General features: G+C 47.9%; 2 protein-coding genes and 1 long non-coding RNA gene across 3 annotated transcripts; 2 read left to right on the forward strand and 1 right to left on the reverse strand.

Annotated features, from left to right (window-relative positions):
- The first annotated feature begins 7,505 nt into the window (after window positions 1-7,505).
- Window positions 7,506-36,835, forward strand: PHGDH (phosphoglycerate dehydrogenase). The gene is made up of 12 exons (XM_059136815.1): window positions 7,506-7,768; window positions 14,862-15,013; window positions 16,696-16,761; window positions 21,059-21,113; window positions 21,214-21,312; window positions 28,383-28,515; window positions 28,943-29,091; window positions 30,275-30,427; window positions 33,274-33,406; window positions 34,347-34,477; window positions 35,396-35,633; window positions 36,534-36,835. Exons 1-12 carry the CDS (start codon window positions 7,631-7,633, stop codon window positions 36,686-36,688), a joined length of 1,602 nt encoding a protein of 533 aa, XP_058992798.1. The 5' UTR covers window positions 7,506-7,630; the 3' UTR covers window positions 36,689-36,835.
- A 3,446-nt stretch (window positions 36,836-40,281) lies between these two features.
- Window positions 40,282-58,448, reverse strand: HMGCS2 (3-hydroxy-3-methylglutaryl-CoA synthase 2). Its single transcript, XM_059137278.1, has 10 exons — window positions 58,288-58,448; window positions 53,848-54,302; window positions 50,327-50,452; window positions 49,595-49,759; window positions 48,102-48,267; window positions 46,110-46,280; window positions 45,040-45,146; window positions 44,315-44,440; window positions 42,432-42,543; window positions 40,282-40,593 (listed from the first exon to the last, which is right to left on the reverse strand). Exons 1-9 carry the CDS (start codon window positions 58,389-58,391, stop codon window positions 42,437-42,439), a joined length of 1,527 nt encoding a protein of 508 aa, XP_058993261.1. The 5' UTR covers window positions 58,392-58,448; the 3' UTR covers window positions 40,282-40,593; window positions 42,432-42,436.
- LOC131809861 (uncharacterized) lies at window positions 56,770-62,322 on the forward strand. Its single transcript, XR_009345318.1, has 3 exons — window positions 56,770-56,865; window positions 61,013-61,114; window positions 61,898-62,322. It is a non-coding gene; the product is annotated as an uncharacterized LOC131809861 (long non-coding RNA).
- Window positions 62,323-70,178: the final 7,856 nt, after the last annotated feature.

Consider the following 70,178-nt stretch of genomic DNA (forward strand, 5'->3'; position numbering starts at 1 on the left):
AAGCTCTAGGCTAGAGCCCATGCCCTTGCCTTTTCCAGTTTCTAGAGGCCTCCTGTGTATCTGGCTTGAGGCCCTTCCCCCATTTTCAAAGCACGTCATTCCAATCTCTGATTCCATCACCACACAGCTACTCTCTCCTGGGTCTCCCTGTGTCCCTCTGTGAGGACCCTTGTCATTCCATCACTCCACCCAGACAATCCACGATCATCTTCCCCCACCCCAAACTCTGTAGCATAATCACATCTGCAAAGTCCTTTCTACCATATAAGGTAGTTTCCAGTTGTGGGCATTAGGGTGTGGCCATCACCGGGGAGCCATCACAGGCCAGCTTATCAGATCAAGATTCACACTTCTCGGTAAATATCAACATCTCGGACAATTTCTCAGGCAACACAGAATCCTGATTTCTGCCTGTCGTCAATAGTTTTAACATTCGAGGGGCGCCTTGAAGAGGCCACTTTTGGGAAACAGGCTTGAGCAATGGACACCTGAGCAAGGCAGAAGGCCCCACTGTAACCACCAAGCTGAAGGCAAAGGGGTTCATTAAACGACCCACCTCAAAATGGCCATTGAACCAATTACAACAGGCAGAGTTCCTAGAATTACCAAAAAAGTGGGAGATTCCCTATATCCCCATACTGTCTCACTCTGCCGTAGAGCAGTGGCCTCTCACCACGACTTGGTTGTAGATAGTCTCTCCTTAGCTCTCCTGCCCACTGCTCCCTTACGGCATATTCAATAAACTTTTTCTTTGGTTTTGCCTCAAGCGAATTCTTTCACCACTGGTCCTGCCAGCCCCAACCCAATTGGGATGCCCCACATTTGGTGACCCCCCCCATCCAATCAGAGTACCCCGCAAGGATGACTGGTTCAGTTGATAGAGCATGTGACTCTTGATCTTGGGGTCATGAGTTCAAGCCCCACATTAGAGTAGAGTTTACTTAAAAAAAAATAGCTACAACATGAAAGCCTACTGTATTGTTTCTTTTGTTTTTTTTAAGATTTATTTATTTCTTTGAGACAGAAAGCACACAAGTATGGGGTGGGGAGGAGCAGAGGGAGAGGAAGAGAGAGAATCTTAAGGACACTCCACGCTGAGTGCAGGGACACACGCAGGGCTGGATCTCCTGACCTTGAGACCGAGCCACACCTGGCCTGAGCCAAAACCAAGAATCAGACACTTAACTGACTTTACCACCCAGGCACACCGGTATTGTTATTTCTAAATTGAGTATACTATTTTAGAGAAAGGAGGACTTTTTATTTTATTTTTAAAAACGTGAGGACAGCACAATTAGAAGTCTGACTAGAGATTTAAGAAATGCTGTAATCATAACTTTACAACCTATTGTCATGTAACTTTTGGTAAGTCATTTTACTTCTCTAAATTGTAAAGCTGGGCTAAATATGTGTCTCAGACTTACCAAAAAATAGTGGCACCTATACCACAGAATTGTGAAGATTTCTTGAGTTATACTTAGCTAACACTTTAAAATGATCAATAAATATTTGTATTATCACTATGACTATTTTTCACATTGTTACCATGCCTAATCCATGTAAATATGGACATCTCACAAGAGTTTTGAGGGATCTTAAGAGGCCCAGGAGTAGGCTATAAAAGGTATGTGAATTCCAAAAACTGTATGCACAATTTAGAAGGTGAGTGGTTTTATAGCTTTCCTCAGCTTCTTATAGAGTTCAGTGACCTAAAGAGATTTTGAGACATTGTAGTTAAAAGTATTGAGAAGAGAACCTGAGATCTCAGAGGGAAGTTAGTGTTATGTTGATCAGAGCTTTAGAGACTACCACTAGCCTAACTCACAAGAGACAAGAATATAAACCCAAATTCTCCTACAGGGGAGGAAAATTTTTCATCTATTCCTCTAGATTCTTTTGGCTGGCCTAGTAATTAAATTCACATAAGACAGATTAATAGGAGAAAAAAATGTAATTATGTATGTGTCAAAGCCCTATTAGAATATGAGACCCAAGGTCAAATCATGCGACAGACTATATACCCTCCTGAGCTAAGGAATAGGGTAGAGGCCTGAGCTTCAAAGGGGAAGAGGGTAATTCACAGGATGGTAAGAAGAGCAAATGTTTTGTAATTTGTTGCTGTCCTGCCATGTGGATAGGTCTTTCAGATAAGAAGTCGTTTCTGCTAATAATCCGTTTCTTCTTGAGACTGCTGGGCCCTGATTGCCTTTAGTTCCAAATAATCCACATGCCATAGTGCATGTTTTGGGGTCAAATACTTTGCTCCCCCTTACTCTTGTGTTCATGAACAGGGAGGTTGTGTATCTAGTGACTATGCCGAATTCCCTCAACCCTTGTTGCCTGACAGCATTCTCCTGCTGACAGGAGCCCTTAAAAACACAGCCTTTTGGGAAACCCTCCTACATTGTTGGCAGGAATGCAAGCTGGTGCAACCGCTCTGGAAAACAGCATGGAGGTTCCTCAAAAAGTTGAAAATAGAACTACCCTATGACCCAGCAATTGCACTACTAGGCATTTACCCTAAAGATACAAATGTAGTGATCCAAAGGGGCATGTGCACCCAAATGTTTATAGCAGCAATGTCCACAATAGCCAAACTATGGAAAGAACCTAGATGTCCATCAACAGATTAATGGATAAAGAAGATGTGGTATATATACACAATGGAATGCTATGCAGCCATCAAAAGGAAGGGAATCTTGCAATTTGGGCCGATGTGGATGGAATTAGAGGGTATTATGCTGAGGAAAATAAGTCAATCAGAGAAAGACAATTATTATATGATCTTCCTGATATGAGGAAGTTGAGAGGCAACTTGGGGGGCTTGGGGGTGTAGGAAAAGAATAAATGAAACAAGATGGGGTCGGGAGAGAGGCAAACCATAAGAGACTCTTAATCTCGCAAAACAAACTGAGGGTTGCCTGGAGTAGAGGGGTCAAGAGAAGGTGGTTGGGTTCTGGACTTTGGGGAAGATATGTGCTATGGTGAGTGCTGTGAAGTGTGTAAACCTGGTGATTCACAGACCTGTACCCCTGGGGCTAATAATACATTATATGTTAATAAAAAATAAAAAAATATATTTTAAAAAAGAAAACAGCCTTTTGGCTTCTGCCTGTTTCTCCTTTTGCCACAGGACCTGACAATGAGATCTGGTGAGAAACAGATCCACTCAGCAATCCTTTACTGAAATCAAGGTATCTGGAAAATAAAATAGGTATTCAGAAGAACAACAAAGGAAAGGAGTTGCAGAATCAGAAGGGATTTTTTTATACAAACTATGATAAAATCTGGAGAATTCTCCCTGTACCAAGTCAAAGTACACCTTGCTACTGACCACACCTGTCTGTCACATGCAGTCTCCCTCTCTTCTGGAACAGTGCTGGGTAAAAGCCAAGACTCACCTTGGACCATCTTTTTGAACACGCAGACCAGCCTTTCCATTAATATATTCTTCCTGCGGAAAAATTACAATACAATTGATTAGCTAAGAGGATTTTTTTTTCTTTTTAATATTTGGTAGTATTTGGATGAAGGAGTATTTTTCTCTTAATTTTGATCTGGTTGTTCCCAAAACTTTTTCAGACATTTACCGGCTCTCAGGATGGGTTCCTTTCTCAGGTGGTTAACTTCATCCATTCATTGATTCCTGCTAGTTTCACTGTTTGAGAACTGCCTTTTCAAGTTCTGACTGTGCTTTCCTGAGTCATTCCAGGTGCCCAACAAGGGACCCACCTCTCTGCTAATCGTTGTCACCATGATTTTCACTGTCATCATTATCATAATAACAATCGAAACAGCACTGTAAAAAGGAGTCTTTTTCGTGTAAAATATAGAATGATCATTTTAAAACTTAATACCTTCCCCTCCTTATAACTAAACCTCAGTGGTTTCCCATTCTACTTAAAATAAAATCTAACCCCCTCAGCCTGGTGGAGTGGTCAGCTGTGGGTGTCACCAGCTGCCCTCCAATCCCCACTCCCCTTCTTTTGGTTTAGCTCCCTGAAGCTTCCTCAGGGGACCCACTTTCCTCTCAGTCTTTGCATATATTCCAGATGGAACTTTCCTCAGATGTGAAGTGGGTGCTATCTTCAGGACTGACCAGTCAGCATAACCATTCCCCCGGCCTCAGGGATAGGTTCAGGGATGGAACCATGACCCCTGCTGACCAATGAGGATCAGGTATGAGAATATTGTGGTGGGTGCCTGGGTGGCTCAGTCATTAAGCGTCTGCCTTCAGCTCAGGTCATGATTCCAGGGTCCTGGGATCAAGCCCCGACTCGGGCTCCCTGCTCCATGGGAAGACTTCTTTTCCCTCTCCCACTCCCGCTGCTTATGTTCCCTCTCTGGCTGTCTCTCTCTCTCTGTCAAATAAATAAATAAAAATATTAAAAAAGAAAGAAAGAAAATATTGTGGCAATTCTTAGAAAACGAGTACAATCTTCTAGGGTTGCAAAACTGCTTAGAATTTTTTACTGAATCTTACAGTCTTTGTTAACTGGGGACATTCTTGCCACATCTTGCTTTTCTGGAAATGAAGCGAAGTCAGATAAAACAGAGAAGGGGAGAGACACAGATTGCCAATGACACCAGTCTGAGCTCATTTCTGTCTACATTTGATCTTCTCAGACACCTCGAACCAGTTTAAACTGAGTTTTTAATTTGTATCCACAGCAGAAGTTCAGACTATTTACATGGCCCGAGCGCTCTGTCATCTCTTGATCTCTGTCTCTCATCTCGTGCCTCATTCCCCCTTTCATCTCTGTATGACAGATGATCTTTCCTACCCAAGTGACTTTATTCTTACTGTCCTTTTTCCCCCTGAATACTCTTCCAAATGTTCTCCCCTGGCTCTTCCTCCACCTTCAGATCTCAGCTTAAGTGCTGCTCTTCTCAGATATTTTCCTGACTGTCTGACTGGGCTGCACACAGCACACACACTCATGTGTTAGACCACAAGTCCCCGGAGGGCAGGCACCGAGTGTGACTTGTTCAGCGTTGTTATCCCGGGCCGTGGCATTGCGCCCGGCACACAGTAAGTGCTACAGGAATATCTGGGAACAAGTTCCTTGAATGTGCCAGACTTGTTCTGCTTTACCCTCTGCCTAGAATTCCCTTTCCTCCACTCTTTGCAAAGTGACTTATTTCAGTGTCAGCAGAAGTATCTTTTTCTTGGAAAGCCCCTTCCCGGTTGTAAAGTCTAACATGAATGCCCCCACATCCCAGCCTCTCTATCATGTCACTCTGTTTTGTATTCTTCATCATACTTAAACATCCTGAGGTTATCTTGTTCCATTTTTCACTTATTTATTTTCTGGCTCCAAACAGAACATGAGAGCAGGGACCATGTTTGACCCTTCAAGGCTTCCTTCCCAGCACCCTCAGCAGTGCCCGGCACCTAACGGGCTCTCAATAAATATGTGTTGGTTGTCTGATTGAATGAATGAATGAATGAATGAATGAATGCCAAGCATTACAGATTGAACTGATGTGAGTGCTTTGCATTTTGTCACAACAATCTTATGAAGTATGCATTCTCCTATTAGCCCCATACTACAGAGAAGAAAACTAAGTCTAAGAGAAACCATGTAATTTGCCCAAGGTCACTTAATCAGTAATTTCAGAAGCTGGGATTCAAATTCAGATGTGCCTGTTTTGCAGATGACAATACATCACTTACTTATCAAAACATGATTTACTCCTAATGTGACTTTGGAGATCACTGCCGGGCTCCAAGTAAAAAAATAGGATTCCTACCTCTCCCCTTTCCTTCTCTCCCATGGACCTTATCCTATAAAGACAGAGTAGCTAGGCTGCTGTGGCTCCTGCCCCCTCAGATGTGTGTGGTGGGGCCTGGTGGGCTCACCACTATGCAAGGAAGCAGGCACATTATTTGTGGGTTTCAGCTCCAAAAGACAGAACTAAGCAGGAGCTGGCCTGGGCTGCCACTAGGACCTTTCTCCTAAACTCACTAATCAGAATGTCTCTCTTCCCAAGGGCCTGGGGCTCAGGGAGGGGAGGGAGTGAGGGGTCTTAAAAGAATGGCAGAGTTATTTTCCTAATACTTCCAAGAAGGCCAAAGTTCCTATTTTATGGATGGAAGCCATAGCATGGGGTGGGGGAGATAATATTTCCTCTGCTCCTAGGCTGATTGTACAAGCAAAATCCTCCACTTACAGTTGATGTTGGAGGTAGGGGTGAACGGTGGGAATGGGGTGGAGGAAGGGGAGCGGTGCAGAGAGATATTATCTCCATTAGCAGTGCCAGAGTTCAGCTCAGCTAGTGTAAGCAGATCCCATCTAAAAAGTCACTTGGGCCACTCTATTACTTTGGAGTGTGGTTCAACTCCTTCCCAGGGCAAGGCCCCTGCTGGGCAGCCTGACCTTTCTGCACTTTGGTTTCTGGGACCCCTAGGCATCTCCTTCAGCTAGTCTTCACGCCCTGGGCCTCTGTAAATGTCACTTCTTCTCTCCCTGGTTATTTCAAGATTAGACAATTGACAAAGAACAGCTTGAAAGCAGATAATATTTTACTTATCACCATATCCTCAGGTCTTCTCAGAGACCTGCCCTTCTAGGAGCATCAGAGTGTCTTATGAAAGGCAGCATTGCTGGAAGCCTTCTTGGTGCTCCCAGGCGAAGCTGGGTGTTTCTCAGGACCAGGGCGCACGCTGGCTGAGGACAGCTCACTGCTGGATAAACTGAATTCTCATTCACCTAGGAGCATGCCTGCTTCTCCTCTGCTTCTGATCCTAGAGGGCCTTAAATAACCCCAAATGGATTCCCCCCACCACCACCCCGGCTAGTATTTCTAGAAAGAGGGGCATAGGATAGGCACGTTTTGTTGTGGGGTTTAAACATAAAGGAGTTAAGAGCTGGGAAGTGTCTCCTTGGTCATATACAAATTAGATCAGACTGACTTCATACATCCTTTTGTCTTTTCCTAATTAGAAAGAAAGTGGAGGAAGAGGAACTTGGGGAGCTTGAACGCAAATTCTGGCTGCTCTGAATGCATCCTGGTCCCTGTTCTCTTTCAAACGCATAATTCTCAAGGCATCGTTCATTTGTAATTAAGCACTGCTTTGTGAGGTCTCAGGGAGTTTCTTACTGGTTTTCACTATGTAATTTTCCGGTCTGCCTTTGGTACCCTCGGTGTCAGCCCACCGGAGGATGTCCCAGCCCCTTCAGTATCTAGGACGGTGCCTTGCACACATAACAGATGCGCGCAGTAAACGCTTGTGAAGGAATTACTGAATACGTTCTTCGGAAGAAAGAAGTGAACCTGAAACATTTCTCTCAGGGTGAGATAGGAATCAGCTAGTCAGCGCAAATTGTGTTTCCATGTTCACCAGGTGTAGGCAACGGCTTTCGCTGAGATTGAGAAATTCATCGCGGGAGAATAATAAAGTGGGCGGGGAACTGAAGGCTCGAGCCTCGAGGAGGAGGCGGAGTCTCCGAGAGTTAGAGTATTTTCGTCCAATCAGAAGGAGGCGGTAGGAGCAGAAGGGGGAGATAAAAGGGGAGCGGGAGCTCAAGAGTCCTGCCCAGTTACACCAGCCCGGTAGCCGGAACTACAGCGTCTTAGGTGCTTCTGCCCCGCGAGCAAGCGGCCGACTCCGAGGCCGACTCCAGCAATGGCCTTTGCAAATCTGCGGAAAGTGCTCATCAGTGATAGCCTGGACCCTTGCTGCCGGAAGATCCTGCAAGATGGAGGGCTGCAGGTGGTGGAGAAGCAGAACCTGAGCAAAGAGGAGCTGATAGCCGAGCTGCAGGTAGGACGAGCGGGAGAGGGACAAGGGTTCGTTGGCATCTCCTGCCGAAACCCGCCGGCCCGCGCCGGGGCCAGCGCGCCCCGCCCCCACTCCCCGTCCCCGGTTCCAGTCTATCCTGGGGCCTCCCGAGATTGGGGGCTGGGGGAGGGAGAAGCAAACTGCGGCGAGCTGCAGGATGCAGACTTTGCGTTCAGTTTGCAACCGCGTGTTTCACGTTAGCTGGCCTCCCGCGAGCGCTGCAAAGTGCAGGCTGCTCCAGCTGGCCTCGCCGGCTGCCCGCGGGATGCCAGCGCGCGCCTCCCCGGAGCCTTCGCGCACAGTGGCCCTGGCAGCCCTGCACGGCGGGGGGAAGGGGCACCAAAGGGGCTTCCGCGCGGGGAGCCCAGAGACCCGCGATCCTTCCCGGACTAAGTCCTCCTTAGTCTGGCCGAGTCCAGCTTTCCCAGGGGCCCCAGCCTGTCTCGTGGCAGCTGGAGAGGCTGCAGGCAAGGCGGCCGGGCTAGGGCAGCAAACGCCGTACCCGCTTTTCGTCTGATGCAAGACCGCCGCGCGTTTTCCCCGCCCCTCGGCCTCCAGGGAGTCGTCGGAGGAAGTGGGGGTAGGGGGCAGGCGAGGGGCGCCGGAGGTCCCCTGGCCGCCCACGCAGCACCCTCCCGCCCCCTCTCAGGGATTCGGGCTTAGTTCCTGCCCGCCTGCCCCACCGTTGGCCTCAGTCGCTGGTCAGGAATCAGACTCCGATCCCAAACGCCCCCAGGAAAATTATGTTTCTTGGCAAATCGTTCTCAGGCATGTATCAGTTTGTCGTGCTGCATCGTTGCCTCCCTCTACTTCAGATCTTTCTCTCCCTGTTCTAAGGGTCCTGTTTGTAAGACTTGTGAGGTTTCTCTCCCATGTTTGTAAGGTGGCCTCGTGCAGGACATTTACTTAGTGAGCTCGTGACTCCAGTTCCCGCACCCAGCACGCCGGGGGCTGATGTCCCACGTTCAGTGGATTCTCTCTCCCACAGCCCTGCTCTGCCGCCTACTACTAACCTCGCTCGACCCCGCCCACTTCCACCCCCTCCATTTTCTTCCCAGAGGGCCCCTTGAATGACACCACAGAGGCAGCTGTGCCGGAACCACGTGGAAACTGTGCTCCCTTATATCTGCTGCCGTGTTTCTCCACGATGAGGCCCCCCACCCACACCCCCTCCACCGCCATGGTGCTGTATCTGAGTACTTAAGAGAGTAAGTCCCCTACTGCCCTGTACTTAGAGAAGCATCTGAGTCCCTGCCTTCAGGAAGCTTGTGGACTAGTTAGGGAGCCTGACCAACACCCCCAGGACACCCCAGGATTGAACAGGTGGCACAGTACTTGAGTGCCAAGGGAGACCACCCAGCAGCCTAGCCCCTGCCTGCTCTGCTGCTCTAAAAGTAGAGAAAAGGGGGATGATTAACCTAAATTGGGGGGGAAGACGGGGTCACGACCTGATCCTTGGAGTAGGATGGATGGGAAGCAGGCACCTTCTGCTTGTCCCCTCCTCGTTTGTATGCGTGTTGTCAGTGGCCTTGGCTCAGGGCAATGGCCAGAAGGCAGTGCCTTGGCCTCTAGAGCTGCCTCTGACCCTCACCTCCGCCAGAGCACCAGGTTGGGAGAGTGGCTTCACTTGGGGATTTGCAGCTTTCTTGTGGAAATTCGAAATCTGAATTTGTATGGTTTCTAGGGGGGTGGGCAGGTGGGATAAAGGCAGAACTGAGAAGAAAGGGAGCCCTCTCCAGCAGTGGGGGGGGGGGGGTCCATGAAGTTGGAAAGTTGGCTGGATGGGTTGCTGGAGTCTGGCCTACAACTTGGAGGACATTTTAAAGGCACTGAAAACTCCAAGCAGGAGAGGAGGAAGGAGTGTTTGTCTGCTGGCTGGTGTCATGGCTGGGCTGTGAGGGGAGCCCCCAGCCTTCTGTCTGTCTTTGTAAAACATTCGCTTCAGAATGCAGGATAGCCTACCTGGGCAGCCTGCTGGAGGGGCCACATGTCCACACTGTGTCTTTTCATTCTGGGTGGAGAGGTGTCCGCATTAGTGCCCCTTGCCTTTGCCCACTGAAATCTTTAATACTGCTGGACTCTTGAGCACATTGCCTGCCCAGGCCTGGCCTCTGTTCCCACACCTCGGTGTTCTGGGCAGATACGGTCTGCTCTCACTCACTCTGTGGTCTGGAAGTACAGTTACACCTCCCCCATCCCCCCGCCCCCCCAGTTGAGAATGGTGCTTTTCAGACTCCAAGGGACTCATCGCACATTGGTGGGTAGTGATGTTGGTTCACTGGGTCGTGATTAGCATTTTAAAAAACAAAATAAGAACTATCTGGAAGTGAGGCAGATAGGCTCAGTAGGGTGCCCTGAAATTTATTTCAGTTATATGGGTAGTGGTGGTGCCTGTGTGGTTTGTGAGTATAAAAATCACGACTTAAACATAAGTTTCTTACTATAAGTCTTAGTCAAAAAAGTTTGGAAAACAGTGACTTGGAACAGTGGAGCATCGTGTTCAGAATTCACAAAACTCTTGGACTCTCAGCTTGAGGATTCTTTTTCTCCCTCTGCCCCTGCTCCTGCCCCAGTGTGTGCACTCTCCTTCTCTCCAAGCTAAAAATAAATGAATCTTTGAAAAAAATTAGCAAGTTCTGAGCCCTTGCACTAGGGCTTAATTTGCAGAAGTTAAATAGACATTGACTAAATCAGAAACAAGCATATTGTGCCAAACAGTTGCTTCCCACATTGCCTAGCTGGGTAACAATGACCTGGAGAATTTGGCTTTGCGTCTGATTTAAGTTAGAGGCACCCGCCATGCTGGAGTCCCCCTCAGGGCCAAGTCTGTCGTCCTTGGGAAAGGAAGCGTGTTTGAACTTGAGAGATGTGAAGGGCTTTCTACTACTGAGTTAGCATAGTTTTTCTGGAACAACTATAGATCCAGCAGAAGAGTGGCCATTTTCCAGCTCTAAGGCAGCTGCGGAGAGCAGTTGAGAGCAGAATGGGTGAGGTTTTGAGAGGGGCCAAAATGGCCTGCAGGACACGGGAAAAGAAAGTCGCAGACAGCACTGAGGATGTGGGAGGGTGTGCCAAGGCCCACAGTTTGCATAAGTAGAATAGAGGAACAGGCAGCTTGGGGCCAAGCCTGGATGGATGCTGTGACCTGAGGAGGATATGGTATGGGGGGAGGGGGAACGTGTTTTGAGGGGTCACCACTATGTGCTAATTGCATGTATCAATTGGTGATGCAATTGAATGAGCTGGGGGGTGGCAGAGTGTTAGGAGACCTTGAAAGCTAGTGGGTCCTGGCAGGTGGGATGTCATGCTCAGTGTGGGTCCAGATCGACTGAAGGGGAGTCTCCAAAGACAGATTCCCTGCTTGGGACAGGGGAGATGTGAATGAACATCTCTACTGGTCCGACTGGAGATTCTTGAGACTTCTGGCTTCAAAGTAAGATTACTTCAGAGTAAGCGTCAAGGCTGGGCCTGTTCAAGGCTAGTCGTGATATTTCTGTGCTTGTCCTAGGCCTGCGAGCTTGTGGTAGGGTCCTGGAGAGCCTGCAGCCCCCACTTTGGAATACAGATTCCTAAGGTTTGGGGAGGGTGGTGGTGGCTTTTGGAGAAAGCATTCAAGGAGGCCAGATTCTTGGGGCCCCTCAGAATAGGACTTGGGCCTCAGATTTGGGCTCAGGAACTTGATACTAGAGCGCCAAGGTGAGAAGATCGTGACCCTTTGGGTGGTCCTGCTCCAGGCCTGCTTCTTGTCAGTTGGCCCTTGGTTCTGGACTGATCATTTCCAAGGAAGCTTGACATCCTCAGTGTGTTACCAGTGACCCAAGGTGCCAGAGCTGGCAGTGAAGGAATGCACCGTGAAAATGTGCTCGCACACCACCAAATTGCTCTTTCTGGGTTGTGCAATTTATAATCCTTTTTCCCTGCACTCTCACCGACATTGACTATTACCATTTTTCATTTTGTCAATATGATGCCTGAAAAATCCCACGTTTTAAAATCGACATTTTATTATTTTTAAAAGATTTTATTTATTTATTTGAGAGAGAGAGATAGCAAAAAAACCCACCATGACTGGGAAGGAGAAGAAGTAGACTCCCCGCTGAGCAGGAAGCCTGATGCTGGGACTCGATCTCAAGACCGTGGGATCATGACCTGAGCCGAAGGCATACGCTTCACCGACTGGGCCATCCAGGTGCCCCCAAAATTTGTTTTCTTGATATCTAGCAGTTTAAGTGTCTTTATAAATTACTGGCCACTTTGTATTTCTCCTACTTTCTTTGTATTGCCTACTTGGACCTTCGCCCGTTTTTACACTGGGATCCTCAGCATTTAAAGAAATGATTTATAGGAAGCCTTGATTATTTTTGGTGATGAGTCTTTGTTCTGTCATGTGTAGTGCAAGGATTTTCCCCCATTTTAAGCCTATCACTTGTCTAACTTTGTTTATGGGATCTTTTCCAGGAGAAATTTACATTTGAAAATTGGTAGAGCATGCAACTCTTTTTTTTTTCTTTTAAGATTTGATTTTAATTATTTGACACAGAGAGAGAGATCACAAGTAGGCAGAGAGGCAGGCAGAGAGAGGGGGGAAGCAGGCTCCCCGCTGAGCAGAGAGCCCGATGCGGGTAGAGCTTGATCCCAGGACCCTGAGATCATGACCTGAGCTGAAGGCAGAGGATTAACCCACTGAGCCACCGAGGCGCCCCTAGAGCATGCAACTCTTTGATCTTTGGGGGTCATGGGTCCTAGAGCTTACTTAAAAAAGAAAAAAAAAATTGACATTTGAAAAGTTATCAGTATCAAATTTATCAGTATTTTCTTTTATGCTTTCTGGGATTTATGCCTTCCTTATGAAGCTTACCTATCCTGAGATCATAAAAATATACCCTTACATTTTCTACTAATGCTTATTACTTAAAAAAAATTCTTTAATTCTTCTGGATTTTTAAAAATCTGTGGAGAAGTTTTTTCCTAATACCTTTTACTGCATAGCTCTTCCTTTCCCCATCAGTTTGGCATATATGGGTCTGTTTGTCTGTCCCAGACATACATGGGTCTGTTTTTCAGGTGCCTATCTAGTTCTCTTGATCAATTTGTCAGTTTCAGAACATTTTTCTCCTGTCTCACTCCTTATTCTTATGCTCATAAAACTCTTGAGTGCTGTCATATAGATCTGATGCCTCCTTATCACAGTCAAGAGAAGGTATTTCCAATGGTTGATTTTTGATCATGTTACGTGTTTGAATTATTTAGGGAAGGAAGGTGGTGTGTGGAGAATGATGAGGGTAGGTTTCCACCAGCCTCTCAAATCGCTGAATTCATGTATTCAGTGCAGTGTTTTAGCATCAGCTACAGAGATAATCCTGCTCTAGAGATATAAAATATAGATGAGGAGACCGAATTGGAGATCAGACAGAGGACACCCGAACGTGAAACAGATGATTGAAAGGACAGGGGAGGGTGCAATATTGAGTCCAGAGTTGTTGGTAAAGGTTTCATGGAAGAGAAGTTGACTGTGCCTTGCCAAGTTAGTAGTAGGGGGCCAGGCAGGGGGAGCCTTTTCTTTGGAGCCAAGTGCGGTGGACTTGAATGTGGAACAGTCAGCAGTGTCCCCGGCTGCCCAGGCATTGGCTGATGTTCAACTAGGCTGCTTTATAGGGAGGAATTCCAAGCACCCTCAAGATTTCCCTGGCCTTGGCCAGTGTTGGCAGTCAGCCCAGATGGGGTGGCTCCTGTTTGGTTGCTCTAACCTTTCCATGTCCGTGGCCTTGTATGTTCTGAAGTCACAGCATACATGTGTACTTGTGAGTTTTGGGGTGTCTGGCACTGTGAGCCTCTTGAAGGGTAAGCTGTGACTTCTTCATCTTGGCTTGACGAGTCTAGCATGATGCCGGATGCATACTGATCAGACACCTAGTAGATGGCAGGAGGGTGTGGAAAGGGCAGGAGCAGGGGACATGGGCATCCTTAATCTTGGTGGGCTTCAGTGTCTCATCTGTGAAATGGAGTCGGACCAGAGTCGGACCAGAGGCTTATCAGTGTTGTTTGGAGCGTCACGTTCTGAGGCTCTGTTTCCGAACTGCAGTCCTGAAAGGGCTTGGGGAGACTGGGAGGGGTCCTGCATCTGGCTCTCTGTGGAAATGGCAGAGATGTGTTTACATCATTGGTGTCAGATCAGACGTGGGAATGACCCGAGGGTTCCAACCCTCTTCTTTTATAAATGAAGACGAGGAGTGGGGGTGGGGTGACTTAGCACCATGACCACAACCCCAGCGTCCTGGTGGTCAGGACTTGCTGCTTTTGCAACAACACTTGCTTCCTTACCAACCTTGGACAGCCATTTTGGGACAGAGCGTGTCCTTGCTTGCTCTCCATTTCTTGGGGACTCTCCTTGGGTGTTCAGTCCAACAACATCCTTATTCTGAGAAGATGTCACTGGATTCTGGATCAGCCTAGGAAAGACTGTCTTGGGGGCTAGCTTAGCCCAAGAAAAGCAGCTATGATGAATCCGGAAAGTACTTATTTTTCGCATATGTATATTTTGAGTCCAAAATTGCTGGCGTATCTGAGCAGCTATAGACCAGTTTAATTGTTCTCCCTTCTCGCCCTTACTTCGGACTCTATTATAGGAAGTGTCTTTCTTTCAACAGTTTGTCTTTTGTTCATGTCTTAGTTATTCAGCCGGCCAGTACTTACTGAGTGCCTTCCGTGTGCTGGTCATTGGGGCTTTCAAAGTAGAGTTCAGTCCCACCTCACCCCTTCAGCTTCACCGTGTCCGATGGTGGAGGTGCTGTCTACTGGGCATGAGGCAGAGTGCGTGTCTGGCTGTACCTGTCCTTTCTCATTTCCTCCTCACACAAGTGAGGAGACCTCGTCTCAGGGTCGTAGCTCATAGGGGATGGGGCTTGGATTTGACCCCAGGCCTGCCTGCTGGCATCCCTGCTGGGTGTGGTTGCCATCTGCTTCCTTTCTCTGAAGCTATCCACCCAGCCAGCATGCAGGAACACTCACTTTGGACAAAGAGGGGCTAGGAGGTCTTGAGGACCCACTGTGGATCCAGATGTTTCTTCTGCCTCAGGACTGTGAAGGCCTCATCGTCCGCTCGGCCACGAAGGTGACTGCGGATGTCATCAACGCCGCTGAGAAGCTCCAAGTGGTGGGCAGGGCGGGCACGGGCGTGGACAACGTGGACTTGGAGGCTGCCACCAGGAAGGGTGTCCTGGTCATGAAGTAAGTCGTGGAGCTCAGCAGGGGTGAGGGTGGAGGCTCACCGTGCAGGGGGAGGGGAGCTCTTCGATTCGAGAAGGCGGGGTCATCCACAAGGATGCCTGGGCCAGGCTGAGTCTAGCGTGAGGTGGTTCGCGCTCACAGCGTTGGGTTTCCCCGGGTTCTAGACAAGGAGGCTCCCTTTGTGATCTCAGATCCCTTCACAAACCTGCTCTGCAGACATTTGAACTGCAGCCTGGTTGGGAATCAGAACATTAGTGAATTTAGCTGCATTTCCTGCCCCAGCACTCTCTGTTTTTCTGGCTGGAGCCCAGTGTTCGTTAGCTCTGGCTTGCTTGGTCACCTGCCCCAGGCAGGTACACGGCGTTTGCCCTCTGAGTGGCTCTGCATTCTTTCCCTTCCTCACGGCCCCTCGCCCTTCGGCAACCAGGACCCCCATTTTTCTTTTCACACTCCGGTACCTAGAGGGAAAGCGTCCTCCCTAGAACGGTTTTTGCAGAAACTCAGTGCAGAGGTTGTCACTTGCGCGCCAGGCCTCACCCACACATCTGCTTGTTCCCGTCTGGCACGTAGATGGTGTGGCAAGGTAATTGTAGCCCGCTTCCTGGTCCCCAAGCCCATCTTCCCTTGGAAGGCTCAGTGTCCTCAAAACCCTTCCCTCCCTTGCCTCCACTTCTCCTATAGCGTAGGAGTTCATTGGTCTTGGGGCTGAGGTGAATACCCAGCCGAGGGAAGGTGGAATGGCAGCCCTTCCTACCCTCTTGGCCTGGGTATGGAGGCAGCGCCCCCCAGCGCTGCAGCCCCTCCTGCATCCCAGGACAGCCGGCTCGCAGGGTTAGACAGGAAGCTAGGTGCAAGGATGGACTCTGAGAAGTCCATGTGGGACTTCTCTTTTCTTTTCTCTTGCCTTATTTTATTTTTGGGGGGGAGGATAAGATCTCTTGACTTTTCGCTCCTTGTAACCTTCATTTCCAGAGGTGAAAAGATCCAATAGCGGAAAAAGGAGGGTGAACATGTCTGTTAATAAATTATTCCAAAACAAGCAAACAAACAAAAGAGCCTTTGAGAAAGGGAAAATAATTTCATGGGTTTCAGCTCTACTCTCCTTTCTGTGAAGTGGGCCGAGTCAGCATGGCCCCGCACGGTGAGGTGTTAGGAAGCTTTCTCGCCTCAGAACTTGCTGAGAGATAGGAGGAGAAGTCAGACAGGTGGAGATAAAAATCCCAGCTTTGTTGCTGACGGAACCCAGGCTGGGCAGCTTGCTGAAGGTGTGTGGGCAGTGGGCTGACCTGAATTTGAGAGGCTTGCTCACCCATCTGGGGCGCGGCCTCAGGACGAGTGACGGCTCCGAGCAGCGGGAATCTGTGTTCCCCATATGCAAGTGGATCCTTAACAGGAGGAAAACAAAATGCTGAGCCACACATGTATCTCCCAATCAAGTGAGGCACTTCTCTGCCTTGGGAGAAGTGAGCTTGGGGAGAGAGGCCGGCTGTGTTTCCCTAACTGGAGTTCCTCGGCCGTGACAACATAAAGCCAGGGTGGGGGTTGTCCCTCCAGCCCTGGAATTAGGGCAGGTGTCCATCAGAGAGCCCAGGTAGGAGGCTTAGGGTGGGGGTTTCGTCCGGACAGGAATGGGAATATGGGGTCTGGACCCACTGATGTCTCCTTCCTTCTTCCATCTTTAGCACCCCCAATGGGAACAGCCTCAGTGCTGCGGAGCTCACCTGCGGGATGATCATGTGCCTGGCTAGGTAAGTCCCCGTCTTCCCAGCAGAACCAGCCTCTGGTACGTCCCTGTGTCCCCAAACAAAATGACCTGGAGAAGGGTGGAAACACTTTGGCTGGGCACCGTGTGCACTGCCAAGAACCTTCCAGGCCACCCGTCCTTTATGAAACACTTGATACCCTGTTCTGGCACACGAAGGTCAGGTGGCTTCTGGAGAAGGGATCGGGTGGGGGAGGGGCGCTTGGCGTGGCTGCTCCTTTGTGGTGTTGTCTTTCCTCCTCCTCAGGCATGTCCTGCGGTCCACGCCATCCTCTGGCTTCTTGAACCTCTAAACCTTGAGCATGCGGTTTCTGCTCCCTGGAATATTCCTCCTCATCATCTTTTTTTTTTTTTTTCCCCTGAGTCTTTCCAGTACTTTATTTTTATCATACTCATTATTAAAAATCCAACTTCACGTAGGTAGAAAACAGAAACAGCGCTCAACATTTTTTATTTAGTTCGGAACATTTTTGAGTGAATTAATGCCAAAAGGTACCAGCCTCTGTACCTCAGAGACTTCTCATACCCCAGAGGTTCCCAGACTTTGCTGCACATTGATATCACCTGGGAGCTTAAAAAAATGCTCATGCCTGGCCTGCACCCCAGAAACTTGTATTTAGTTGGGATGGAGTGTATTTAGTTGGCATGGGGATTTTTATAATAAACTTTTTTTGGGGGGAGCTTTAGATGTAAAGAAAAGTTGTAAAGATAGTAGAAGGGCCCACACACCTCATCCCCAGTCTTCCCTATTATTAATATCGGACATTAGTAGAGTAAATTGGCCACAGTCAATGAACTAACATTGAGTTATTGATACATGATTTTTAACTACAGTCTTCCCCATCATCTTTATCCGAGTAACTCTTATTCTTTTTTTTTTTTTTTTTTTTAAGATTTTATTTATTTATTTGACAGAGAGATAGCACAAGTAGGCAAAGAGGCAGGCAGAGGCAGAGGGAAAAGCAGGCTCTCCGCTGAGCTGGGAGCTGGTTGCGGGGCTCCATCCCAGAACCCTGGGATCATGACCTGAGCTGGAGGCAGATGGTTAACCAACTAAGCCACCCAGGCACCCCTGGGTAACTCTTATTCTTCAAGATTAAGCTCGACTGTTAGTTCATCTAGGAAGCTCTCTCTGGGTTCCCTGGCTGGGCCGTGTCCCTCACTGATTGCCCTGACTTCCAGGGCTTACCTCTGTCGCTGGCTTTACATATCTTTATTGTGATAGAATGGAGTAAAAGCTGTACTTACCTGTGGATTCTTTTTTTTTTTTTTTTTTAAGATTTTATTTATTTATTTGATAGAGAGAAAGAGAGGGAGAGCATGAGCATGAGAAGAGAGGGGTCAGCAGGAGAAGCAGACTCCCCGCTGAGCAGGGAGCCCGATATGGGACTCAATCCTGGGACTTGAGGATCATGATCTGAACCGAAGGCAGTCACTCAACCAACTGAGCCACCCAGGCGCCCCCCTACTTGTGGATTCTTAACACAAGGGAATCCAGATGGTCAAATGTCTTGCTCTTGCAGCAGGAATTCTGGGGGTGTCGGCCTCTTGAGTAGAGGGGGACAGCCTAGGAACCACTGGGTATGGCACAGAATGGGCGTGAGTCTTCTCGTATTGGACAGTAGAATGACTGTATTGAGGACTGATGTTGAATAAACCATTTTGCTGTCAGTGGGGAGGGCAGGGAGTCCGCTAGGTCCCTTCACAGACCCTCAGTCCTTAAACGGAGGGACCCAGGCAACCAGGACTCTACATCTCTACTTGGGCCTGAAACTTCTGGGGCTGAGAAATTATTCTTTTCCCCTCTCGAGACTTGTTCTCCCTCCTTCAGGGACAGGGTCTGCAGGAGTTGACCTTTGTTCTAACTCCTCCCCAAGATTTCTACCTGAGCTCCTGAGTATTCACTGCTACTCACCATCCTGTGAAGAGAAGAGGAAACTGGAGAAAGGGAGGAGCAGGGCCAGTGTGCACAGTGGAAGGGACCAAGCCTGGAAGGGGCCCATGAGCTGGCTGTGTGAATCTTTCAGAACATCTGGGCTGGATGGATTTCCCCTGGAGAAGCCTCAAGCGCTGGTTTCACTTGTGCTGTTAAATTCAGTGGTGTTTTTGTTTCTGTTTTTGAGTGACTGATCTGTAGCTCTCCATCTCATTAATTCTCTTACTCTTTTTCTGGAGATGGAAGGAAAGACTTAGGAGCCAGGAATGATTTTTGTCCTATTCCAGGACCAGCTTTATTTAAGAGAATAGGTAAAGGGCACACCTGGGTGGTTTAGTCAGTTAAGCATCTGCCTTTGGCTTAGGTCATGGTTTCAGGGTCCTGGGATCAAGTCCCACATTGGGCTCCTTGCTTAGCAGGGAGTCTACTTCTGCCTGCTGCTCCCTCTGCTTGTGCTCTCTCTCTCTATATAGGACAAATAAATAAATAAAATTTTAAAAAATAAAAATAAAGTGGAATGATTTCAAGGAAATGCCCCATTTCTAACCTCTTATGCAACAATTTCACTCATCAGAGATGCATCAAAATTAAGAACCAAGCACCTTATTAAGTAGGAATGGCCTCGGGACATCTGGGTGGCTCAGTCAGTTAAGTATCTGCCTTCAGCTCAGGTCGTGACATGATCTCAGGGGTCCTGGGATCGAGCCCCATGCTCCACACCCTGCTCAGCAGGGAGTCTGCTTCTCCTTCTTCTGCTGCTCCCCCTACTTGTGCGCACTCTTTCTCTGTCTGACAAATAAATAAATAAAAGGAGGTATGGCCAGTCTATCGTACCTTTTCGTGTGTCTGCTTGGACTGCTTTCCCAGCAGGGCAGTGACAGCAGAGTGGGCGCTGTGGCTGGAAGCTTGAGAGCATTGAGCAATGTGGGTGGAGGGAGGGCCTGGATGGGCCTCACACTGGGGGACTTTGAACAGACGGCAGAAGCTCCTGGAGTGCAGGGGAACAACAGTGACACAGAAAGAGAGAGAAGGGAAGGCAACCTACGTAGCTTTCATCTCACCTGCTTTACCTTCTCTTTCTGTAAGTCAGGATGGCTGCCACTGGGTTCTCGGTAAGCCCCTTGCCCACCTCATCGTCCTCCCCAGAGGCCTGGTGAGCAAGCACCCTGAAGTGCTAAGGGCTGGAGAGGACCCATGAGCAGCTGGAGGGAGCTGGGGATGTCCAGTGCCACCTGCCCTCTCAGATGGCACTGTGGACCCAGGAGGGCAGAGCGTGAGCCAGGCCTGGGAGGAGGCGGTTGGGCCCTGTCTCCCTTGGTCAGGGGCAGAGGAGCAGGCTCGCTTTGCTGAGCAGGGAGCACTTCGTCACGACAAGTCATTGCGCTTGGGACATGGCTGACACAAGGACCCTCTCCTGGGGCCTGATGGGCAGAGCAACGGGATGGAACTTCTTCCCCACGTAAGATCTCAGGGAGATGGAGCATGGAAACAGTATGTTGGAGTCTCCCCCTCCTTACCACACGCACATGTGTACATACGTGTACACGTGCCACCCTTGAGTTTGTGGCTGGGAGGAAGGACTGCTTTTACGTACTTGGGAGGCTGACTGTGCCAGGGACGTCCTCAGCTCTGGGTCCATTCAGCTACTTCCGGTGGGATGGTGCTGTACAAGGTTGAAGCCCCAGTTGTCTCTCCGTGCAGTTGGGGTGAGCTTGACATGGGCTAAAGTGTGTTTAAGCATTTCTCATGGAGTGTCTGAAATAGAGCAGGCATTAGGACCCCCATGTTAACCAAGAGGAGGAGATGGGCTGGGGAGGGAGCTGCTTTGGGACAGGAGCTGCTATGGATTTGGGACTCACCCACCCACCCAGCTGAGCCTTAGACCGCTGGGGCTTAAGAAACTCCCAAGGAAGAGTAAGTTCTCAGTTGTCCGCTGATACAGTGGAGAGTGTAGGTTGCGGCCTTGGATGGAAGAGCAAAGCAAGAATCCTTGGACTTCTGGAGCACCTGATGTTATCAGAGCCCCTCGGTACCCCCATTTCATTAACCCACAAGCCCTGGAGGGTTGGCTCTTTTTACCAGCCTGGAGTCACTCAGTGGTTGGGGTAGAATCAGAGCCTTGTCCCAGACCCCTGGGAGCTGGAGACAAAAATTCCAGGGCTTCCACATCAGGTCTCGCTGATGGGTTTCCCTCTGCTGAATTCCCTTGACCCTCCTCCGTGTCTCTGCCCCTGAGCTGCAGACCCAGCCTGAGCTTGGGGGAATGACCGTCAGAGGGGGGCACTGTGCAGACCTCATGTCACAAGCCTCCTGCATGGGCCCACTGAGCCTGTGTCTGTCCTTGCAGGCAGATTCCCCAGGCGACGGCTTCCATGAAGGACGGCAAATGGGAACGGAAGAAGGTGAGTGGCCAGCCTTGCCTTGTCCCTCCCGGCTCAGCGGCCGAGGTCCCACTCGTGGTGCTCACTTCAGCCACTTCTCCTTTTGCTTCTCTGGTTGCAGTTCATGGGAACAGAGCTAAATGGAAAGATCCTGGGAATTCTTGGCCTGGGTAGAATTGGAAGAGAGGTGGCCACCCGGATGCAGTCCTTTGGGATGAAGGTAAGAGGTTGGTGAACCCCTCGGACCTGGGGCTTCCTGGGGAGGGGCAGCTATGCTTGAGAGAAGGTGAAGGCTTTTTCCTCGGAGGCTCTGACCGTCCTTCAGAGTCCCTGATGAAGTCGGTGTGGGCGCTGGGGAGGGGAGTGTTGGCTGCCGTTCTGGACACCTGAACTCAAAGTCTGGGCGCGCTTGGGGGAGGTTCCTCAGCTCTGGGTCCCAGCAGAGCTGTGGGGTCATGCAGCCTGCCCATCTTTTTCCTCGCCTGCCACAAGGGCTCTTTGTTTGCCTGTGTCTGTTGCCTGTGATAATTCAGAGAAACAGGAGCAAATGTGCAGCCTTCTGGCAGAGCAGTCCTTCATCCATCTTCTAGCTCCGTGCCACGGTGCGGACGGACAGAGCGGTGATGGAGTGAATGCTGTGAGATGGTGTTAAGGTGTGGTGGCTCCATCACCTCACCTATTGCTCAGAAATCCTCCCTGACCCGTTCGTTTCCTCCTAGGACCCGCTTTCATCCTGTTCTGGGAACTCCGTGGTTCTTTTGGTCGAGGGAGGGTTGTCACCCCCTGAGGCCCATTCAGGAGACCTTGCAAAGGGGGAGGGGGAGGCCGTAGAGCCACAGGAGACAACCCGTTGGGGCCGGTGATGGGGTGGCCAGGAGTGCCTGTGGACACCTCCTTGTTCTCTCCTGGTTCGCTGTTCGCTCTTGGGGGGATGGTGTGTTCAAAGTGCGGCCGGGAAGGCTTTCGTGAAACAGAAAGAAGAGTTTTGACAGCCAGATCATTTCTAGGAAAGTTGACATAGAGCTGCAATGGCATTTCCCCTTTCTCCTCTTCTTCCTCCCTTTCTACGTGTCGGCCCAGCTTCATAAGAGTTCAAAGGAACCTTAGAGATTAATCCTTAATTTTATATTGACGTCGGCAGTTGGTCCGTTCTTGCACAGGCCTCCAGCAAATGGAAGGTAGACAAGAGCCCAGATAGGCTTCCCGTGATACCGCATTGAACATCTTCCTCCCCATCCTGTCCCTGCTCCCCCACCACATTTATTTATGCTGGCCAGACCACTTTCCTCAGCCTCAGCACATTTTTCTAGATCCCTGGAAGAGGGGGAGGAGGCCCCGCAGGATCCACACTGATCATGAGGACAAACCAAAGCCATGCCCTCCTGTGCAGGGCTGGCCAGGTGCCCAGCTTCACAAGGAGCGCTTTTCCTTCCTCTTTTGTGAGGGATTGAGGGAAAGGCTTAGCTCACAGAGAATTCTGATCCTCAAAAAGCAGAGGCCTGCCGTTAAGTACACTCCGAGTGCAGTAGACAAACGGGAGGGCCTTGCTAAGGACACAGAGACTTGGGGGAAGACACGGCTCCCCTTTCCCCACGGCTTCTGCTGGCTCCCTGGGAGCCTTTGTTCTCAGGAACTTGAAACTTTGGGCCAGTGACTTACCCAGAAAGAAAGCCTCACCTCATTTCCTAAGTTGTGGAGGTGACTGGTCACCTTCTTTGCTCATCCGGCCCCGTTCAGCAACTCAGCAGCTGCGGCGGGCTTCCGAGCGGCCCAAGGAGGGAGGCGGGTCCTCAGCCCTGGGGCATGTGTTCTGTTCAGAGAGGTCTGGTGCTTGCTCCTGAATGTGAATCCTGGTGTCTGGGCCGACCAGGTACCACCCAACCACATTCCCGGCGAGGCTTTGAGGGTGTGGGTGGTTTTGTCCATCGCAGCACCTCGCCACTCCCTGCGGGTTCTTCTGTCCAGATGTCTCCGGGGGGTTCACTGTAGCCTGTCTTGCTTCTGGGATGTGATCTTTGTAAGGCAGGGAAACATGCCTTGGAGTGGTCACCACCACCCTCCACCCCCTGACCCTGCCAGCAGTCCTGGTCATTTCGGAGTGGCCCAGGTGGCACTTTGACTGAGCTCCCTAACCTTTCTGGGTCCAGATGAATTTTGCCTCGGGGCAGACGGATGACTGAATGACATCATCCAGAGCTCCTCCGTTGGTATTTGAGCTGTGGGGAAGAGCAAGGTTTTCTAAAGGGCAAGGGAGGAAGATTCTTGAACCATCTTGAAAGAGATGGTTTATCAGTGTCCAGGCAGGAAACAATGATAAGTGTTTGCTAAGCTCAGGTTGTTTCAAATCGCCCTTGTTCTCTCTTTGAAAACCAGTATTAAACTGATCAGGGTCATTCTTAGGGCTCTTATAACTTCATAACTGGATGATTTAGGGCCCCTGCATGGCTCAGTTGGTTAAGCAACTGGCCTTTGGCTCAGGTCATGATCCTGGAGTCCCAGGATCGAGTCCCGCATGAGGGTCCCAGCTCAGTGGGGAGTCTGCTTCTCCCTCTGATCTTACTCCCTCTTGTGTACTCTCTGAAATAAATAAAGTCTTTAAAATTGTATTTTAGTCACGTAAGATGTGAATAAATCCTCACAAAAATTGAAATATAGATTCTTATCTCCTTGATTACCACCCTAGTCCTGGTGTCACAGGTAACACCAGTTTGGTGTGTATCATCTCAGACTTTTTTCTCTGCATTTACATGGAATGCATACAGTGCTTTGCCTCTAGAGGGATCCTATGCCTATAGAAAATAGAATATTTATGGTGTTAAGATAAAAATGTATGTCTTAGAACAAATAAATTTACCATATTTGTAAACTATTGCGTGGAATTCTGTTGTGTGGACAAATTGCTTTTTATTTGGCCATTTCCTCAAGAATGGACATTTACATTGTTTGGAAATTTGGACTTGAGTAAGACATTGATGAGATCTTTCATGATACCCTTGAGGTTAAGATGGAGACTATGAGCTTGGTGCTAAAGGATTAGTAACTGGCTGAAGGATAGCTCTGTCTCAATCTGGAGGGAGATGGTATAGGACAGTGCAGGGCTCTGCCTTCTCCACTGTTTTCATCAACGGCCTGGGGGGCAGGAAGCAGGTAGAAGTGGGTAATTCTTAATAGCGTGGAATCAGATCCTAAGAGATAAGAAGGCTAGAATGATTGGCGATGCTAATAAGAAATTTAGCTAGAATCCCCATAAGTGCCCTAAAATGAGCCCCAACAGCAACTAAACACATATTCGATATAGAGGTGTTGTTAAAAAGTTTTCCTAGGGCAGGAGACCTTTGGTTGACAAAAATGCAGTGTGGTTAATGGTGGCATGGCTGATAGAAAAGGTAATGTGAATTTTGGCCACATTAAAAGAAGTATGGCTTCCAGAACAAGGAAGGTGACCTTCCTCATGCTCTGTACATGTCAGACTCTCACATACTCTGTGAGACTGCAAGCTCCGGAGATGGAAGGTGGTGGTGAGAAGCTCTTGTCTACTTCCTAAGGAAGGTTGAAGGCACTGGGGTCACTGAAGCCCCATTGTGACTTGATAGATAGCTAACGGGCAGTCTGTAGAAGAGTCATGACGTCTGAGGAGTGGATCCAAGGAGGACCAGCAGGTATAAGGCAGAGGGGACAGAGCTGGGGACAGAGCTGCAGCCAGAGCTGGCCCCAGATGGAACGGAGAGAGTGAGTGTCCCACCCGAGCCTGGTTAAATACTTGGCCAGCATGTGAGGAAGAGCAGTGAGCATTGGCAGAGAGGAAGAAGCAGGTGGCTTGAAAGCTCTGATGTCTCCAAGCACGCATCATTGCCTATGGGCTACAGGTTTCTTTATCTGTGAAATGGTCTTTAGCAGCGAGTTCTCGGTGTGGCCATAGGAAATAGAGCAAAATTATTAAGGACTGTGGTTTGTTACAGAAACTTGGGAGAACTCCCTATCCCTAGGCGGCATAGGGAGCCCTGAGTCGTTCTGGCTCGGGGATCGCCGCGAAGCACGTGAAGGTCATCCGTATTACCCTCTTCCCTTCCTGGCCCTGGGATCTCCCCCAGGCTCTCACCCAGGCTGTCAATCTCTAGTAAGTCTGGTAATGGGAGACTAACATCTGACCCCTTCCAGAGTACCGTGATTTAAGAGTGGACCCCTTTGTGCGACAGGAGCGATCGGCAGAGATGCTTTTGTGCTCAGATGTTGGGGATGGACTGCCCCCCCCCCGTCCTTTCTTTCTTTCTTTCTTTTTAAAATATTTTATTTATTTATTTGATAGAGATCACAAGTAGAGAAGCAGGCAGAGAGAAAGGGGGAAGCAGGCTCCCTGCTGAGCAGAGAGCCCGATGTGGGGCTCAATCCCAGGACCCTGAGATCATGACCTGAGCCGAAGGCAGCGGCTTAACCCACTGAGCCACCCAGGTGCCCACCCCCTGTTCTTTCTTTGTCACTATCCAGTCCCTCAGGGAAGTAGGGATCCTAGGCCTTAGCTCTGCTAGGGAGCTTAGCCACCCAGCTCCCCAGCGGTATCCGGGGTGTGTGGTGGGGTTGGTTGGAGGAGAGCCTACCGAGGCTGCCCCTCCCAACTGGCACAGGCCTGGAAAGGAATCTTCATGGGCCATCTGAGAGCACCTGCTGGCGTGCTCTGAGCCACATGGCCCAGATGTGGGTTTCAGGAGGATTCTGGCAGCCTGTAGCCTGCTGGTGGTCTGAGTCATCCGAGCCTGAGGCCGTATGGCGTTCCTTCTGCCTGAAGCTTTTTCTCAATCATGTTGCTGAAGAACAGGTTCTACACTTTGAAGACACAGCTCATGCAGGCTGGCATGGCCCCTAGAATGTGTTGGCCTAAGCTAACAGGCCCAAGCCAGCCAGGAGCTGAGCCTTGTGTTCTCTTACGAAGGTCTTCTGTGAGGAGCAGGCCAGCATCTCTTACCAGTTTCTGGGAGGCCAGTGTTGTGATGAATCCAAAGTAGGCCCAGAGGGATGGACATTGAGGCCGAGATGCCAGGTGTCCCTGATTCTTTCAGGCCCAGCCAGTGTTTACTGAGGTCTGCTGTGTCAGTTACTGTGCTCACAGTGACCCTTGTGGGGCCAGTATCCTTACCCCAGGCTTACATATAAGGAAACTGAGGCCCAGGACGCTTTTACGATAGGTTCAAGATAATAGAACTGGTAAATGATGGAATCCAGCTTAAAGTCCAGGTCTCCTGACCTCCCGTCTGGTACCCTTTATCCTGCATCACCACCACCGTCTTTGTTCCTGATCCACGTTGGTTAAAAGGTCACTGTGCTCAGCCTTACTCAGGATAGTAGCTCCCCAGGATGGCAGCTCCTATCACCTAGTCTGGTAACTAGAATTCCTACTGCCCTGGAGTACTGATTTTTTTTTTTTTTTTTTTTTTTTTTTAAGTTCGTCCCAGAGCCTCAAGTTCTAGAAAGTACCTTAGGGACACAGCGAGGGAACCCTAGAGAAAGATAGTAGGTGATGGGGCTTCTGGGCCTTCACCTCTGCCTCTTTGGTCAGTTTTTAGATTGGGTTTCCATTTAAGATTTCATTGTGTGAAGGGGAGAGAGTTTGAATCCTAAGCCGAAAGACTTGACCAGAGGTGGTGAGAGGGTGTGATAGTTAGGCTCCGTTGTTGGAGCCTCCTTACCATGAAGGCCCCCTCTTCCTCCGGCATCTACTGCCAAGCCAGAGGGCCCAGGGCAGCCGTGGTCAGCCTCTCAAGGCTGCTTTCTACGATTCCAACTAGGAGGTGGCTCTGGAGTACCTCTGGAAAAGCTAGGGTTCCCCGGCTGCCCAGCATCAGGAGTCTGTCCTGAGGCTGGGGTTCAAGTGGGGAACCCCTCCGTGGGCCTCCCTAGGCTTCTCTATAAGGATAGTCTTCGGATGGTCCATATCCACAATTGTTCCACCTTCCGTGGATCGGGACTTCTGACCCTTCCCAGGACACGTCAGGACCCTACTCAGACACTGGTCTCCTGAGCCCAATGCTACTCTTTCCAGTCTCTGCAACATGGTCTCCTGGTGTAAGAATCCCAGCTTTGGCTTCCCGACTTTCCTTTTTGCCCTCGCTTGTACCGGATGACCTTTGGCAAGTTCCGTGAGGCTGACGGAGTTTGTACCCCCGGAGTTGCCTGCCGGCCTTCCTTGCTCCCTCCCTTCTCCGCAGCCTTAGAGAGGTCCCTCCTCCCCGGCCAGCCCAGAATAAGCTTCCTTCTGGGTCCTTCCCCATCCATGGTGCCTTTATGCCTCGCCTTTCCCTCTTCTTCATGTGCTTGCTCCCTGTCCCCGCCAAACCTGCTTTATTGAAAAGATCTATCCTGGGGCGCCCGGGAGGATCAGTGGGTTAAGCCGCTGCCTTCGGCTCAGGTCATGATCCCAGGGTCCTGGGATCGAGCCTCACATCAGGCTCTCTGCTCAATGGGGAGCCTGCTTCCCTTCCTCTCTCTCTCTGCCTGCTTCTCTGCCTGCTTGTGATCTCTCTCTGTCAAATAAATAAATAAATCCTTTAAAAAAAAAGAAAAAGAAAAAAGAAAAGATCTATCCTTAGTCCTTTAGACCTCCATGTGGCTAGTCCCCAAGTTAGGCCTTCCAAGACTGGGTGCATTTGAATGAAGCCTTTTTAAAAGGAACGTCAAGAGGGGACCAGACTCTGCCTGCTGTTGTGTCAGCATGCCCCCTTCCTAGCGATCGGGCTTGGTCTCCTTGATAAGCCTGCTCTGCTCCCCTGCTCCCTCCTGCTTCTTTCTCATTCTGTGAAAAAAGTCAGGGGCCCTGCCTGCTTTTTGGCCCGCAGGGTCCTCAGCTGTGGCCAGCCTGTCCTTCCCCGTCTGGTCGTACCCTTTGAGCATGTCGCTGCTCCCCACGTGGCTGTCCTGCCTCTCCTGGGCTCCCTGCTTGCTAAGGGCTCCTGAGCTCCACCTTATCCAGCCACACACGTGTACACGCGCACACACGCACACGCATGTACACGCGCACACTTGCTCCTCATGTGTCTGTTCGTGGTTAAGAGCTTAGAGGTAAACAAACCTCCCTTCGCACTCTGGGCCTGCCCCTCCTAATGTGTGAGCCCAACTTTCCTCACCTCTAAAGCAGAATGGTAGCAGCCCTTACTGTGAGCGGTAAGCTGGAATTTGGAAAGGCTTAGCAGTAGTGCTTGGTAGATGCTCAAATAATAGCCACCGTTATTAATAATACCAGTACTGATCAGGGACAGTGACATTCACTTGTGTCTTAGTCTCTCTCTCGCTTCCGGCCAGACCGTAGGGTACGACCCCATCATTGCGCCGGAGGTCTCGGCCTCCTTTGGTGTCCAGCAGCTGCCCCTGGAGGAGATCTGGCCTCTCTGTGACTTTATCACTGTGCACACGCCTCTCCTGCCCTCCACCACAGGTAGGTGTGTCCCGGTTTGTGGGTTGGCCACCGAAACCACTGCCCAGGTAAGGGTGGGCCCTCCGTCTGCGCCTTCCGCACACCCTGGGGACTAGGTCCGTCGAGCACGGAAGGATGCTTTGCTGGCTTTACCTGCCCCACATGGAGGAAAGATGAGCTAGCTGGAAACACAGGAGCGGGTTGGATGTGCACGAACAGTGACTCCATGGTTTTTTCCTGGGGCCACTGCTTCCCTCCCTGGTTCAAAGCACTCACAGCTCAGGGACATTTAGGATGTTTCTAAACAGAGTGGTCCAAATCCAGAACAGGGACTCTGGCCCCAGAGCCAGCTGAGAAGGGAGAGGTGAGGCCAGAGAGGCTGTGGGCCCGTGGGGAAGGAGAAGAGGCGAGGCACCCGGGCCGCAGGAGAGCTCTTCCCTCCTTCCAGGCCTGCTGAACGACAGCACCTTCGCCCAGTGCAAGAAGGGCGTGCGCGTGGTGAACTGTGCTCGGGGAGGGATCGTGGACGAGGGGGCCCTGCTCCGGGCCCTGCGGTCTGGTCAGTGTGCTGGTGCCGCGCTGGACGTCTTTACAGAGGTGAGTGCCTGTAGGAGGGAGAGGAGCGCTGAGCAGAGGGCCCAGTGTGCACAAAGGGCTCCGGCTTAAGGGCAGTAGCATCCATAGCAAACTGGAGAGGCAGCCATGTTGGCTTTCAGCAAAGCCAAATTTTAAATAGGACCCAGTCCCTGGTCTCAGGCTCCCTGGACTGCTGCCATGTGGGAATTCATGGAGGAGGTGAAGCAAATCTGTTCTGAGGTGGAGGATTTGGGGCAGGATTTAATGTGTTGATACAGGTCTTTAATGAAATGAATCCTGTTGCCAAGAAGACATCCTACCCAGTTTCCGTTGGCTTTCCCCGCCTTCCTCTCTTGTGGGGAGGAAAGGCAGCCTGAGGACAATGGCTAGAAGCGTTCTCCTGCGTCCTGTGTGGACTGCTGTCCCTGCCTTTCTGTCGGAGCCAGAGATTCCGTCTTTGCTCACCTGTTTCCCTGCCTGCTCTTTTGCTTACACCAAAGGGAATGATGGACAGTGCACGTCCACTCGAATCCTCTTGGCCTCTCTTCAAAGTCCTGCCACCAGCATCACAGATCCAGGGGAAAGAGTTCCCTGGCTCAGCCCCTCCCTTGCTGTCCCTGGCCTTCCTGTGGCCCACGGTACTGTGTGGACAGCACTTTTAGGCCCAGGTGGCCAGAGGAGGGGCCCGAGTGACCCTCTCACGGGCAGTACGTGGTGCCCAGTAAGCAGAAGGGATGGAGAGGACACTGGAGGGTGGGCAGAGGTGCTCAGGGGCCACCTGTCGTGGTGAGAGCCAGGTTGGGACAGCTGGGCAGAGGGCCTGTGAAATCTGACACCGTGAGGAGCTGTAAGTGCCGGCAGGATTCACGGGTGAGGGGAGACTCGAGGGAAAAACCAGTAGCAGAAACAGTAGCTTCCACGGGCTGAGAACCTTCTGTTCTTACACGTATCATAGTGTGCACAAAGTGATACGAGATGAGTAGTATTAACCCATTTTATAGATGGGGAAGTCAAGGCAGAGAGAGGTGCAATTTACCCAAGGGCACATAGGTATAAGTGGGGACCTGAGAGGCAAATCTCGTCCCTAGCTCTGTCCACGGGGCTGTGGAGGGACACTGACGAGGAAGCCAGTCGCTCAAACCCCGTGACGTCTCTGGCAAAACCAGAGACGGCAGCCAACGGAGAGGTGTCTCTTCCTGGGCAGGAGCCACCGAGGGACCGAGCCTTGGTGGACCACGAGAGCGTCATCAGCTGCCCCCACCTGGGCGCCAGCACCAAGGAGGCCCAGAGCCGCTGTGGGGAGGAGATCGCCATCCAGTTTGTGGACATGGTGAAGGGGAAATCTCTAGCAGGCGTGGTAAGCCCAGCCATGTGAGGCTGGGGCCCTGAGGGCAGAGGGAGGAGCAGGGGAGGGGAGGGCTTTGGGTTTTGGCAAACGGTGACAACTCTGGGAAGGAGTGGTGTGCTGACCAGATTCAGACCTGGGAGCCAGAGATAAGTGCTCCTCTGGAGCCAGCCCTCTGTGGGTTGGCTAACGGTGGTGGGGGGGTGGGGAGCCCCAGGGAGCGGCCTGGCCCTGCTGTATTGTCGTGTTGCTGCCGAGATTGTGGCTTTTCCCAGGGTCCAGGCTTCAGAGAAAGGCTCCTTTGTTCTCCACATGCCTTGGGAGTGAAGGAGTGTGGCTTGGGTGACGCCGGATTCCGTGGAGCGGCGGGTGGAGGGCTGGCCTCTGGAGAAGCCTGTCAGGGCCCTCTCTCACCTCCTAGGCTTGAACATTCCTTTTACAGTATCCATCCTATAACTCTGGGCAGGGCGAGTCCCAGCCCCCACAGTGAACCCTTCAGGCCCCCTTGCTGTCCTCAGATCATGGCCTAATGTCCTTACTTTTTGTCTTAGCTCACACTGTACCCTTCCTGGCATGTTTCTTCCCCAAGCTTAACCTGACCTATACTTCCAGGCCTGTCTCCTCCATTCAGTCTTGGATGTTCCTTAAGCTCCAGAGGGTACCAGATGCTGTCCTAGCCCTTCGGGGACACAGATGAGTAAGCCAAGCATAGCTCTCCTTTAGGGGCTTGCCACCCCTTCACAAAGACTTGCTTGGTCTTCCCAGCCGCCTCCACCCTTTTGCAATGAACCACATTCTCTCTTATTAAGATTTCCCGAGTTTGTGTCTTTAGATTCTGAATTCTCTGAGGTCAAAAAAAGCCCAGGATGTAAGCTTCTCTGCAGCTGTGTGGCTCTCTGGGAGAGAGGCGGGGGAATGAGGCGGGGGCGGGGCTGAGACTGGTGAGTGAGCTTCCTGGCTGACCCTCCGCTGGGGATTTTCATTGCTGAGGACAGAACCATAGCAGGAGAGACACAGCATGCTTTGTTCAGTCTGCCAGCCCTGGTGTGATGGCCCAGCTCCCCAGGCCACCATGCCTTCTAAACACGCCCCCCACCCCGCCCCCAGGAGAGTAAGGGAGCCAGCTCCTCCCCTGAAGGACCCCTCAGGGCCAGCCTGGTGGCAGCTACAGGATGGCGGTCAATGACAATGACGACGATGATGCTTGGCCTGCCCATCTGTGTGCCTCTCCCCTCTCTGGTCCACGTCTCTTGGCTCCTCAGAGCATGGGACACTCTTTCATTCCCTTCGCCCGTATCACTTCTGAGCTACTCTCCCCAGGTGACGCACTGAGACCAAGGCTGAGGCTTGGGTTGTGGCCAGTGCCAGCCAGTCAGGGCTGGGCCTTTCCCTCCAAGGCCCTTTGCCAGGCAGGCCTCTGCCCTCACTGTTGCAGCCCTTGGGAGTCACTGTGGTGGGTGGCATGTGAAGGGGATTGCTTGCCACCAGCTCCTCCAGAGATGGAACTAGACTGTTATCTATCCTCTAGCAGAGGTAAAATCTTGCAGTCAAAGTCATTAAGCTTGGGCAGATTTCAGTCTCTGGCCAGAGTGGCTGGTTGTCCTACAGTAGGCTTTTAGAAAGAAAGACATTTGTGTCACATGGGAAATCTCTCATTCTGTGTGTCAGAACCTTAGACGCAGATGAACATAGGATCAAATGCACTCAACGGCGCCTGACTCTTGCAGCCCTTCGGCTGGCTTTCCAGACCTGCCGTGAGCATCCTCAGTGTAGGTTCCACGGGGGCTGTCTGGAGGTCATTTCCCTCCACCTGCTGTAGCCTCAGCCCAGCCCCCTGGCACTCGGGCCTGCATCTCTGCTTCCAGCAGCTGGCCTGCCCTCCTCCCACCTCCTGGTTCACTGCTGGTCTTTCTGTGTCCTTCTGGAGAGGAGCAGGGGGAGGCCCGCCGCAGGAGCCCTCAAGCAAGGCGGCTGGCCGCACAGAAGGGTCTGCTGGGAAGCCCTGCCCCCTTGACCGTTTTCAACATGGGCAGCCTGTTTGATTTGTATCAAACCCTGTGTTTGGAATTAAATCCTTCTTAGATCCTTAGGTTCTCTTTACACACTGACTCACAAAAGTGGCTAATGCTTAATTTGAAGCCAGACCATCATGAACCACAAAATGGAATTGCAGTTTTGACCTGCGACAAGCTGGCTTTGTTACCAAGCCCCTGGTGGGGATCCAACTGTCTGGAACCTAGAGCTAACAACTTTAGAAGGACATGTGGCTTTGGTCCCTGTCGGCTGCCCAGCATGCCTCCTGGTGGACTTCCCGTGGGCCAATGTTTGAAGAGTGATAGGGTCGTTGAGGTTATGTGAATCCAGCTTTATAAATTGTGCTATGTGGCCAAAGTGATTAATGACACTGTAAACACATACTCTCTTTTTTTAGTTGACATATAAATAAAAAGGAAGGCATCTTGGAGAGACCTAGCGTAGGTCCCATTAGTCTGCGACTCAATATCCCTCTTATGTCAGAGACCCACCTTCGTATTGTGCTGTCCAGACCTTTCCCAGCACAGGAAAAACCAGTCTTCTGTGGAGGGCATGAAGCAGGCACAGTTCAGTGGGTGAGAGAAATGCCTTTTTCCTGCTTCTGGCAATCTGGAATGGTCTTAGCCTTTTGTGTTCTTTCCTTGCTCTACAGCTCTCTCAAGCTAAAGGCACAAGTCATTGTCTTGTTGGTGCCTGATGGACGTTGTCTCCACATTCCCCAACCCCAGGCACCCGAAACAAGGATGGCCCTGTGCCTTCTGCTCTCCAGGTGGAGCTGTGCCAGCCTCTTCCTGACCTCAGTTCTGTTCCCCTTTTCTGTGCAGGTGAATGCCCAGGCCCTCACGAGTGCCTTTTCTCCACATACCAAGCCTTGGATTGGTCTGGCAGAAGCTCTGGGGACCCTGATGCGAGCTTGGGCTGGATCCCCCAAAGGGACCATCCAGGTGGTAACACAGGGTGAGTTGGGGATGCTGCAGAGGGAGGGGAAGAGGGTTGTGTCTGCCGCAGGTCACTGTGAGGGGCTGGCAAGTGACTTGACTCTGGTCCTTGTGATTCCACGTCCCACATTCTGTCTATATGTGGTTCACTTGCTACCCAGTGGGGACACAGGGAAGGTACAGAAAATCACTGGGAAATATGTGATTTTCATAAATCACATTTAAATCGTGTTTTAAGATAGACATGTGCTGGGTGCAAAAAGAAACTTCCACGAGAGACAGTTTTCATGGGAGAGGCAGCTGGTGGGTGGAGGGAGTCCCAGATAAGCGATGAGACCTTTGGTGCTGGGTCTGACCCTGCTGCTTACCTGCCACGTGACTTCCCCTTCTCTGACTTGGGGCTCTTCGTGTCTAAAGTGAGAGTTGGGATGGCTGTACTAGACCGACCGTGGGACAGTTCGTACTCTGTGACGTAGTGAGGCGGGTCCTCGGGCAGGTGGGTGGTCCTCGGGGGCCTCTGCTCAGCTGGCGAGCGGGAGTGAGGACAGGGCCCTAAATGTCTGACCTGAGGGTCTGGGTGGGCTCCCACCACTTTCACAGTGGTTCCAGCCTGTGCAGATGTAGTTGAGAGACTGGGGAAGGCTCTAGTTCCCGAAACCCTGTGGAGGCTTGTCCTCCCTGTGGTCCGTAGGGCATCTGAGCTCAGGGATGGTGAGACCCTGGGCATTGCCAGTGACAGGACAAGTCAGAGCTGGGGGATCCCCAGAAGAAACAAGGCAGGGAATGGGGCACAATCACTGTCTGTCTGCCTTCCAGAGGGAAGCAGGACAGCCTCGGCCAGTTGGGCTTGGCGCCCCCAAGGCAGTCAGGAGTCCGTGACCCGAAGCTAGGTGATGGTGATCTGCCGGCTCCAGCGTTGCTAACCAACAGTGACCTCACGGTAGTTTCTCTGTCCCCAGGAACATCCCTGAAGAATGCTGGCAACTGCCTAAGCCCCGCGGTCATTGTCGGCCTCCTGAAAGACACTGCCGATCAGGCGGATGTGAACTTGGTGAACGCCAAGCTGCTGGTGAAAGAGGCCGGCCTCAATGTGCGTGTCCCCCTGCCCCCTTGCCTCTCCTGTCGGCGCTGTCCTTCTCTCCCTGCCTTTTCAGAGCAGGCTTCCAGCCCTGCTTGTGGACCGGGAGCCCTGGGCGCAGCTCCTGCTGTTGACGTGGTCCGCCTGGGCCGGGCAGCTCGGATTTCTCCATCTGCCAAGCGGACGCATGGCCTTGCTCTGAGCCTTGCTAGAGTGAACTGAATGCTCGTGGAAGTGCTTTGTGCACAAGTGCCTTGCGCGTGCGAGGTGGTGGCAGCAGAGGCCCTTTACGGCTGGGGAGCGTGAGGAGCCGCGCTGTCTCTGGTGGGAAGCTGGGGGGTGGCCCAGCGGGCGGTGCCTGACCCCATGCAGGGCTCTGTTTCCTGCCGCCCCCAGGCCCCTAATCAGCTTGCCGCCTCGGAAGCCAGCAGTGTGTCCTCTTAGCCTCTGCTGCCCTCACGCTGACCTTTCGATGTCTTCCCCTCTGGTTCCCTTTTTAGATCGCAGTCTGCATCCCTCAGCTTGTGGGAGCCAGCAGGAACTGTGGGCAGCAGAGCCCTCATGTCTCCCCTCTTCTGCTCCCCCCTCCACCAGGCCACTGACTCTGTTCAGGAAGCAGTGAGCTGGAGGGGCCCGGCTGTGTCAGCCTCTCGGACAGGCCTGCCTCCTTTCCACCTCCTTCCCAGCTCCCAGCCCTCACCTGTACCTGGCAGATCCCTCCTGGCCTTCCCTTGAGGGAGGCCATGCACTGTCCCAGGAAGCTAATGCTCAGGACCCCCAGGCTTGGCCCATTTGCCCTCTTCTCCGGCCCTGAATTGATGAGCACGTTGGCCCGGCCGCAGCCCTACCAATCGGCTGCTGGGTGGATGCAGAGGGTGGGGGCCATAGAGCTGGGAGGAGTGACCGTGGCTCCTTTCCTTCTCCCTGCAGGTAACCACCTCCCACAACCCTGCGGCGCCAGGGGAGCAGGGCTCTGGGGAAGGCCTCTTGACCGTGGCCCTGGCAGGTGCCCCCTACCAGGCTGTGGGCTTGGTCCAGGGCACCACGCCCGTGCTGCAGGCGCTCAACGGAGCCGTCTTCAGACCGGAAGTGCCTCTCCGCAGGGGCCTGCCCCTGCTTCTGTTCCGGGCCCAGCCGTCTAACCCTGTGATGCTACCCACCATGATCGGTGAGGAGGGCTCTGTGGGGCTTGCCTGCGTCCCTGAAGAGGGGGCGAGTGTGCGTGCGTGTGTGTGGGTGTGGGTGTGTGTGACAGAAGGGGCTCTCTCCTGGGATTGGACTCCATGGGCCTTGGCCTCCTTTAGCTCCGTCTCTCGGTATTTCTGGATCTGCAGCATACAGAGGGTCTGTCAAGCCAGTTTCCAGAACCATCTGAGAAGGGGATACAGAGTTCAGAGGTAGCAGAGCCACGTGGCAGGGTAGAACCCCAGAGCCCCTGTTAACCATCCTGCTCACCGTCGTGAAGCTCACCGTGCAGACCTGCCTGCAGGGCTGTGTCCCAGGAACTCTTAGTCTTTGAGTGCAGGTTTCCTTCTTCCGATCGCAGGCCCTGGGGGCCAGCCTGCCTGCCGTGTCAGGGCGTCCGCGGACATCGTGGACCTGCCCCAGGACCTTGACTCTGGAGCCCTGGGTATTTTGGGAGCACTTCCAGGTGTGGAAGAATGTGTCCACAGACCTCAAAAGGCCTAATTTCGCCGTCCTGGCCAGTTGACCAGAGGAACCTTGCCCTGCTTTGCTCCTTTGCTGTTGGTCTGGATGAAACTGACGACAGGCGAGTCAGGAGATTGCTCTAACTCTAAGCAGTTTGTGGCTGGATCATTCCTTCCCTGCTGACCCGATGGTCAGGGTGCTCCTACAGAGTCTCTGAATAGTGAAAGAAGCTGGCCAGGTGCCCGCTTGTTCCATCTCTTGTTCCATCTCTTCGCTCTCTGATTCTGAGACCATCACTCGCCACCCCTCACTGCATCTTTGCTCACAGGGGTCCAAGGCTTCCGGCCCCGCTCCCAGCCTCTTGCTTCTCCTTCCCCTGTGCCCTCTGCCAACCAGCGGTTTTCCTCTCTACTTTCAGGCCTCCTGGCAGAGGCAGGCGTGCAGCTGCTGTCCTACCAGACCTCGGTGGTGTCAGATGGGGAGACTTGGCACGTCATGGGCATCTCCTCCCTGCTGCCCAGCCTGGAAACGTGGAAGCAGCATGTGACTGAGGCTTTCCAGTTCCACTTCTAAGCTTTGGGGAGATTTTCTGAAGAAACCTGCCCACTGTGATCAACAGAGGAGATCCACGTTCCTGAGGCTGACAGCTGCTTACTCTGCAGACCTTGGCTGACCTTCATAATGCAGCAATAACCACCTAATAAAGAGCCTGCCCCAAAAGTCCCTGCGTCTCTCTGTTATTACCCTGCAGATCCACCAGAGGGCAGCCGTGGGCTGTTGCAGCAGGTTCCAGGGCAGGAGGGTTGGGGATGTGGAGGGAGATAGGGGTGGGTGAAGAGCTCGCCTAGGTGTGTGCTCAGAAGAGGGATCTCTCTCTTGCCTGTCTCAGGTTGTTCAGAGGCATCTTTATGGGAACACAACTCAGTATCTCCGATTCCTGTGGTGTTTCGGATCCCTTCCTTCTGGGGGTATACACGCATGTTAATAAATGTATCAGCAAAGAGGCACAGCCCTTCATGCCAGACCCTGGGCTGGGTTATTTGTCCCAGAGGAGGGTTAAAGCCCAGACCATTCCCAGTGACGTCTCCGTCCGCTGGGAGGGACCGCACACAGAGGCCCCTGGGTGTGGTGGGGTGTCTGTGAATTCTGTTGAGTCCAGGGGAGTGATTTGAGCAGAGGATGGTGTCTGAGATGTTGGGAAGGTTTCATAAGGGAGAGAAAGTGCATGAGAATATTTGCCTATCTCACAAAGCCAGCTCAGTATAGATTGGACAGTATATGACTTGACATTAAAAAAAAATGTGATTTTTCTGAAACAGGGCAGAATGGCACGCCTGAACCGAAGGGCGTCAGCTTTTAAGGGTCTCCCCTCCCCCCATTAGTAGGGGATGATCCATCCCCACCTTGGGCTGAATGGCATCTGCTTTCGAGGCTCCCGACTGGACGGAGAAGTTTGGACTAAGGCAGCTGATGGGCGTGGCGGGTGCAAACCCACCACTTTGGCCTCTTTGTGCTGCGATTGAGCAAAAGGTCCACTAGAACCACCAGGAATCAGCGGCTGCACCTTGTCTGCAGTGCCCTTGAAGAAACGGGCGTGTTCTGGCCTGGCTGTTGCAGACCTGGAAGCAGGGGTGGCCTTCAAAGAATATTTCATTCTAAACCTTTGTTTCCTCATCTGTAAGAGGGATGGGGTGCCTCAGAGCTCCAGTGACAAAGGGATTAAAGCGTTTCATCCCTTTGGGGGTGGACAGCAGGTCTCCCTCAGTCTCTCATTGAGTCCCTCGCACTAAGGAGACCTTCCCTTGAGGCCACTGGTCCTATAAAATTTGAGCTCAATATTCAGTCTCTTGGCCTCATTCTCCGAAATTCCCTGGACACACCATACTTGGGGCTCAGAGGTGGTCAGAGCCAGTTCTGGGGGCTCAAATTCCTTGAGCATCTCCAAACAGCCTCCTAGCCTTGGGTGGCACAGGCAGGCCCGGGACAGTTTCCTTGCATCCCTCTCGTCCTGTGGCTGGCTGTCCACATAACTCGGAGACCAAAAAGGGCAAGATTCTCACAATCCAGCTGGCGCCCCACCGAGGGGGCTGTTTCCTTGGTGTTGCTCTGGGGCCTCTGGCATTGCCTCCGTACCTCACTTTAGAGTGCCATGTCATTCCATGTACCTCGGCTGGGAAGCAGAGCTGTGACAGAAGTGGTGGGCTGGCCCTTCTTCACGTGCGGTTTGGTAGGACATGTGATCCACTCTCTTCCGCGGCTCAGTGCCTTTAGCCGGCGGTCCTTTCATTCTCTTCCCGGCCCCACGTCAGCCAGGCCCGGCGATTTCTTGCCCCTGCAGGGAGGGGTTTTTTTGTTGTTGTTATTTTTTGTTTTTAACACTTTATTTGAGAGAGAGAGAGAGAGAGCACGAGTGGAGTGAGGGGCCGAGGGAGAAGCAGACTCCCCGTTGAGCAGGACCCTGAGATCGTGACCTGGCTTAAGGCTGTCAGACGCTTAACGACTGACCCACCCAGACGCCCTTGCAGGGAGAGTCTTTGCCTGTCAGTGTTATCTGGACAAGGAAACAGATGGTAGGAGCAGGCCCGAGGGTGAGCATGGGACAGGGTGACAGGAAATCCTTCCCTCCTATGTTGACCTTACACGGAGGGGAGGGCTTTGTTCAGCAGCCAGCAGGCATCCATTTCAATGAAGTGCTCCCAGAGCTGCCATAGGAAGGCCTAGGGCTCAGTACCAAAGCTGGTGAAGAATCGGACCCGAGGTGGGCCAGGAATCTCGGTCTGCGCGGTGGAGGCAATGACCGATGGCGTTCTGAGTGCCTGGAGTTGAACCAGGGCTGATAATCACCTGGCGTACTTGGGGCACGGGCAGCATCCATTCAACCCGTCAGCACCCTGACACCCTCATTGTCAGATCTTATTCTCATTCCCACATCGTGTCCAAAGGACTCCTGAGTGGAGACACTGGGTGACATGAAGGGCCTGGTTGCTAAGGCTGATGGAGGCAGTTTCAGCACCAAGATCCCCCAGTGAGCTCTGTATGGATAGGTGGCAAGGCCCAGAGACTTATTGTGAGTAGGGGCTTTTGCCAGTGACTCTGACACCACACCAGAGAGCTTAGGGAAGGCATATGCTGTCTTGTGGGAATGCCATCTAGGCTAAGGGCCTCCAGGCAGCTCGCAGGGGAGGAGCTACGGCTTGCAGAGATGGGCAGTTGATGGAATAGGAGGCATTCAGCACGCACCTGGAGAGAGGACTGGGGAAGTCAGCTGAACTCCTTCTGAGTTCTGAACTCAGATCGGGTTTATCTTGGATTTTCTGGTGCGTGTGGGGATATGAACAGCCTTGGGCCAGCCGTGAAGTGGGCGGGCTCAGCAGCTCGTTCCCTTCTGCCCCGTGCCCCCTTATCTCTGGCAACCCCCCTCCAAGCCAGCCCTGTTTCCCACCAAAGGAAGCCAGCTGCTTTTCTACAAAACGGGGCAGCTGAGGAAGCTTTTTAAAAGACCTGGTATCCTTCCTCCCCCTCCCACCCCCCTCCCCAGCTCAATTCCCACTGCCATGGACCCTTGCTACTTCATAAGAGGGTGCTGGAATAAGCAGTGGCCTAACCCAAGGGAGACAAAGCAATCTCTAGCAGAAGAATTCCCTGCTAGGTATCAAAATGCATTTTTTTTTTTTTTTTTTTTTTGGCTGGAGGAGTCAAGAGCATGCTACATTAACCTGTGCTTGGTGTGTATTTGCCCAGAGACACTGGCAAGGCCTGGGCAAGGAGCTGCAGCCGCCCTTGAGGGCATTTCTGGCCGGGTCTACAGGTGGCGTCTTTAGAACAGGGAAGGAAGCTGGGCGCAGAGGCCGTGTGTCCCCACCTTTGTTCTCCTGTGCTTCTTGGAGAATGGAATGGGATGGGGACGGGGTGTGTGAGGTGAGCACTCAGTGGTGGGGGCAGGTGGGGGTCACGGAGAGTGGGGCCCTCAGAGCCTGGGGGTCTGGCGGTCTCCTCAGCATGTCAGCTGGTGCCTGTTTTGAGCCCTGGTTTTCCCAAGCAATGCAGTGAGGGACTGCCTCCTTCTCTAACTTTTGGGTTGTGTTGTATGGGCTTAGTACCAGCTGCAACATCTAGAAACTGATGGAAAAACTTAAGAACTGAGTAAAGATACAACAGCACAGAAATCTAGTAATGATAATAATGGCCACAAGGGAACGTGACAGGCAAAGTTATCTGGATTGTTTTCCCAGTTCCAGAGGGCAAGATTTCGGGGCGAGGCTTTCTTCGCATCCCCTCTTCCACAGAGGACCCCTGTGCCACCATTAGCCCTGAGAAAGGCAGAAAAGACTGCGAAGGACGGCCCCTCACTCCCCAAGGCTGCTGCTTCTGGGGACTATGGTGTCCAATCCATAGTCATTCCATCTAAGAGTGGGCTTTTTAAAAGTAGGATCCATGAGCACAAACTCTGCTACTGTAGATCTTCCAGGAACCGTGGTCTGTAGAAATTAAAGAGACAAAAAAAAAGGACATTCAGTGTGAGTCTCATCCCAGGCATCCCTCCGGCCGTGCTCCCTCCGGCCGTGCTCCCTCCTGTGTCTTGTCTGAGGTAAGCCTATGCTGAGGGATCTCCTGTCTGCATCATGAGGTCTGGGAGGCTCTGCTGCCAGCCCAGCTCCATGCCTGGACGCCTGAGCCACCTGCGTCCAACGTCACAGGAGCCAGGGGAGAGGGGCAGGGACCCTGTGATACATTCCGCCTAATGGAAGAGAGGGTTGGATAGGCTGGACAGTGAAGAGACACCGCCACAGAGTGGCACACTGACAGAAAACCTTTCATTCGTTTAAGATTTCATTGTTGTGAGGTCCTTGCTTGTGTGAGCCATCAGCACGAGATAAGGACCAGAGTCCCAGCTTTCCTCCTCAGAGGTACAATGCTTGAGGACCATGAGAGGGAGGGAGCCTGATTTAGAAACTTGCCCTTGAAAATCCCAAATTTCTCTCTCTCTCCTTCTGATGACTGAACTACCCATTGACACATCTAATTGCCCCCTCTTTGCCATTGACTTGCCCTTAAGAATCCTATTACAAGCCAGCAGGCACACAAATGACTTAGGGGCGGTGTCCAAGTCTGTAGCCCTGGATACTGAGCTTGGAATCCGACCACATCTGCAGCCCTGGCCGGTCAGGCCCCTTGTCCACCCTGCTGAGCACTTAACATCACATTAGAGGAGGCCACGTGGGGCCGAGGGCATCCGGCCTACCCCGTGGTCTTCTTGCTTTGTCTGGGTATCTCCTTTTCCCCGTGGACTTCCTCCTCCTCCCCAGCTCCATATCCCACCCTCAGCAAACCTTCTACCCTTTACCTATCCAGAGAAGGGAAACAATAAACACACACACATATAAAGGAAGTATTGGGGGACTGTATTTGTTAAGATTTACAGGTTGTTGAAGAAATGGCTTCTCACGCCTCCATTCTGCTTGTTTTAGCAACTTAGAAGATAAACTGAAGGTAGATGTCTGGGTCCATGAACTATATGATTCTAACCCTTGCCCCCACTTTTTTTTTTTTTTTTTTTTTTAAGATTTTATCTATTTATTTGACACAGAGAGAGAGAGAGAGAGCACAAACAGAGGAGTGGCTGAGGGAGAAGGAGAAGCAGTCACCCTGCCCGAACAAGGAACCCGACACGGGACTTGATTCCGGGATTCCAAGATCATGACCTGAGCTGACAGCAGACGCTTAAACCACTGAGCCACCCAGACACCCCCAAGATTCTCCTTCTAAACACTTGATTCTCCTTTAACAAGTATCCCAACAAGTCTCCCATCTCCTCTTCAGGCAGTCCTCTTGCAAGAAACCACCCCCAAAACCCCTTCACTGATTTTCCAAACCTCACTGTTTTTACCCAGGTGAGGCTTCTGGCCCCAACAGAATCCCCAACACTGCATTTCTTCGTGAATATGTAGGAACCTTTTCTAAAGTCATTCATCTTTGTTCCTACCTTACCTCTTTGGAGGAATGGGTTCTGTAGGTTTCCCTAATAGATGCCAATTTGGTTTCTATAACATTTCTAGGGGAGCTTCCTATCCTGAGCAGATCAGGTAAACAAGTTGACTTTTCCCTGCATTCCAGAGTTTAAAACGTGCCCCTCCCCCAGCTTTTGTCTTTCCAGGGCAAAGAGCCCCACGGTTCTGGGTGGTCCTCATGGTACAAACTCCCCACCCCCAATCATTTCCGAGCTATAGAACTTGTCTGGCCTGGTTACACTATTGGAACTGAATCTGTTTCCCAGAGGACAAACTTGATATCACTAACCCTACAGAATGTCACTTACCACCTTTAGACTGGTCGCCGGGCATACTTGCGACGATACAGCTCATCTACCCGCTCCAGGTACCACGTGCCGGGGAAAAGACTGCTTGTGTCGCCAGGTGGTGAGAAATTCACTGTGGCATGAGGAGGAGCAATACTTACTAAGAGGTATGTAACTTATTTGTGGAGCATAACAAATAGTATGGAGGACATGGGGAGATAGAGAAGAGAAGGGAGTTGGGGGAAATTGGAAGGGGGGGTGAACCATGAGAGACTATGGACTCTGGAAAACAATCTGAGGGTTTTGAAGGGGCGGGGGCGTGGGAGGTCGGGGTACCAGGTGGTGGGTATTATAGAGGGCACGGATTGCACGGAGCACTGGGGGTGGTGCAAAAATAATGAATACTGTTATGCTGAAAATAAATAAAAAATAAATTTAAAAAATTTGCAAAATAAAAAAAAATAAAAATAAAAAGTATCCAGTTGTAATAAAAAAAAAAAAAAAAAAAAGAGGTATGTGAGGCTGGGAAGAGGAAAGAGTGCCAGGGATGCCTTCACCGTGAAGCTCTCCTGGCTGCGAGGCTGGCCACCTGTCCTAGCCCCAGCAGAGCCCTGGACCAGCCCAAGAACCAGAGGCAGTCATCTTGGATCTAGTACATAAGCCTCAGTTATGAGAAATTTTACTGTAGGAGTATGACGTGTTCCTACATTAAACGTGACCTTCCTCTCCTGAAATCCTCACCACGCTCTCTTGCTGGGGATACCTGCCTTGAGGTATGTATACCTCAGAGCTTCCTGTCTTCTAATAGATACTTCCTTCTTAGCCCTAAGTTCCCTGGCTCTGATTCACTGTCATATTTCTGTTCTTTGTTCAACATAGTTCATCTCAGAAGTCCTATTTTTACTTTAATTGTTTTTCCTCTTTGACCTAAGATGTCCCTGTTCCAGAGAAGATGGATGACTACTAGGCCTAGGTTTTCTGGAACATTCCCAGATCCACGTACTCTATCTCCCTTTCAGATCCCATTGCAAGCCACGTGTCCAAAGTCTTGCTTAAGAAAATATGTTTTGTTTTGGTATTAAAACCACCATCTGGTCTCTCCAGTCATAACTTTTATTTTGTCTCCTTTTCCTTTGTTGCTTTTCTGGGCAATATTTTTTTCAAAGATTTTATGTATTTATTCAAGAGAGAGAGAGCACAAGCAGGGGAGAGGCAGAGGGAGAAGTAGGCTCCCCACTGAGCAGGGAGCGTGATGTGGGGCTTGATCCCAGGACTCTGGGATCATGACCTGAGCCAAAGGCAGATGCTTAACTGACTGAGCCACCCAGGTGCCCCACTGGGCAATATTTTGCTTTTATGTTCGGTAGGGAAAGGGGGGAAGGTGCACAGAGACAGTAATATCTGTTGATAATAGAACTTTTTTATGTACATGAATTCATTTAATCTGTGTGGCAGTCTTGCAAAGTTGGTATGATTTTAGAAATAAGACAACTGAGAAAACATCAATGATTTCCCCAAGAGCTACTGGGGATCACAGGTCGGTTTAGATTTGAATATCCAGCTTCAAAGTCCGGTCTACTTCAGCGGTTGCATAGAGAGCAGTTTTAAAGACCCATCTGCCAGAAGTCCTTGGGACTGCATTTTCCAGGATCCTGTTTTGAGTGGTTAGCTACAATCTATACTGGGAAGCCACATGCTACTGCCCACCTCTTCTCCACTCTGCCTCCTGCTTTCCTACCCAATTCTTGCCCCTTTGGGCCTAACAGATTCTCTCCCAATCATATTGTCTAGATATCTTCGCTCTGGACCACTGTAGTCCAGACTTCTGATGAATCCCCGGCTCTCTGCCATCAGCATGGAATCTTAGAAAATTTCCATCTCCTCTCTTCTCGTCTTTTTCTTACCCTTATGGTAGAATTGTTCTCTTTGGTCCATTATTTCTGTGAATTCCTGAGGAGACATACGCTTCCGGGAGGCGAGGCGTTTTGGAAGGTCTGACATACTAGACACCAACTTCTCCAGGGGGGATCCTGGGAAACAAAGGCAAAATCGTCACTGTCATCGTCACTGCTGCCAATCACGAGTTTGATAGAGAGCCAGGTGCTGTGGAGGCTCCAACCCTGGAGGACAGTGTTGTGTGTGGCTTGGAATGTCGAGAAATGATAAAGGTCATCAAACATAATGTTACTGAAACCTACTGGCAGACACACTTTTAGTTAAGGAATGTCCCGCAGGGTGTTTAGGTGCATACCCGCAATTACATCTCACAGAAAATAATCAACATATATTTACTGAAAATTTCAAATCCATAAACTTCCCTTGAACTAATTGCAACCAAACTGCCATTAATTACTTCCTGCCTGAACTGTTTGCTGGAACAATCTGACTGGTTTCCCACTTCCGCCTTCATTTCTCTTCAATCTAGTTCCAAGTAGTAGCCCGCCAAATGCTTCAACTCCATAAATGAGACAAACTTACTCCATTGCTTAAATCCCTTCTGGGAGTTCCTCTGTTCTTAATCACAACATAATTCTGCCCATATGGGAGCCTCAGTAGTGAGGAGGAAGAGAGTGGTTTCTTTGACCAGATGAATCACACCAGAAGGGCCTAATAAAAAGACAGGACTCACCTGGAGAAGCGTCCTTGGACACTCGAAATGAAAAAAAACTTGCTGCCAAGCCAGAGCCATAAGAAAAGGCCCCAATCCTAGAGCCAGCCAGGTCTTGGGCAGAGTATCTGCAGGGAAAGAAAGCAAAATCCAAGAAGCACGCTGGCATAACTCTGCCCTTCAAATAAGCTACCAACCTACCACTCCAATCTCGTCAACCTCTTGCAAGTAGAAATGGGCTCCAGGCACCCTGCACAAAGAGGGGCTTTTGGAAGACCCTGGGGATAGACCCAGAGAGAAGAAAACTTATCAGGAGGAGAGTGGCTAAAATCCAAGATACAGAAGACCCATTGAGCACAACACAATTGGGAGCTTCTTGTCACCTATGGGGACAAGATGAATTCAGTGAACTCTGGTGTTTGGAGGTCAGACCACTTCAAGGCTTCCATGTTTTCTGGTAATGTTTCAGCAATATCCTCATCGGTAATCGTTTGATTGAGTTCATATATATCTATCTCCTATGTTATGTGCAGGTACTATAGTACAAGTATTTCCTATAAACCCCAGAAAATAGAGCATCAATAGAAATAACAACCAGTATCTGAGCACTTGCTGAGCTCTAGTGTTTTCATTCCTTTACCCACTGAGCGCTCATCAAAATGCTAGGAGGGACGTATTGTTAGTGCATATGCTTTATAGATGGGGAAAATGAAGCACATAGGGATGAAGTGTTTTTCCAAGATCAAAGCTAATAAGTGGTATTGAAACCCCAGCTGTGGGTTCTAAAGCTAGACTCTCTTAACCACTGTGCTTTACTAAGGCCAGAGATTTCAAATGGATGAGATAAAACTATGCACTGAAGTTCTGTTACATGCTTGCTGCATCCAAGCACACCTTAAACATTCATTGACATCATACATTGTCACTTTGGAGACCATTACTTAATCCTGATAGTAGAGCTGTCTACACATGTCCCTTTGAAAGAAGTTTCTTTCATTATCTTTCCTTCCTTAAGAATTTCTGAACCAGAAGAGGAACCAAATTTGGTTGAGCCCTCTGACCTTGACCATCGGGTGGGGGGCAGTACTCACTGGGACAGAAGAGAGGCCAGACACCCATACAGGGATGAGGTGTACGTATTCCCATTGTGAGTGGAGAGGTAAAGAGAGGCCTTGGTCTTCTTGTTGAACATGTCCAGGGAGGCCTTTTGAAGTGCCTTATCCATGTCCTTGTTGGTGTAGGTTTCTTCCAGCGCTAGCCCCCTGGGAGGCAAGCAGAGGCATGGGCCAGGTGAGAGACCTCAGAAGGGGAGGGAGGCAGCAAGGGGGAAAAGTCAGAGCTCCTGGAGAGACTTCTAGGCACATGTTTGTTTTGTTTTGGTATGTTTGTTTGTTTTTTACAGAATATTTGGAAATACAGACCAGCACAAAAAACAAAAACAAAACAAAAAACCAATGTCACTAATAGCTGTACCATTCAGAGAGAGCCCTTAGGTCAGTTGTTCTTGTGGAATCTATCCCTGCCCTCAGAGGTTAACTAGAAAATAAAATCATGCTATATATTCCATTCAACATGCTTCCCTAACTAATTTTCTTTATGACATTAAATCAACTTCTCTAGCAATATTTTTAAAGGCTGCAGAATGAGTCATGATATGATGTGCCCTAATTGAACCAATCTCCCCATCCTGTCCTCACCAGTTAAAACTCTGCCTCTTCCCTCTTACACATGGAGTTGCTGAACCAAAAAGTGTGCACGTCTTTAAGGCCTTTGCTTTGTGTTTTCCTACTTCTTCCCAAAGCCCTTGTGTCAATTCACACATCTACTGTTGTCCATTTTCCTAGAGCCTCCTCCTTTTTAAAGATCTGAGTATTCAGATCTTTAAAAAGGCTATGTGAGGGGTGCCTGGGTGGCTCAGTGGGTTAAGCCTCTGCCTTTGGCTCAGGTCATGATCCCAGGGTCCTGGGATCGAGCCCCACATCAGGCTCTCTGCTCAGCAGGGAGCCTGCTTCCTCCTCTCTCTCTGCCTGCCTCTCTGCCTACTTGTGATCTCTGCCTGTAAAATAAATAAATAAATAATATTAAAAAAAAATAAAAAGGCTATGTAAGAAAAATGGTAGCTTCTTTAAATTTTTTACTAATGGGCAAGCACATTTGCAAATGGGATAATGTGCATTTCTTCTTTGAGGAAATTTCTGGGGCATATCTTCTGCTCATTTTCCTATTAGGGTCTCGGTTATGGATGAGACTTCCATGTGTTAAAGATGTTAAGCTATTATCTTTGGCATATATTAGAATTTTCTTTCACGGGGCAGGTCTCGTAATAGTGTTTATGCTCACTTTGATGTTTCAGGTAGTGGCAGGCTTCGTAGTAATTAGTAATAGGGGCAGATGTTGGTAGAATACTCCAAAACTTGAACTAAACAGCTACCATACCAAAAGGGAATATTTTCTTCCCATTGGGAACTGTGTATTGAAGATTCTTCTATTCTAAATGTCTTGGAGTAATTTCTCAATAAACAGTATTCTTCTAAGAGGGGGAGCTGGACTAACTCTGTTTCATAGATCCGGGAAAATAAGGCAACAGGCAAGACATTAATTCAACAATGGTCATTGAGAATGAGACTTGATGCTCCCAAGCTGCCATCCTGTACTGTGATTATTTACTTCTAGGTATTTCTGTCTATACAGACTGGAATATCATGGAGTCATATTTACTATGGTATCCCTAGAGTTAGGTATGAAGCCTGGCATATAGTTGATGTTCATAAAATGTTTGCTGACTAAATGTTTTAGCTATACTCCCTTTCCCCTTTTTCTTATTCTTTGAAGCTTCTGATAGCCAGCCACTTGATCTAGAGCTGCTGGTAAATTCCCTGTGTTCCCTGAGATAAAAGATGGGGGAACCCCATGTAGACCATAACCCAATAAGTCATGTATGAACTTGGTGTCCTTTCTATTGTGTTGGAAGATTGTTCTTTTCTCACCCCCATGGTTGGCTGGTGGTACAGACTCAAGGAGTAAGGAAATCTCATCCTTCCTCAGCCCTCAAGAACCTCCAGGGTTCCCCGAAGAGGACCCACCTGAAGGCCTCAAGGCCCTTATAGAGGCTGGTCTGCGTGTCGCTGCTGGCTGACAAGAAGTCATTGAACATCAGGCGAGCCAGGGATTTCTGGACCATCTTGCAGAAGGGCGTGTGAAAGATCATGAACTGTAAGTCATCAAGAGTGAAAGGCCGATTGATGCCAGCTGGAAGAGGAAGTGTGAAAACAAGGATGTGCCATGGCCAATGAGCCACTTAGACCTACACTCCAAGACCGAAGTGTTCCAAGGGACATGAGGTGTCCCAGGGAACCAGCTCCTACCTTCAGCAAACACATGTAAGTTGTTCATTCACTTAAGCACTCTACTTATGAAGAAAGACGGGAAACAAACAAGCATTTTCTTCCTGTCTACTATTGCCAACCTTTATGACAGATAATTCCTCCAAATCAAGCTAGTGTTGTGTTACTTTCTCTGTTTTTCAGAAGAGGAAACAGAGTCTCTAAAATATGAAGCTAGGTCATGTGTCCAAGTTTACTCAGCTTGAAAATGGCTGGCTTTGGATTTAGGTTCTGATGTTTCTGACTCTATAGACACCCCAGACTGTCTCTTAGAGCTGAGGGCCAAAGCAGCATCAATCAAATTCTACATAAGGTTAGGGAGCAAAATGAGAATGCTGAAAGAATACAGAGCTGGTGAGAGCAGTTAGCCAAGAGCAAGTTTACAGTGGATGGAAAGTAGGGAAGTCCAAGTCCACTGCCTACCTGTAGGGGCCAGCCGTGGTGGCTGGCAGCCCTCTCAGAGCAGTGGAAAGGGGCAAGAAGTGGCTCCTCAGGCCACTCCCTAAAGCATCCATGCTCTGACACTTCCACACATGCCTTTTTCCACTGAAAACTGCCTGTCACAGATGCACTTCTGGTCATAATAAGAACTCTTTGATTTTTTTAGAGTGCTCTGAACTTTTAAAATAAAGTTTATTTCCTTTCTGATTATGCAAGCAGCCCATATTTTCTTAGCGGGAGAACTCAGAAACTAAAGGTGAAAATAAAATTAACTTGTAACATTATCATCCAAAGAAAAATCAGCAACACTTTACTATACTGAAAATACAGATAAGATTTCTTAACAACGGCCAGGCTTTAAAAGGCAGCAAACTACAAATGGTGAGTTAAATCACTCCTGACTTCAACAGAAACAAATCTTAGCCCCAGTAGGATATGGTTACACTGACTCACCACAGTACCTCCCCAGGTGGCTCACAGTCACTGGTTTCCTACTGATGGCTTTGGTCCTAGCTTGTTTAATCTCTTGCATGCAGCTCAAGTAAGAGGCAGCTTCATACTTGAATTGGAAGCTTCTAGATGGACTTTTTTTTTAGCATAGACCCATGAAAGGGTATAAGAGGAAGGGGACATGAAGCCATGCTCTTGAGATCGTTTTTGAAGGACAGAAGAAACCTTGTCTTAAGCTTTTAGGACCAACTCTTTGTCCCCTAGTAATAGAGTCCCCATGTTCTGACCTCTGAGCCCCATACCTTGTTTCCACTGGTTCTGGATTTTTTGACGGTATAACGTGTAACATCTGTCCAAGGCCCGTAGGTAGCACTGGATGGAGAGCTTCCCATCCACTATCGGGTACTCTGAAGACGCATCTGGTTTGTAGAAGTCGTAAACGTTCTCCATGTGGGTTCCTCTAAGCCCTGGCAAGGCACACAGGGGGATTCAGGACTGTATGATGTAGCCCCCATGGAACAGAGAGGATAGGGAGACATCTACTAACATTTCCCTGGCTTTTCTCTGCCTGAGCCCACTCAACATCCCGCCCACGTTCAAAGGGAATCGAATAGATGGTTGCTCTTATATAAATGAGATCTATTATTTCCCTTTCCATACCTTTAAGGCTTTAACAAAATCTGGAATAGATGCCAAAGTCTCAAAGGAGAACCTTTCTCTTTATACCCAATTATCTTCTTTCATCTTCAATTGCCAGTCTAGCACCTTAAAGGTCCTGGTCTGCGGCAACAATGTTACTCATTCTATGCATCATGATTCCAATATGTGATGGTGAAGAAGAGGAAATCTTGACGATCCTTCTGTTCCCTTCCTCCCTGCCCATGGCTCCCTAGTCCAGCCTTCTGAAGGCATGTGATGTCATCCTCAAATCCACACTTCAGTCCTATGTAGGGGGTATGCCAACTTGGGATTGGGAACTATGCATTAGCTGTTCACAGTCTCTTGGTACCACATTTCCACAGTTTACTACAGACCTCTCTCAAGAGCCAGAGGGGCCTTGGGTCCAACCAGCATGGCCACAGCTCCAGCCCCACCTGTGGGGCGAGCGTTACCACTGGGATAGACAGCAATGTCTCCGCAGACCACCATTGCATAGCGACCTGTAATGAGAGAACAAGAAGTAATTATCTCTACCTGAGATCACGACCAAAATCTCGAGTAGACAGAGTGCTTCCTGTGAGTCAGGCACAATTTTAAGTACTGAAGATAGAACAGTGAACAACAACAAAAAAATCCTTTCACTCATGATCAGCCTATATATCAGGCACAGTTATTCTCTCTTCATCAACAAAAAAATGGAGGCCCAAAGATTTTAAGTAACTTGGCCCAAGCCACCCAGCTAATAGATGGTATGGTTAGGATTCAGAGTCAGGATTCCAAATTCACTGAAACCCAAGAATCTTCTTTTAAGTACTGTAACAACTTCAACTCCGACAAAAAGTATTGTTTTATATATATATATATATATATATATATATATATATATATAGAGAGAGAGAGAGAGAGAGAGAGAGAATGAGAATGAGTTTGGAAACTATAGAAAAGTATTTAGAAGCTGTTAAAGAAAATATTAGTAAATTTGACAATCTAAAAATTCAACTTTTTACAGAAACAAACTCGGACAAACTGGGGAAGTATTTAGAATACTTACAACCAACAAAAAGCTATTTTCCTTCATTTATAAAAATCTCATAAAAATCCCCAAAGTATGTAATGGGAAAATGGTCAATGAACATCCAAAAATACTGAAGCATTTTTATAATGAAAACAGGGCAAATCCTTATATTTCCATATTAAATTGACAAAGATTAGAAAACTTAACAATACTTATCGTAGGGATATACTTTAGTACAACATCTCGAGGAACAATTTGGCACAGTCTTTTTTTAAAAGGATTTTTATTTATTTATTTGAGAAAGAGAGAGAGAGCTTGAGCATAAGCAATCGGGGAGGGATAGAGGGAGAAGTAGATTCCCTGCTGAGCAGGGGTTCCCAACCTGGGGCTCCATCCCAGGGAACTGGGATCATGACCTGAGTCAAAGGCAGACACAACCAACTGAGCCATGCAGGTGCCCCAATTTGGCACATTCTATCAAGCTTTTATATCAACATATCTGGCAATTCCTTTTCTAGGAATCTATTCTTACAACACATTCTCACAAGCATGTAATGCTATTATGCAATGTTTATTAAAACATTTTTTAATAATTGCAAAAAATATACAGAACCTAAATATCCATCAGCATGGAACTAATTAAATAAAGTTTGGCATATTCATCAAAAGATATTGTAAGGCTTTTAAAAGATGAGATAGACTTTATACATATTGGTATGGGATGACCTCTAAGACATCATGGAGGTGAGGAAAAATATGTACAATGTTAAAAACCCAAACTGAATAGTTATATATGTGTATACTTGCAAGAACAAAGAAAAATTCTGGAAGAATACATAGAAACCATTAATGTGAAATTCTGGAAAGTGGTAATAGTGTGTCAAAAGAGAACTTTTTCTTTGCTTTACACTCATTTGTGTATATGTATTTATTTCAACTATGCATTTCATTTACTTCCACTAAAAAAAAAAAAGACAAGAAAAATGAAGTCTTCTGGACAATTTGAGGCTGTGCCACTTTTTCCTTTCCTCAAAACCTACTGTCTCTATGGGGTGATTTGGAACTTCCTGGTGAGTCCCAAAACTGCCTTTGCTCATCCGAGAAACCCCAGCTGGATGGTTGGTCAGATCAAAGCAGACATCCCATCTACACTGGCTTTGTTTGGTCTTGGTGGTTGCCATTAGCTTCAAGCTTAAATATGCTTTTTGTTTTGGTACAGACTGATGATTCACATCTCAATAGTTTATTTTTTCCTCCCTCTAAACAAGACATCCTGTTAAAGAAGGAATACCCTGCCTCTCAGCAGAATCTACTCATTGGAAATGACATAATTAAAGCTGATGATGTTCCCAAACAAGGTTCTGATTTTTGGTTAAAGGCTGGTGACTATCTCTTGCCCTTCATTTCTACTTCCCAACTAATTGCGTGGTTGGAAATATTGGTGGTGATGGCAGTAGGGGTTACCAAGCAGGAAAAGTGCTCTAAGAACAGATTTAATGATGTAGAGACTAGAACATTCCAAATCAATGGAACTGTTGATGGTGAGGCTATTCAAGGCATTCCAAAACAATACTGAATGAATTGGAGCATGTGGGTGGCTCAGTTGGTTGAGCATCTGACATGTGATCTCAGCTCAGGTCTCTGTCTCAGGTTCCTGAATTCTGGCCCTCACTGGGCTCCACACTGTGTGTGGAGCCTCCTTTAAAAAAAATACTAAATAGGTGTGTGGAATTACACTGCACAGCAAACTGTCCAACATTTCTTGGCTTCTCTTTGAAATAAAGAATATTGAATTAGATAATCTCCAAGGTTCCTGCCAACATTAAGAGTTTATAATTAATGTTAATTATGGCTTCTACAGTTTTAAATTCCAGTTTCCACTTAGCATACAAAGTGCCTTGACTGCCCAGATAATCTCTGTGGATCTCTTGTACAGTCCTTTTACCAGCCTTGCAAGGGAGGTTGCCTAATAAAACTATGAGGCTTGAAGTGGTTAAGGGACTTGTCAGCAGTTATCAACAGAGCTAGATTTTGAACTCTCAACTTATACTGTTTCCGTTGGATCTTTCTTGCTATCACAACAGGGGGTTCTTCCTCCAGTATAACATCCAGAGAAGATGTAAGAAACAAGGTAATGTTAATATGTTAAGCAAAAACCATGGGGTGCCCAGGTGGCTCAGTGGGTTAAGTGTCTGACTCTTGATTTCAGCTCAGGTCATGATTTCAGAATCGTGGGATCATGCATCAGGCTGCACACTCAGCACAGAGTCTGCTTATCCCTTGCCCTCTACTCCTCTGCCCTTAAAATTAAATAAATAAATAAAATCTTCTTATAAATATGTTAAGCAAAAAGCAATTTCCTAGCAAGTAGCCGAGGGAGTAAGAGAATATATACTCTGTATAATAGTCTATCCTGTGATTCTTTTTTTTTTTTTTTTTAAATTCTGTGATTCTTTGGGTCTCCTCCTACCAGCATGTTTTCCCCTTAATACCTAAACTTGTTTAACTCTCTCTCAGAGGCTTAGGAGAGCCTTATGAGAAATAGGAATATATTGGATTTGGTTTGGCATCTCACTCCTGCCAAACACTGTTTAAGATATCAGATCCCCCATTTTCTCATGTGTAAATCAGGCATAACACCCACTTCCTAGGCTGTTGGAAGGACTAAATGAACTATGTGCCCATGCTACCTAGTTAACAGTATACAGTTACACAAGTCTAAGTGGTAATCATCATTATGGTTGTTGATGACAATAACAGCTGTGTGAGTAAGTTGTCCTTCCCTCCCTGATGAGACCACTGGGGAAATGGAGAAACAAAACTGAGGATTCAGCCTCTAACCCAGTTCCTTTCTTACATAAGGTCTCGGGAAGCACATACCATCCCAGGAGCTGGACTCTATCCAGTTGGCAGCATTGAAAAGGGAGGCAGTGCCACCGTAGCAGGCATTGGTGGTATCTATGCCCTCAATGTCAGTGTTTCCCGAGTCCTGGAAGAGCTCCATGAGCACTGTTTTGACAGCCTTGGACTTGTCAATGATGGTCTCAGTGCCCACTTCCAGCCGTCCCACAGAGTCCCATGGGAGCTGTGTGCGCTCCATCAGCCGCTGCACCACCGTCAGGCACAGGGAGTTGATGTCCTCCTGGACTGAGCAGAAGCCCATATGGGTTTGGCCCAAGCCCACCGTGTACCTCCCTGCTTCCACATTGTTAAACTTCTCCAGGTCTGTTTGGTCCACATACTGGGCTGGGAAATAGACCTCCAGAGCAAGGATGCCCACATCCTTTGGCCAAGTATCTGTTTTGGCCAAGGGGACAGCAGGGATGGTTGAAAACCTGTAATGGAGATAACAATCAAAATCCTATTAATGGTGTCCAGCCAGTCTCTTCAAAATACAATACAGCAATCATCTCTTTCATTTCTTGTCTATTTTGAAGCTATATTATCAGATGAATGCAAATGTGAGGTGGTTATCTTTCTGTTAAATTAGCACTTTTAACCTTATTAAATGTCCCTTTTTAATTCATTTTTGTGATATTCCTGTCACAAAATCTACTTCTCCTGATATTAAGAAAGCTGCCTTAGTTATTATTATTATTATTGTTATTATTATTATTATTACTGTTTGCATGGTGTATCTTTTGTTGTCCTTTTATACTTTTAACCTCTCAGGTCTTTATATTTTAACACACATCTCTCCTAAACAGCACATAGTTAGAGTCTTTTTTTGTTTGTTTTTTTAACAAGCCTTACAGTATTGGTGCTTTAATTGGAGTAACTGGTCCAATTATATTTATTGTAATGACTAATATAGATGGGATTAAATCTACTGTCTCACTCTTTATTTCCATTTGTCTCACACGCCCTTTGTTTATTTCTTCTTTCTTGCATTCTTTTGGATTAAACAAGTATTTATTATTCCATTTTCTCTCCTTTTTTTCTTTTAGTAATGATCTCAGAGATTACAATATGCATGCTTGGTTTATTGTAATCTAATTTACATTAACACTTCTGTTTTTTGAACAGTGAAAAACCATACTTTAACTTCCTTTATCCGTTCCGTCCCTTTGAGCTATTGTTGTTATGTGGTTTACTTCTACACATGTTATAAACCTCATAGGACATAACTTGAAAAATCTCATTCAGTTTAAAAGTGCTCCTTTCAAAAAAGAAAATGCCCTTCTCATCACTCCTTTTCTCCTTGTTTCTTCTTACTACACAAGAACACACCTAATGTTTTTTCTACTTTTTAAGGAAGCTTCCTGCTTGATTCCATCCTCTCTGCCTTTTCTGATTGGGCCTCCGAATATTTATGGAGCACATCCAACGCAGTGTTGGGTTCCAGAAGCACAGTAGAGAAGAAGGCATCCTTTGTGGCCACCAAGAGAGCATAGTCTAAGGGAACAGGCAGATATTCAACAGCTAAATACATGGTATAACAAACAAAGGCTGTGCGAATACAGAGGACAGAGAAAAATTCTACATGGGAGCAGAGAGAAAATGGGGGAGGGGTCAGTGGAAGAGGGAAAAGATAATCCGTTTCTTTCCTGGACCTACCCACCTCTCTCCTAATACCCGACTCCTAATATCTTGGTGAAATTCTGGAGTTTCTCCATCCAGCTTTAAGTACAGAAATCACCAGGTCCACCTCCAACTGTTCCTACATGAAAATACCTGAAATCTGGTTACTTTACTAATACTCTTCATTTTGCAGATGGTGAAAAAAATCAAGGCAAGCATTGGTGAAGTGTTGTGCTCAGAGTGCCTTCATGGTTACTCATGTGTTAGAAATAGCCTGTCCTTTCACCACCTTGGGTGCCACCAAAGCACTCGTGAGTGCCACCAGAGTCCTTTGACTCATACCTAGCTATAGAATGCCTAACCATTGTGAGTGAGAGGATGGCTCCACAGGCCTACGCATTTAGCTCTGTGACACAGGAACTGTAGCTCAGATTGAGTGTGTCTGTCAATCACCCTGAGGATTCTGGACTTCTGGTAAATCCCAGTTCTCCCATCAGAAAGGTCGCTGAGACAAAGTGTATCACAAGATCATAAGACAATGAGGCAAAGTATGAATGTTCACCCATATCTGATAAGAGAGGTTTGGAATTTAGTTATCTGCCCTATTTATTTGGTGTTCCCCAGATAATTGGAGTTTGTACTCTCAAATATTTGTGGAGAATCTTACCCAGTATGTTGGAGCTAATGGTTAGCCAGCAGAGGTCCTGCACTTGGCTGACTCTCCCCTCAGCCTCATTATCATTCTGTCTTCTCGTTCTCAATTCTGCATTCTCATTCTCTCTCCCTTCCTCTCTTTCCAGTTAGAATTCTAAGCTTTCAAGGAGAGGCTCCAAGAATCAGTCACCTGTTAACTTTTGAAACTGTCTTAATAGGGGGCTATTTCTGGAAAAGGATTCTAGAGCCTTGAAGAAGAGTTAGCATGTAGAGGCTTCCAGAAAGACCAGACCACTGGAGTTAAGAGTGCTCTTCTTATCTGTATATTTTCTCTAGGAAACTTTATTTAATCTAGTATCGGTATTATTCTGAGGTTGCTTGGTTTAAGAATATGCATTAAGCTTTTCTTTCTTTATTCCAATTCTCCTTCTGTTTCAAAATTCACCATTACATGCCAGGCACCGTGCGAGTGAGAGGCTGCCGAGGTGGAGAGAGTTGACAAAGAAAAGAGGAGGTCAATGATCTGAGGACTTCCTTGACCAGTGGGAGTAATAAAAGGGCACATACATGCATACCCCAGCTGGGACTCAGAATGTGATAAGGACCTCGAGAGGAATATAGGCAAAATCACACCGGAGTTTGGAGGAAGCAGAGATTTCCTGTGGTTGGTAGGCTCAGAAAAATCTTCATGGAAGAGGCTACATTTGAGACTGACTTTGATGGGTGAGCGGAACTTCTGCTGGTAAAGAACTGGAGCGGGGTTGGAGGACGTGGTAGTCACAGTGGGAGATGACTGAGCAAGTAAGGTAGAGTGGAGAGTGAAGGTGATTAGGGACACAGCACATGTGAAAAGCAGGTGGGGACCGCCAAGCGGATGGCACCACTCTTCGTTAACCTGCAGGGAAGCATCGTTAACCATGTGATGGGAGCAGTTCTTGGGTTGGATTGAGAGCTGAGGCAGGTTGCAGAAGAGGAGACCGATATACAGAGAAAGAGAGACTCATAGGAAAGATCCTTAATACTCTTTCAGACCACAGAAAACAGGATGAGCTGTGGGTACACTGGAAAAGGGTAATGTGTCAGCCAAGGATGCCTGAAGGAGGGGCAGGTTGGATGAGTTCTGAGGTTTGTCTTGCTGGGCAGCAGCCCACTGTTACTTACTGAAACAAGCAAACCCATGTCAATCCTTTCCTCTCAGATGCAAGAACAGGTCAAATGCTGAGCTAGGACATTCGGCCTGTCTAAAGAGGGTGAAGGAGGGTATGAACAATGGCAGAGAGTGAGGAAGAAAATAAGAAGGCTAAGGAGCCTCATCCCCTACTCCACACATTCATGAAGCCAGGTCTGGATCCCAGGCAAGGGAAGACACTGAGTCAAAGTCATTTTTCTAAGCCGTCATAGAGTGCAGTGTGGAAGTGGGAGAAATGGCTAGTCTCAGGGTACAGTGCATGGTTCGGAAATTGAAGGCCCTAGCTATAGCTATTACCATCGGTGTTGGGAGGCTCCAAGCACATGGGCCAAGCTGAGGAGTGCTTACAAATACAAGGCATGAAAACAAACAAACAAACAAAACAAATACAAGGCATGCATGTGTGCTTCTGTGCACAACACATTGCACACAGGCATACACTCTTATATTAACACCCCATTCCCCCTTTCACAAAATCAGAGGGCAGAGGAACAGGCTTCTGATCCCCAGCCCGTTTGGAATCTTGCTGCAATGATTTGAAGCAGCTGGTTTGACCAACACTGCCATTGGCACAGAGCGCTATGGGTCTTGGCAGGAGCTGGAGGTAAAGGGGTTACGGTGGTGGAAAGAAGAATGCCGGGGGCCCTGGAACCGATATTTCCACTGTTTCATGCCGCTGGGCAGTGAAAGATGTCACCATCTATGAACAGCAGGTATCAGAGATTTGGGATCCTGGAATTCTAGCTGAGAGAGACCTACCGTCTGTTTAGAGAGGAGGTAACTGAAACCCTAACAGGTTAACTTGATCATGTAAGGCTGTGTACAAGCCTCGCCAACATTTCACTGGGATTCTAATGAGCTTTTCTTTATGGCAGGATTTCTATCTACCTATCTTTTACTGGTTCTATGACACTTCTCAAAGTGTGGCCTGCACAGTCCCTGTGAACATGACTCACCTTTGGTGGGCTGTGGGAAGATGGCTAGCAGGTGAGATGAAGACGTCCTGCATTGCTGTCTTCACTTGCAAGACCCGCTTCACTGAAGTCAACAGCCGCTGCATTTCCAAAGGAATGAGCACAAAGCCAACAGTTCACAGCCCTTGGGAGAGTTGCCCAGCTGGGCCCCATTGGGCTTTATAGAGCTCTGAGACTCCTGCCTCTGGAAGCCCCGCCCCTGCTTATCGAGGCTCAGATGACTTCTAAAACTGGGCCAAAGTTCTCACTCAGAACATGGGCAAGTGGAAGGAAAATATCATCCCTCCAACTTGTACACAGCTGCCCTGATCCTAGGCACGTGAGGGAATGGATGGCTCTGATTCCTTTCTCAGGCTCTTGTGGTAGCTTTTCCTACGGCCAACCAGCTTGGACGGCTATGATCTTCCTTGTTGTCACACATCCTGGGGTAACCCCATTTGGCCTGTCTTGGACCCTAGCTCCTCATCGGGGTTACTATTGCTTGCTGTTCCAGAATGCTCTCTGTGGGGTTGCCTGTTATTATGTTAACACATTATGCATACTATGGAACATCTTTCAAAACTGAAAGGATGAATCTTTTAATAGCAGTCTTTTATGTAGTTAGGAGTAGATATTGACACACAGGCAAAGGCACGCAGGTAGAGGGATGTGGCGCACACCGTACCTCTCCTCTCTTTATTGCCACTCTTATGTATAGCTGTACACAACCTCCTAGTGAGCTGTACAGGAGTCACAAAGGGGTAACAAGGGCTCTCCTGAGGAGGAAAGGTCCACTTTACAGATGAGGCCAGTGATATGTAGTCAGACGACATGACTTTCCCAAAGACCTAAGGGACTGTCTTTTGACTCCAGATTCTGGTCTTTCCACTCTGCTCTTCTACTTCTTTGTGAAGAGTTTCCTGCCATCTGATCTGCTAGTGAATTGCTCCCTCCACCCCTCTCTCACAGTACTAGTCTTCCTCTGTCTTTTATGAGTGCCATGCATTTACTCATTGGTTCACTCAGTGAAACTCCCCGTCTAATGTGACTCTTTGGAAGGCATGGAGAAGAACAAGATGGTTCTTGCTTTAGGGGAATCAGAGGTGACTTCATTTTCCTGCACACAGAGACCTTTTATGTTCCCCCAGAAATCCAAGTCTCCTGGGTCTTCTCACATGTTTAGGTTCTTGTTTCCATACACCTTGGTGCATTACTGCTCTAACCCAATCTCCCAGCTCTCTCTGGCACCCATGCTCTACCACCGAGCCTATTGCAAAGTTCTGTCATCAATTTTAAGTTCTTTATTTCCAATTCCTTTTCTGAAAATGACATTTGTTTCTTGCTCTGTCTCAACCTACAGCTTTCACATCGTGGTTGGGCACTTTGCCTGCCCCACAAAATCTACCCCCTGGATATAAGACATAAGATAAGACATAAGAACTCAGTATACGGCACATATAAGACATTGATACTGCTAGAGAATTTTTCCTCTTCTTCTCTCAAAAGCCCAACTCTCTTCAAGCCCTTGCCATCACTCTGAGCCACCCAATGCCCTTCATTCTTGAGGTCAGCTGACAGTCTTGCTCTCCTCCCCTTATTCATGAGGATGTGAATCACTGCCTTCCACTCCACATCAATTCTCTCAACATTCGTGAAGATGTTAATCTCCGTATAGGTAATTCATCTACTCTAGCCTTTCACTTAAGTTCCCACTTCCACGTTCTTGTCCTCCACATGACTTTAGCCTCCCACTCTAAACCCATACTCTTGACCTTACCAGTACAGTGTCTATACCACCTTCTAAATTTTAATTTCATACAGTTAAATATCTAATAACCCCTATCTTTCCTACTCATTTAAAAGAACCCCACCTTTTTCTCCCACTGGGACCACCAGTGGCTCCTCTACTTTTTTGCCATTTATCATAGCTCTAAATGATTTCTTTTCTATCTTTATGCAGCTCAGATTACCCATAGTGCATCATCATAAAGAGTCTCTTACACACACCTTGCCATGTACTCTCTCTGCCAGACTGGCCAAGCAAGCCATCAACTTTGGTGAAAGAGTTTGGTCTACTCTGTGCCTATATCTGAACAGCTAAGCATGACTGAAGAAAAACACAGTACTGTACTGACTTGTTAGTTTTCAATTTATTACCACACATTTCAAATGGACTCCCAGCATAGCCCGACAATCCTACTACATTTTCCTAGTCCATTGGCTCTTTCAGTCCCAACAAAGCCAATCATATTTTCTCTTCTCATAATTGCTCATTCTTAGCTGCTTACTTTGACTACTGTTTCACTAAGAATACAGAAATAATCAGAAGGGAACTACCTGTCTTTCATTAGCAAATTTAGGAAAGTGCCTGCATTTATACCCCACACTCTGCCTTTCCACTTCTTATCTAGAGGGACAGTCCTTGTTAGGTTTAAGGCCAAGGTTACTACCTGTGCGCTGATTGTATCACCTCTGGTTTACATGAAGACTGTCGTCCTGCAGTTATCCCCTCTCTTCCTGCTGATCAATTTCCCTTTTAACTAGGTTGTTCTTATAAGTATATAATCCCGTTTTTAAAAACTCCTTCTTGATCCTAAATGTCTTACTGAGTGAACCGCCAAATCTATGCTCTGCACTATAGCAAAAGCCATTAAAAATATTGTCTGTTTTCAGTGTTTTACATACTTACCCCTCATTCTTTTTTTCCCCTTCTTCTTCTTTTTGCTAGGACCAACTTGACTTGATGCCTGAGACTCAGGTGCTACTGGAAATTGGGGGACCAGAACTCCCATAGCATGTGTAACCTGGTGCTCTCTGTGGAAATGCCTCAGTGAGTCTTGGGGATAGGATTGATGCTTATATGACCAGCAGCTGGCCAGAGACAATCGCTCAGCTACTAGCTCCCTCAGTGTGTGTTATAGGATCACAGGTCCAGCAGCAGGGGCACATGGAAACTATGGGTCTCATTGATGATGGTGAAAGTGACTTCCACATATGAATGGAAGCTCTCCTACCCCTTCTTCTTCCAGTAGCCCTTGGTGTCAAAGGACAGCTTGTAGATCCTGCCTTCATTGGGCCTGGTGCCAGGGGACTTGGGCAGTGACCACCCAAGTTGGAGTAGTTTTTCCTCAGCTCTGTCCACTACTGCCCATGGTCCACGAACCTAGACAGGTAGAGGTGGAGGCCCTGGGCTTGGAGCCCTGAGGCAGTGTCCAGCATGTGCATGGTTAGTGGGCTGCTTACTAGCTCCATGCCTTTGCCCTGAGCCTTGAGAGAGAGAGACAGGAATGAGTGCATGGGCCCCAGCCTTGTGTCCATATTGGCTTGGAGACAGCAGTCTTAGATTAAACAGCCCTGGAGTACAGAGTCCCCAAGTGCGCCTGGACCCTGGAGGTGGTGTTGATGGGAGGGTCTTATTCTAAATTTAATCAATCCATTTAGGCTTTTGTCCCCAGAATCCCACTGAAGATCCTTTTGTCAAGGTCATTAATGACTTTGTCATTGCCAAATCCAATGGTTGGTCGAAACTTTCAGCTTACTAGACCTCTCAGGAGTGTATGGCAAGGCTTCTCACTCCCTCTTTCCTGAAATACCCTATTCATTTGCCTTATAGGACCTGACATTCCCATGTTTTTCACCATACCACCTACCACTCCTCCCTGCTGCTTTTTCTCTGAATGTTGGAGTGCTCCAGATGGTTCCCATACACTCCTCATGTCACTGAGAAAATAGATGGAACTAATAAGAACATTAGGCTCAGAGACCAATATGCAAATATTCACACAGGATTATGGACACATAATAAACCATTCTGATAACATGGAAGACCAAAACCAGTCAATCTAGAATAAACTTCATTGGCGATATACAACAAACCAGGCACTGTGATAAGCACTGGGAATACCAGTGGAAAGATCAAACTTACTCCTTTCTGTTTTTGAAGTCAGCATGTACTAAGTGGGGTTATGGACATTGGGGAGGGTATGTGCTGTGGTGAGTGCTGTGAAGTGTGTAAACCTGGCAATTCACAGACCTGTACCCTTGGGCCTAATAATACATTATATGTTTATAAAAAAATAAATAAATTTTTAAAAATTGCCATGTGTCAGGTACTGTGCTAAGTACTTTTGTGCACTATTTCATTTAATCTTCACAACTGAGACTGATAATATTATAGCACCCATTATACAGATGAGGAAACTGAGATCTAGAAGAAATACATAACCATCTGTGGTTTTAGACCTAGGAAATGGCCGAAATGGGCTTTGAATCTAAGCTATTTGGACCTACACAGAATCTGAGCCAGTCTTCAAACCAGTTTTGACCTGAAAAAGTACTTTTGTGTGGTTCAAACTAATATTAAGTTGTTCCTTTGGAATAAGGGAAACTTGTAAGTCCAGGAAGTACTGGGAATACAATTATGTAAAGTATAAATTGGAGGACAAGGGAACAAAACACCACCAGGTCATAGCTTTCCACTGTGAAGGGAATTTAGTGGACTTAATCAAGTAATTGTACTTAAGTACAATCAAGTAACTGGCTTTTTCTATTAGTTGCCCCAAGTTTTGAAGGAAATAGATGACAAAATCTAGCTGTTTTATTTAAAGAATTTACTCTCAAACACTTAAATGAAGTGTCCCATTCTGATACTTCCTAACTGAAAAGACACTTCTATTTTTGCTTTGAGATTTTCAGTTCCTGGGCTGCAGCTTTCAGCTGAGTGTTGATTAATCAAAAATGAGTGTCATGAGCTAGGTGAGCATTAAGAATCAGAGAAATTGATTATCATAGATTAAAAAAAGTTTAGCTATCCAGGGGAAAGTCTTACAAAAACAAAGTTTGCTTTTTACGTAATTCTACCAAGAGTGCTGGTTTAGGAGAGCAAATTATAAACAACGTTCCCAGGTAAATCTACCCTTCTAGCCATATCATCTCTTGTCTACCTTAGAAACTCACAATTCTCAACAAATGTGCGGAAAATGCATTTACCCTAGGTTCCAGTGACTGATAAATTCAAGTGGAGATTTGCACTTTATATCTCAACCTAAAGGAAGGATGCTTCCAGGATTTTAGGCAAATTATTTTTATGGACAGCCCAGGGCTAGAGAAATGTCTTTATGTTTTGGGAAATTAACCATGTTTATTTCTTAGTAATAGTAATACAATACAAGCATACCTGGTGCTTTATCTGTTTTGAAGCGCTTTCCCATGCAATCTATACTCACAACAGTTCTATAAAGTCGATTAGGTCATGGGGGCTTAGAGAGACGAAGTGCCCTGGTTGGTGGGTATATGATTAGTTTGTGGTAATAGCTAGGAGTAGAAATCAGTGCTCAGTTACACTTCTAGAGCTCTCTCATTGCATCTGCTTGTGGATTCTGCTATGGAAGAGGAGGAACCAATACTGCTTGTGATTGTGTTACTGGTTAGCCAATCTCTCACTTGCCAGGGCTTGCCTTTTATGATTGCAGAGAGTGACATTCAGACCTTTGATTCCAAAGCTTCTGAGTCTCAAGTTTCATGAAGGAGGAGCACTGAAGCTTGAAGTTAGTCTGTATAGATTCCTATCTAATTAGGTGAGAGGTCTGGAGAAAAATAGGGGAAAGGGCATGGAGTCTGATGAGATTTCCCAGAAAAACCCTGAGTGTTGGTTTTGTTGTTTCTGGAGTTTTACCCTTCCAGGTGTTACCTTGCATTTGTCGTATCACCAAGGGAAGAAACCTAGCAAGAGGATGTGTAGCTGCAAGTGGGGAAGATTCAATGTCTGCGTGAGTGAGACACAGTGTAGTGATGGCACAGTTGCCTATGATTCTCCGTGAGCCAGACCCCAGCATCGTCTGTCATCACTTCTTTGGGTTTATTGTCAAACCTCTATCTTCACAGATACTTTAGCAGTTATGTTCCCACAGTCATTTTGTGTCAGTGACAAATAATATGTCACAAAATAACCTATCAATATAAGAAATCTTTTCTTTTTCTGAGCTCTCAGAATTTTGACAATTATCAAGTATTTGTCTTAATTAGCCCATTTTATGTTTTCATAGTGTTTTGTGTTGAAACTTTTTCTACTCGGCAACATGGCAAACTGTCATAGATCAACCCAGAAAGCACTAGCAAAGTGAGTAAAAGCATGAACCTGAAGAACAGTTTCATAAAAAGCTGTGAGCAATCCCTGAGGAGTCTGAAGAATGCCAGATGGGTGTTGGAGATGGGGGCTAGGAGTGGAGGCACTGATGGGGGGTAGCGATGGAGGCAGGGATGAGTTTGGGAGCAGACTGAAGCCTGGGGTGGAATATGGCTGGAGGCGGCAGTAGGAAGAGGTACATCACAAAAACCCTATCCTGGCGCCCAGTTCTTGAAAAGAGTTGCAGACTGACCATCATGCTCTGATAATCGCTCTGACAAACCTCCATTCTCAAAACAGTGATATTTTCTCCTGGTGTCATTGTTTTTAGGGGAGTCTTTTATTCTTCTCTTTATTCTTCCAAATTAATCCACAAATTCAATGCAACCCAATAAAAGTTTCAGGTGGATTTTTTGAGAAACTTGATATATGTTTCTGAGATATAAAAATAAAAATAAAGATCCAGGGGCGCCTGGGTGGCTCAGTGGGTTAAGCCGCTGCCTTTGGCTCAGGTCATGATCTCAGAGTCCTGGGATCGAGCCCCACATCGGGCTCTCTGCTCAGCAGGGAGCCTGCTTCCTCCTCTCTCTCTGCCTGCCTCTCTGCCTGCTTGTGATCTCTGTCTGTCAAATAAATAAATAAAACCTTAAAAAAAAAAATAAAGATCCAGATAACCAAGTTAAACTAAAAAATAAAAATAGAACTTCCCTATGACCCTTCAATTGCACTACTGGGTATTTACCCCAAAGATACAGATGTCGTGAAAAGAAGGGCCATCTGTACCCCAAAGTTTATAGCAGCAATGGGCACGGTTGCCAAACTGTGGAAAGAACCAAGATGCCCTTCAACGAACGAATGGATAAGGTCCATATACACTATGGAGTATTATGCCTCCATCAGAAAGGACGAATATCCAACTTTTGTAGCAACATGGACAGGACTGGAAGAGATTATGCTGAGTGAAATAAGTCAAGCAGAGAGAGTCAATCATCATATGGTTTCACTTATTTGTGGAGCATAACAAATAGCATGGAGGACATGGGGAGATAGAGAGGAGAAAGGAGTTGGGAGAAATTGGAAGGGGAGGTGAACCATGAGAGACTATGGACTCTGGAAAACAATCTGAGGGTTTTGAAGGGGCGGGGGGGTGGGAGGTCGGGGTACCAGGTGGTGGGTATTAGAGAGGGCACGGATTGCATGGAGCACTGGGTGTGGTGCAAAAATAATGAATATTGTTATGCTGAAAATAAATTTAAAAAATTAAAAAAAATAAAAATAGTGAGGGAAACTTTGCCCAGTTGTACAAATCCTTAGTAGTAAAAACACTGTGGTTCGGGTGCAAGAATATGCCCCTGGGATAAAGTAAGCTGCTCAGCCACAGACTTGCATGTATATGGACATTTTTATGACACATACTGCACCACAAATCAATTGGAAGAGGATAGATTAGCTAATGGACTTTGTGGACCAAAACAAAGCTGGACTCAAATGGGGAGTTGGAGATCATTTGGATGTTCATCATTGGAGGGATAATGGGTAAAATGTGGTCAAAGGTACAAAACCAAGTACTATGAAATGGTTAGCAACAAATTAAGAATCATCTGGCTGTAAAGGAAGGAACTTGGCAGCCTGCAACTTGGCTGGTTCCAAGATCTAGGACATCAGGGCACAATCATTATACCTGTGGGTCATCTTTGGTTGTAACTTGATGAGAAAAGGGATTTTCTCTGTATGGTGAGTTGGGTTAGTCTGGCTTTTGGCTGACCTGCAAACCCAGAATAAGAGGCAGAATAAGTTTCCTCTTGTGCCCATTGGAAACATTTTCCTTTCCTTTTTGAAATCTGTTTGTTTGGTTATGGGGAGGCAGGATCTAGAGCAAAAGTCAGGTATTAAGCCATTCAACAGAGTAAACAGGCTCAGAAAAATGAAATACTTTGCTCAAGTGGAGGACTTTGGACTCCTACTTCTATTAAAATTCTGGTGCCTGCTTTACTGCACTTTGCCTTATGGCACTTTGCAGATATTGCATTTTTTACAAATTGAAGGTTTGTGGCAACCGTGCCGAACAAATCTATGGGCACTCTTTTTCCAACAGCATTTGCTCACTTTGTGTCTCTGTGTCACAATTTGGTAATTCTTAAAGTATTTCAAACTTATTCATTAATATTATATTTATTATGGTGATCTGTGATCAGTGGTCTTTGATGTTACTACTGTAATTGTTTTGGGGTGCCACAAACCATGCCCATATGTGATGGAAAACTTAATCTATAAATAGTGTATGTTTTCTGACTACTTAACTGACTGGCTGTTTCACCATCTTTCTCCTTCTCCTCAGGCCTCCTGATTCTCTAAGACAAAACATTTTTGAAATTAGGCCAATTAAAAATTCTGAAATGGCTTCTAAGTGTTCAAGTGAAAGGAAGAGACACTTGGCTCTTCTTATAAATGAAAATCTAGAATAATTAAGCTCAGTGAGGAAGATGTTTTGAAGCTGAGACAGGCCATAAGGTAGGCCTCTTGTATCAAGTGGTTAGCCAGGTTGCAAATGCAAAGGAAAAGCTCTTGAAGGAAATTAAAAGTGCTACAGTGAAATGAGGGATGATAAAAATGATAAAAAAGAGAAACAGTCTTATTGCCAATGAGGAGAAAGTTCTAGGGGTCTGGATAAGGATCAAACCAGCCACAACGTTTCCTTAAGAGCCAAAGTCAAATCCAAAGTAAGTCCTTACTCTCTTCAATTCCATGAAGGCTAAGAGAAGCAAGGAAGATGCAGAAGAAAAGTCTGAAGCTAGTAGAGGTTGGTTAGTGAGGCTTAAGGAAAGAAGCAGTAACATAAAGTGGAAGGTGAAGCAGCAAGTACTGAAGTAGAAGATGCAGCAAGTGATCCAGAAGCTCCAGCTCAGATAATTCGTGAAGGTGGCTCCACTGAAGTGTAGGTGAAACAGCCTTACATCAGAATAAGATGCCATCTAGAACTTTCATATTTAGAGAGAAGTTGATGGCTGGCTTCAAATCTTTGAAGGACAGGCTGACACTCTTATTAGAGGCTTATGCAGCTGGTAACCTTAAGTTGAATTCAATGCTCACTTACCATTCTAAAAATCCTGGAAGCCTTAAGAAGTATGCTAAATCTACTCTGCCTGTGCTTTCTAGATGGAACAACAAAGCCTAGATGACAGCAATGTTTCAAAACCAAAATCTCATGAACATTTGTAATAAAACTAAGTGATATTGTGTCCCTAGGAGCCCCACAATACAAGCAGATGAGGATAAGATGAGGTTCTATAGTCATAGAACCTATGGTGACATCTGCAAGGGAGGAAGCAGAGGGCAGCAATGACCTGTTGGAGAATCTGAGAACAGGATTCTTAAACAGCTAATGAGAAACCACCAGAAAGTAGGCAATTAGACAGAAGTGGCTCAAAATGGGAGTGGCTTTGCCACTTCAGTGCCAGTGAGTGTGAAGTCTCCCAGTAAGAAGAGCTGGAATGGCATAGTCAGTGGTGTGCCATTTAACGATTTAAAAACACAATTTGCATTGTTTGCCATTTCCCATGGTGTAAATGTTCCCATCATGGCTCACTGCATGCTACCAACATGGATACAAAGTCGGGAAGAGAGGTGCACAATCCATACTTGCAAGGTGGGAGCCAACCATGAACACTGGGAAAAACCAGAGCCCTTTTCCAGGAATGGCGGCATACTGACTAGAAACTTATGGAATCAAAGTTCAGAAAGACAAGGGCAACAGCAAAAAAGGGAAAAGATGCAGAGATAGAAATTGGAGAATGGAACAGAGCCAGGAAATCTCAGAGAACAAGTTGCCATATTTTTTAATACTACAGGAAAACATGAGAAGAGGGAGATCTGGGAAGTTAGAAAAACTACTCTGAACCATGCTACCTTCTAAAAGTTCAGGAAAACAATCATTGCATAAAAATGAGCTATAGCTGGTCCAGCCACTCTGGAAAACAGCATGGAGGTTCCTCAAAAAGTTGAAAATAGAGCTACCCTATGACCCAACAATTGCACTACTGGGTATTTACCCTAAAGATACAAATGTAGCGACCTGAAGGGGCATGTCCACCTGAATGTTTATAGCAGCAATGTCCACAATAGCCAAACTATGGAAAGAACCTAGATGTCTATCAACAGATGAATGGATAAAGACGATGTGGTATATATATATACAATGGAATACTATGCAGCCAAAAAAGAAAAGAAATTTTGCCATTTGCGACGACGTGGATGGAACCAGAGGATATTATGCTTAGCGAAATAAGTCAAGCAGAGAAAGACAACTATCATATGATCTCCCTGATATGAGGAAGTGGTGATGCAACATGGGAGCTTAAGTGGGTAGGAAAAGAATCAATGAAACAAGATGGGATTGGGAGGGAGACAAACCATAAGAGACTCTTAATCTCACAGAACAAACTGAGGGTTGTTGGAGGGAGGGGGTCAGGAGTCGGTGGTGGGGTTATGGACATTGGGGGGGTGTGTGTGCTGTGGTGAGTGTTGTGAAGTGTGTAAACCGGGCAATTCACAGACTTGTACCCCTGGGGCTAAAAATACATTATATGTTCATTAAAAATTTTAAAAAATAATTTAAAAAAAGAAAAGAAAAAAAATGAGCTATAGAATATCAACCATAGACAAATCATGAAAAAAGCCCACATGTCCATTGACTGATAAATAGATAAAGAAGATAAATGGAGGGAGGAGTCAAGATGGCGGAGAAGTAGCAGGCTGAGACTACTTCAGCTAGCCGGAGATCAGCTAGATAGCTTATCTAAAGATTGCAAACACCTGAAAATCCATCGGCAGATCGAAGAGAAGAAGAATAGCAATTCTGGAAACAGAAAAACAACCACTTTCTGAAAGGTAGGACCCGCGGAGAAGTGAATCCAAAGCGACGGGAAGATAGACCCCGGGGGGAGAGGCCGGCTCCCGGCAAGCGGCGGAGCAATGGCACACAAAATCAGGACTTTTAAAAGCAATCTACACATTTAATGCAATTCCTATCAAAGTACCATCCATCTTTTTCAAAGAAATGGAACAAATAATTCTAAAATTTATATGGAACCAGAAAAGACCTCGAATAGCCAAAGGGATATTGAAAAAGAAAACCAACGTTGGTGGCATCACAATTCCGGACTTCAAGCTCTATTACAAAGCTGTCATCATCAAGACAGCATGGTACTGGCACAAAAACAGACACATAGATCAATGGAACAGAATAGAGAGCCCAGAAATAGACCCTCAACTCTATGGTCAACTAATCTTCGACAAAGCAGGAAAGAATGTCCAATGGAAAAAAGACAGCCTCTTCAATAAATGGTGCTGGGAAAATTGGACGGCCACATGCAGAAAAATGAAATTGGACCATTTCCTTACACCACACACAAAAATAGACTCAAAATGGACGAAGGACCTCAATGTGAGAAAGGAATCCATCAAAATCCTTGAGGAGAACACAGGCAGCAACCTTTTCGACCTCAGCCGCAGCAACATCTTCCTAGGAACAACGCCAAAGGCAAGGGAAGCAAGGGCAAAAATGAACTATTGGGATTTCATCAAGATCAAAAGCTTTTGCACAGCAAAGGAAACAGTTAACAAAATCAAAAGACAACTGACAGAATGGGAGAAGATATTTGCAAACGACATATCAGATAAAGGACTGGTGTCCAGAATCTATAAAGAACTTAGCAAACTCAACACCCAAAGAACAAATAATCCAATCACGAAATGGGCAGAGGACATGAAC

Source organism: Mustela lutreola, chromosome 10, assembly GCF_030435805.1.
Source record: "Mustela lutreola isolate mMusLut2 chromosome 10, mMusLut2.pri, whole genome shotgun sequence".
In the NCBI taxonomy this organism is placed as follows: domain Eukaryota; kingdom Metazoa; phylum Chordata; class Mammalia; order Carnivora; family Mustelidae; genus Mustela; species Mustela lutreola.

Excerpts from the sequence above, each read along its gene's own strand:
- PHGDH (XM_059136815.1), top strand. The coding sequence starts at position 7,631 with ATGGCCTTTGCAAATCTGCGGAAAGTGCTCATCAGTGATAGCCTGGAC. Across the intron at positions 16,762-21,058 it reads ATGATCATGTGCCTGGCTAG|GCAGATTCCCCAGGCGACGG; the intron begins GTAAGTCCCCGT and ends CTGTCCTTGCAG. Across the intron at positions 35,634-36,533 it reads GATGCTACCCACCATGATCG|GCCTCCTGGCAGAGGCAGGC; the intron begins GTGAGGAGGGCT and ends CTCTACTTTCAG.
- HMGCS2 (XM_059137278.1), bottom strand. The coding sequence starts at position 58,391 with ATGCAGCGGCTGTTGACTTCAGTGAAGCGGGTCTTGCAAGTGAAGACA. Across the intron at positions 46,281-48,101 it reads AAGGGCCTTGAGGCCTTCAG|GGGGCTAGCGCTGGAAGAAA; the intron begins GTGGGTCCTCTT and ends CTTGCCTCCCAG. Across the intron at positions 44,441-45,039 it reads GTCCAAGGACGCTTCTCCAG|GATCCCCCCTGGAGAAGTTG; the intron begins GTGAGTCCTGTC and ends TTTGTTTCCCAG.